We start from the raw sequence: 68,980 nt of genomic DNA on the forward strand, positions 1-68,980 counted from the left end.
CTCAACGAGAACGAGGCAGACAGGGACGAAGTACCGGACGCCGGCGCGGAGGTGACCAGCGGCTGCGCCTGCCTTGTGGGCGAGCACCCGAAGTGGATGGTGAGGATGGAGGTTTACTGCCTCGGCGCATCCATGGAGTTACAACAAAAGCATAATTTACATTAATTTCGTATGAATTTGGAGCACACTGATTCCGTGTGAATTTTGCATACTTTGGTATGAGAATTTATTTCCATGTTTAAATACAATGAGCAGGTTGTACCGGCAAAAATGAGTAGAGCAAACTCAATGCTGACCAATTCGACCCACAAAAGGCAGCACTGCAGGATCATTTTTTGCACTAGTCTGGGCAAGAGCTTGTTCAATTTGCCAGGTTTTGCATTATGCCACATAGATTTCAGATGAACTTTGGATACACTTTTTTTTTTTGAAAGTATGGTAGGAGCACTGCTCATTCATTTAAAGAGGGAAGCAAGCAAGGTCTTACAGAAAAGATATTACATAAAACAATCTAAACTCACTCGAGAACAGCAACAGAAAAGATAACATGGTAAAACTTTTTGCAGCAATGTTGGATTACATTATGCAGCAATATTGTAGAAAAGATATTACATACACTTTTTGCAGCAATGCTGGATTTGACGTATCAATATGCAGCAATATTTGGCATTACAAGTAGGGCTTCAGAGTAATAAGCTTTTGGTATCAGCATTCGTAGGGTATGCCTTTACAGACAATGGATGCCTGTTCCTCAGACCCATAATCAACTTCAAAGTTACTGCAAAAAGCCAAAAACGAAAGGTCAGGTCTGCACTCTACCAAGGAATTGTTAACATATAACAGCGATAGCGTTTACATCAAATCATTGCAATATTACGAGCAACGGTAAGTAACTGATTTCTTGGTAGGCTGAGCTTACCAAACTAGCTAGAGTGAGTGACAACCAAACTGCCACAGGATTTCAGTACTTTTAGCTGCGCTATTCATAAAAACACATGGCTTCAAACCATAAAATAGAAAAACCAAATTAATTTTCTACCGGATCTTACAAAAAAAATTCCAATATTTGGCAGTTTGTATTGTTACAAAATTATGCATTCCAGCTTGACTAGGAATCAAAGCCAAGTGCACCATCATAAGGTCCCAAATAAATGTTGAGTACATTGGTTTCCTTTTTATTTTAAAGCTCTGTTACAATGATTGTAAAGAACCAAATGGTAATTTCAGGTACTTTACCTTGAATTTTTCATGGCCATTGATCTATGGAAAGTATTTTCAAATATCCAATTAATAGCGTTAAGGGTATTCGGTCCCATTTTTTGTACTTAGTCTCATATTTTTTTTACCACCAGATACTTTAGTCTAGTATTTTCAGGTACTTTCTACCTTGACCACCGTACGATTCAGTCAGATGGATGACTTTTATTTTTTTCAATCATTGTAAAAATTCTCTTTATTTTATGTTCTATTTCTTTTGCACTGCAATTATTTCTGAAGATTAAATATCATGAATCCAAGGTTGACCTCAAGTGATTCAATATACATATTGCTTTATTAGAAACCCAATATTGTCGTGATGAGATGCTTCTGCTACCGGCTTTAAGTAAAATGAATAGTACAGTAACAACACGCTTTCTTTACCCTTAGACGTAGTTTATGGCTTAGACAGAAAAGTTATGCAAAAAAATGCTTGCTTCTTTAATGCAATCCGTCGAATACGTAGCATGCATCTGCACATAGCACCAGGTGGCACGATGCACCGCGAGGACTCTAGCGCAGAGGCCATCAGCTAGCAGAGAGCGCTGGCGCTGATTGCTGGAGGAGCGTGCAAACGGAGCACAGGAACATACCAATAATAAGCTACCATGATAGGCGCCATGTTACAGCTATAGGACGTCCCCACTCAAGTGACAACCAGCAACAGAGATAGAGAGTGGGGCAAAGAGCACTCCTACAAAAAATGTATTAACCGCGGCTTTTTAAAATGCCCTCGGAGACGGCAGACCGGCGGCCCGCCTCGATTAATGGTGTCCGGACCTCAGGCCGTGCAACCGCCACTGCTATAAAAGCTAGGGATAGAAATTTTGACAGAAATTGGGCCATGCTGAGCGGTGGTGGTGGCCTCGAACTGAGCGTGCCCCATTGGGCATCGCGTAGGCCACCTCCTGCCGAAACCTTCCGTTCCTATGTACTCATCGTATGGTGAGCATCACACGTACGCTTCTAAAAATTTTCTCCAATCCCCCGATCTAAAATTGGTGTGCATACATGCAAATCAGTAATCAGCTTAATTTTCTGATTAGATGACCCATCATGATGTGAGATTTCTATTAGCAGATTGAATGAGTGTGAATGGTGTGTAGAATTGTGACAGCTAGTATCCTTTTGGTGTCTGATGAAGCATCCATAGATCCATCAGACACCAGTGCAGAGGTAAGAAAACTCCTTCATTACCAATTACTCTTCTGCAAGAGAATTCAATTACTCTTCTGCAAGAGAATTGCATGATTTCTGCACAATATATGATCTGTTGTCACATGCCAATTATTAGACCAATTTTTGCATAGCATATGATCTGTTGGCTAGGCAGCTTCAAATTGATCTAAAATTTGACAGATTTGAGAGAGAAAAATTGCATGAAGTCTCTTTCCAGTCCAATAGAATTTTATGGTAATGTGTTCAGTTTTTGCTGTGCTGACCAATCTATATATTTCAATTGTCCTGTCCAATCTGATATTTCTATTGTGTGCAATATGTCTGAATATGGTGTTCAGTAGTTTCCTAGCACTATAGTTCAATTGTTGTCTAATTTCAGAAATTCATTTTCTGAATAGGTGTTACTGATCTCACAAGTATTTTACTTAACAGCCTTTTCTGAGCCTAATATATAAATAATTTCTTTGATTCTACAATTTTTGTACTTTTCTTATACGCCTTTTTACTTTTCTTATACCCTTTTGTACTTTTCTTATACTCTTTTGTATCTACTCCCAATGCAGATGAAAAAATGATGTACTTTTGTTTTAAAATGAATAATATTGATGTTCTCTTTATATATGTTTTGAGATGAATGTTGTGCATATCATTATGTTCAAATAATTGTGAAATGTCTATATAACTCTCTCCTCTTCATAGCTTCCAATGGCGGCCGAGCGTACTGAAGAATGGCGCGAGCCGACTCCGGTTGCGAGTGATAATGAAGGCTCGTCATCAAGAGAGAGCACCTCGTACAAGGAGGAGGTGCTAACACTGAGGCCGGAGAAAAACGTCGTACGGAGGAAGAAGATAATCCGACCTATACTTCGACGGAGGATCCTTCAACAAGACAATCTCGCACCCCAGCTCGGGAGCAAGCAGTTGATGAGGACCGCATTAGTAAATAACTAATACAATGTCAGCAGATGATGGCGAGCTTTTTGCTTAAGTATGAAACTAATGCGAGTTCTTGTCCTCGACAGGTACCGGTGGTGCCGATATGTTTGGAGTACCCCAAGGAGGGAGAAGAGGAGGGGTATGGATCTGGTCCCACCCCGAGCACATCAACCAAAATGGCCAGTGACAAGAGCAGCAACAAGAAGAGGGGCCAACACGGAATGCACAAGGTTCACAACAAGGTGCATGCCATACACAAGATAGGGCCACATGGAGACCCCTTGGAGCTAGAATCTGTCATCGGTGTCTTTAGCAACCAGTGCTCCTGTATAGTTAGGGACATGCCGATCACATATCAGGATTGGAGGAAAGTCCCGGATGATCTGAAGGGTGCCATGTGGGGAGAGGTGAAGAGGCAGTTCGAGTATCCACCGAACCAATTTGATGAAGATCTGTGCAGAGGCCATGCTTTGGCTATCGCAGGCAAAGCACTTTGCAACTTGAGGTCACACCTCAATAGGCACTGTGCAGAAAGGGAAGACATCATACGCAGACTACAGCTTCATCAAGCATCACGTCTGGAAAGAGTTTGTTGAAAAGATGAGTACCAAAGACTCAAAGGCCAAGGGCCAGGAGTACTCCGAGCTTGCAAAGAGTAACGTGCTCCCCCACCACTTGGGCATGACTGGGTATGCTGCTAAGAGGAAGAAGTGGAGGGAGGAGGAAAGGGAGGAAGCTGTGTTCGGGTAGGAGAATCTGTTCGAAGGCATCGACGAGAGGGCACATGACTACTTCAATGCCTGTCGGCCAAAGAAGCTAAAGGAGGGTAGGACCAAGTACAACGAGCCACGGACCGAGGAGGCTAAGAAGAATTTGCTCGCGACCAAGGTGGCCAAGGAACGAGGGTTGTTCGAACCTCGCAGGAAGCATGACATGCTGATCGAGGCGCTAAGAAACCCCGAGCACCGCGGCCGCGTTCGGGGAGTATCCTCGAGGCAGAGCTGGAAGAAAGTGGACTCATTGCAATCCGGCGCCACCTCTTACCACACGATGCAGAGATACAAGGAAGGGCTCGTCCAAAAAGGTAGAGATGAGGCAATGAAAGAAATGATCATTGGGACGATACAAGATGCTTTCATGAGCACCGACCCCAAGATGGTGGAGCTGAGGACGTAGATGTTCCTCCAGACTGGCGTGCTGCCACAACAAGGTCAAGCCGGCGTACAAGGGCAGATGCCGCCGGGTACCTCACAACCCCAAAGGTACCCAGCCGATGAGATCACGGAGCCAACAGTTGACATTCCCACTGAAGATGGAGCCAGGACCATCAGCGGCAGTCTCGGCTGTCGCATGCTATGGAACAAGGCAGATATTGCCTTCGAAATGCGGAAGCCAACGCCAAAACCCTCGCAACCATCATCGTCTCCAGCGGGTGGCCCAAGTGACGATGACTATGGCAATGGTGGCGATGACAATGGCAACGACAATGCTAGCGGCTCAGACAGCAGTCCTGGAAGTAGCCCGCCTCTCGACACGAGTAACCCACAAGGAGATACAGGGGTGTAGGATTGAGATTACCGGCTAAAGGGGGGTGAATAGACAATTTTAACTAAAATCAAAGACACTAGGCAAATTTAATTAGAACCACAAGAGAATTAAATCTTCTAGCCTATGTTGAGCTAAGTGGGTTTGCAACCTAGGGTGACAAGATGACAATTCAATCTCTAACATAGTAAAGCTCAAAGTAAATGCTTGAATGTAAAGAGAGCAAGAAAATCACCACACAAGAGACCGAATTTTTCCCGTGGTGTCGATGACTTGCCGGTCACCCCTAATCCACATTGAGGTGGATTCAAAGCATCCAACTGATCCTCTATCAAGATTCCACTTGATCTTTGAGCCGGATTGGTCAATGAACCTCTCAAACCTCGATTCCACTAGGGTTGCTTTTCACCACTCCGGTGAGGCAAGCACCAAACCTCTCACAATCACCACGGCGGCCCTTTCACAATCTTCTTTGAAGGGCTCGACAGGAAACCTCCACCAAGCCGTCTAGGAGGCGGCAACCTCCAAGAGTAATAAGCCAATGATGCTTGCTTGATGGACTCCTAGTGCCTCAAAGCTCACACAATTGATGCAAAGCACTAGGATGCTCTCAATCTCACTAGAATGCAATCTCAAGCAATATGAGTGAGAGAGAGGTGAGGGAAGGCTCAAGAATGCTCATCAAGTGTTCCAAATGGCCAAGAGAGCTGCCCAAGCCCCGGGCACACACTATATATACTCTCCCTTCCCTCAGCTAGCCGTTATGTGTAGATCCCGTGAAAATAGAGGTTTCACGGACAGTTCGCAGGACAAATCTCGGACAGTCCGTACTTGAAATCCAACGGCTAGTTTCGCATTAAATGATTGTCAGAGACACTCAAATTTGTACTGCGGACAGTCCGTCTTACAAGGCACAGATAGTCCGCAGTTCACTCGATTTCAAACTCAGAGACTGCTATTCTGGAAGCGCCGGAACAAATGATCGGCGGACAGTCTGCCCAAAAGTCTCGGACGGTCCGCCATTTACTCGATTTCAAACTCAGAGACTCTGCTTTTCTGGAAGCGCCGGAACAAATGATCGCGTATAGTCTATCCAAAAGTCACGGACAGTCCACCGTTTATAAGAAAAACACCCGGCAGCAACCCAGTGCTCCCTGATGCAAACTAGAGTTAGAACTGCGGACAGTCCGCCCAGGGTCCCGGACAGTCCACCGATGAGGCAAAAAAACATCAGGAAGCAGGACCAACTCTGCTGGAAAAATCCTCTCTTCGGCGGACAGTCTGTCCCCTAGGGCTGGACAGTCCGCCACACTAAATTTCAGCCTATTTAAATCAGCTTTTGAATAGAAGATTTTCTTTTACAAATTGAAGCGCAGTTAGCCCTCATGAAAATGCATCCATTATATGAGCAATGAGGCACTACAAGACCGTCAAGTAAAAGACATTGACCCCTCTTGATAGTACGGCTATCTAGCCTATTAATCCGGTCAATTCTCTTCTCTAAACACCTCTTGACCTGTCAAAATAAACACCTATCATATACCTTTGCCTTGAGCTCTCTATACTTATGAATAATCCTTAACTTCCAAAGCTTCCGATGCAACTCTCCTTTGTATGGACCAACCTACATTCTCAATCTTCTCACACGAATTGTTAGTCCACACATGTCATCATTAATTACCAAAACACCAACTAGGGGCCTAGATGCTTACAAGAGGGTGCAACAGGCAACAAAACACCGCCTCCAAGTGGTTCAAAGGGCACGGGGCAATATCCTTCTGCGCCAAAGAAGCTTATAGCAAAAGACGAGGCCAAACCTGCCCACCTCACTACAGAGGAATGAGCGGCGTTCAACATAGCAGAAGAGTTCAAGTACTCAACAGCGTTCAAAAGGTATATATGCTAATGGCAACCAAATGTGGTCAACAGAGATAATGCTAACAGACTTTTCCACTCCACCTTGTCTTAATTACAGGCTGCGAACACCACCGACAGTTTGGCCCCTTACTCCAGATTGCCACGGACCGAGGAGGCTGAGAAGGATTTGCTCGCGACCAAGGTGGCCAAGGAACGTGGGTTGTTTGAACCATGCAGGGAGCACAACATGCTGATCGAGGCGCTAAGAAACTCCGAGCACTGCGACCGCGTTCGGGGTGTATCCTTGAGGCAGAGCTGGAAGAAAGTGGACTCATGGCAATCCGACACCACCTCTTACCACACGAGGCAAAGATACAAGGAAGGGCTCATCCAGAAAGGCAGAGATGAGGCAATGAAAGAAATTATCATTGGGATGATACAAGATGCTTTCATGAGCACCGACCCCAAGATGGTGGAGCTGAGGATGCAGATGTTCCTCCAGACTGGCATGCTGCCACAACAAGGTCAAGCCGGCGTACAAGGGCAGATGCCGCCAGGTACCTCACAACCCCAAAGGTACCCAGCCAATGAGATCACGGAGCCAACACTTGGCATGCTCCAGGTGCCCTGGGGCAGGATGGGGAGGAAGAAGATTGTAGCGATGGCAACGACAATGCTGGTGGCTCATACAGCAGTCCTGGAACGGGCAACAAAACACCGCCTCCAAGTGGTTCAAAGGGCACGGGGCAATATCCTTCTGCGCCAAAGAAGCCTATAGCAAAAGACGAGGTCAAACCCGCCCACCTCACTACAGAGGAATGAGCGGCGTTCAACATAGCAGAAGAGTTCAAGTACTCTACAGCGTTCAAAAGGTATATATGCTAATGGCAACCAAATGTAGTCAACAGAGATAATGCTAACAGACTTTTCCACTCCTCCTTGTCTTAATTACAGGCTGCGAACACCACCGTCAGTTTGGCCCCTTACTCCAGATTGCTCTGATAACTTCGAGAATAATTACAGGCCGCGAACACCACCGTCAGTTTGGCCCCTTACTCCAGATTGCCCCTCTAACTTCAAGAATGGCAAGTTCATGTTGCCCTTGGGCCAGCTCATCTAGGAGGAGCCGTGGGAGGTCCGGAGGTTCCATCTCTAGTATATGCATGCTGTGAAGCTAGGAATGAAGGATTTCATTGTGAGGACCCCCAAGGAGTACTTGCTCTTGGAAGATGATAGTTTTTTCACCGTTGACTTCCACGACATGCATAGGCTGTTGCGGTGCAAGGACCTCGACGTCTCACAAGTCACCCTTTTTGCTATGTAAGTGATTACACCTCTGCATTGCTGAAGGTACGTTCATTACAATCAAACTAACAATGCCATGACGACGACTTGTGCTTGCAAGATGCAATCATATGTATGCAAGGAACTAAAGGAAGATAATATCTACCTATCTCCTATGCATATTACCCAAAGAGCCATCATTGGGTACGATGTACCGGACGCGGACCCTAGGCAGGTGAATTTGGACATGATGCAGCGAGTTCTAGTCCGGACTAAAATGCAAGGCGAGATAAGTATAGAAAACATTTTACAAGCCATGAAGAAGATCCAGGGAGATGAGTGTATCCTTGCCACCCAACAATTCGGGTAAGTTAAAAAGATACTTGCAATAGTTATTGGGTTCACCACTTTTCATGTTTTAATATTTGAGATCCATATTGTTTCAATTGTGTAGCTTGGGCGTCTGGGCCACTGGATTGTATTTATGATCTATCCTCAAGATGGAGAAGCTGTCATATTCGACTCCTTGCAGCATACGAACAAAGAAGGGTACAAAGATTTCAAAAACTATCTGCGATAGTAAGTGACAACACATTCTTTAATGCAACCAAAGTACATATTAAATTTATTGTTGACACTAGTGGTTGGCATACAACGCTTACAAGAAATAAGCGGAAGACCCCGAATGCTTTGATCGGAGGTCCGAGAAGGAGAAGTAGAAGTATAACACAAAATTGCACATGAGGCAACAATTCCCGGTACGTATAAAGAATCGTATGTGCTACTACATCGTGCATGCTATCTATGTGTCCTAATGACTATGTGTTACATATATCATGCATGCGGTGCGCCAAGCAACCTGCCGGCTCAATCTTGTGTGGATACTATGCTTGTGAGTTTCTCAAGTCCGTTGGCGTCAGCTAAAAAAATCTCTAGGATGGTGGCAAAAGGAAAAGGTGGACAGTACAAGCATCACTCAAACAGTATCCGACATTTGTAAGTTTGTCATGGACGAATGTTATCATGTTGGGGAAGATTCTTCTATGCCGAGAGCGAGCTAGCGACGGAGAAGTTCGTGAAGCTACGCAACTGGAGAAGCGATCTCGACATGAACGACTACAAGTTGCCAGACATCTTCGGGTAGGTGCTTGTGAACTAGTGAACATTTGATGTGATTTTGTGACCTATGCGAACATGCATGAATGTAATTAATATTCACTCGGTGTGTGACATGAATGGATGTAGTATATGAGTTTATCTTTCACATACGTGTTTTCTAATTTGTATGTATTTTTAAATTCAAATTCGAAATGAAATAAGCTTTTTTTTAATTCTATAAAACATTAACTGAGATGGGCAAATAATAAAAGACCATCTCGGTTAATATTAAATAACCGAGACGGTTAAGTTAAACAAAACCACCTCAATTAATACAGAATAAACGAGGTAGTTGGTTGCCTGCCTCGGTAAAGCCTCGATTGATGGTGATTTTATGTCCGAGATGGTTGCCATGCCCATTTCGGTTTAGCTATTTTGTTCGCTTTGGTTAAAGTTTCTGTAGCAGTGGAGGAATCACCATTTGAAGTCCCATTCGGAGGATGGCTCCGGGGTCGAAGAGGCAGCAGCCATCTCGACCGTGGATGGTCGAGCTCGGCGCTCCGGTGACCGGTCGGCCTTCTGGGTGCGCATCGCGGGAGAGCTTGTAACGACTGAGGTGGTGGCGCTTGGACTGAGGCAGGAATCATTAGTAAATGGCGATGGAGTATACAGTGCTATGTTGATATCCGCTAATACAACGTAGTAGATCACGAGAAAGCTGGTATGTACAGATATCTTTCATCAGAACGGCAGTCGGCATGTACTTGGGATGAAAAATGACGAGGACAAAGAGAAGCTTAGTGTACTGTAATACAGTAAACAAAACCGAACCGCTAATAACCACTGATGCTCATGAAGCAAAATGAGGGGCGCGTCATGTTGCAGGAGCCGCTGAACGACATATCCGGTTGGTTGCCTACGAATCATCAGCACCTCTGCAGATTTAGAAACAGAAAAAGAAACTTAGACATACATTTTTTTATAAAAAGCATTTCTAATCGACCTCAGCCAAACTCTGCATTTCGTGGAGCTTTGTAAAGCAGCTGGGTACAAGCACTGTAGCTGGGACTGAATCTGAAGTTCTAAGCGTACCTCTGCATCTGGTTTGTACTAATCAGGGAGCGGCGATGATTGCAGTTCTACCGCCCACAAAGACTGTTCGTTTAGAAAATTTCAGACATATTAATGGTAGTGGAAATAACCATGTTACCCCTAATTAACTATAGCAGTTGTGATTAAAGATCGTGCTATTTATTTGGTTCCCTAGATTCTCAATAAATGTAAATGCATCCCGAACCAGAAAAGTAACATCTACTTAAACATTTGATTGGCTCTATACCCTCTTCAATGCAATTATTTCTTAGTATTTGATATTCTTTTAATTAGATAAAATTTACTGCAATCTAAATGAACAGTCTTTGTGGATAAAATTTGAAGGCTAAACGAACCATCTTTGCTAGACGGAGAAAGTACTGTATATACGTAGCAAGTCAATCGGAATAAAAAATAAGGAAAAATCCACTTTACCCCTCTGAACTCTTGCCAAAGTCCAAAATTTTCCCCTAAACTATGAAACAATGAAACCGGACATCCTACACCCCCCCCCCCGAACTCTTGAAACCGTTTGATTTACCCTCCAGGACCAAAAACCAACCTAGTTTTCGCCACAGCAGAGCGGATTTTCTTTTTTTCTCTATCCAGCTTTCATAACAAGAAAAAATAGTTAAATAGGTCTAAAAATTATAAATTTTTTTACAGAGGTAGAGCAGGTGATAGGGAAACTATTTTAACAATTATTTTTAGTTGGAATGCAAAAAAATTTGAAATATAAATATTTGAATATGGGCAAAATTTAAGTTTCATGGAATTTTAGGGCATCAAAACGTGCTCTAAAATGTACCAAATTTGAAACTTAAGGTTCATTTTGAACTTAGTTTATCATGTTAATTTTATATCACTCATGTTCCAAAGAAATTTACAAAATTTAATTAAAATAATCAAATTTGGTGCAAATTTACCCTTTACGAACAAACTTAAAATATTGCTATGGAATATCAGTCAAATAAAATTAAAATGGTATACTAAATTTAAAACAAACCTTATGTTTAAAATTTGGTAAATTGTGGAGCATGTTTTGATACCTAAAAACTCAATGCAACTTAAATTTTAACCATATTCAAATATTTATATTTAAAATTTTTTTTCATTACAACTAAAAACAATAGTTAAAATAGTTTTCCTATCACCTACTCTACCTGTATAAAATTTTTTTATAATTTTTAGACCCATTTAACTATTTTTTTCTTGCAATGAAAGTTGGAGGGAGAGAAAAAAAAGAAAAACCGTTCTGTTGTGGCGAAAGCCAGGGTGGTTTTGGTTTGGATGGGGGTGTGAAATCAAACGGTTTCTAGAGTTCGGGGTGTAGGATGTCTGGTTTCGTAGTTTAGAGGAAAAATTGGGACTTTGGCAAGAGTTCAGGGGTAAAGTGGACTTGTTCCAAAAAATAAAGGAGAGAAAACTGTAGTGGACTGTGAGGAATTGAACGAGATATATAGTTGGAGCGCAATAATAGATGCTGAAACATACAGACCTCAGATACTTGAAGACCCATCTACACGCCAGGGGAGCAACCTGCTCTTCACAGACTTCTTTGTTTCGGGTTCATAGGGTGGTTGAATGTATATATCTGGAATCGAGGAGACCAAGTCGAAGTACTCCCCACCTTCCCTGCAACGTCTCTGCAGGTCCGGGCAGCCATCTATTTTCAGGGATTTGAGGGCTGGGAGCTGCTGGAGGAGACCCTGCGGGAATTTATTTATCCCTGGACATGAATGGATCATCAATCGCTCAAGAGAAGTGAGGCCATCCATGCCGTCTGGCAGCACTTTCAGCTCAGAGCACCAGAACAACCTGAGATGCCTCAGCTTTGCCAGATCCCCAAGGTTTGAAGGCAGCGCCACCAAACTGTGGCATTCCCAAATATCCAATTCCCCAAGTGAAGCGGGCAACTTCGGAATCTCCAGCAAGCTACCACATCTTTGTAAATTTAACCTTTCCAACTGGGGCAGCGGAAGGAATTCCTCAGAGGATGATCCCCTCCCCTCTAGTTTGGTGCACGAATCAATCCCCAGATATTGAAGGCGAACCAAACATCGGAACTCCTCTACTGGCCAGCTGACAATATTGTCGCATTGGAATATTGTCAATTGTTCCACGAACACCAAAAAATCCCCAAGCCCAAGTTGTAACTTGGATAACTTGAACACTGATATGAATCCATTGTCACTTTGTAGAGACAAACTTCTAAGGGTGTTTAGAGGTTTTTGGTTTTGGTTTTCATGGTCCTTCCCAGGCATCACCACGTCTACTAGCATCCCAAAGGACAAGTGGACAAGAGATGGAAAAGATCCCCACTCCATGCTCATAGGAATTATACGTTCTGCAGACTCCCCATGACAACATGCAGAAGTGAGAGCTGGGGCCTCCGGAAGATTTGCAATTTTGTTGCAATACGTGATGAACAGCTGTTCGAGCTGGGGAAACATCACCAAGCTATTAGGCTCTCCCGTGCTGTTTTGTGCCCATCTCTCAAACTCCGGCAGTTTATACAACCTCATCATTTTTAACTTCGGGAAAATTTGCATAGAGGTATTACATCCTGCAGGTTCCGCATCAATGTTCTTACATAACGTGGTCAGGCTGTTCATGAAGCTTAAATGCAATTTCTCGAGAGGGGATGACAGCCACACTAATGGCAGATCCTTGCATCTCGGGCAGTTGGAAATCTTTAGTTCTCTCAGACAACAAAACATTTGGGGGTCTCTCATCCATTGTGAGATCGCCAGGCCACCATACCCATGTAGCCCCAATGTTCTGAGCTTAGTATGAGGTACAAGCGATTCCAGTACTTCCTGATTACTCCCTCCTTCCCCGTTTATAAGGCATGGTGAAACATGACACGGTCTTCTAAACAACATTTTGACCATTTATTTATCATATATTATATCACTTTTGATTATAAATTTATAATCATTGTAAAATATATTTGATTATGAATCCAATCATATGAAATTTGCATTATAAAAATAAAATTTTAATAGTCAAATTATTGGTCAAAGATGACAAGGTTTGAATCTTGATATACGTGTATGCCTTATAAACAGGGAAGGAGGGAGTATTACTTATGACCTCATCATGCAATGGATTGTGATCTGCGTGACGTCCCCAACACAAAAGCAGTTCAGTTAGATTCTTTTTCTCGTGGAGATTGACCTTTGATCCACTCTTTACTTTCCTCAAATTGAACAGTTCCAACCTGTTTCCAAGTTGCTTCAAGTCTTTGAGCTCCTCGATACCAAAGCCATATCCGGTGTCCACAATAAATGATGTCAATGTGCAGAGGTTGTTCAGCAGACTAAGCTTTGGAGGCATCCGCTCCAAGCTAGTACATAGCAACAGATAAATATGGGTGAGCTGCCTCAAAGCTTGCATGCCTTCCGGTAAAAATCGTAGCTTCACACAATTATTGAGCCTCAATGATTGCAAGTTGTACAACATACAAATTGAATTCGGCAATCTAACAATTTTTGATTCGGAAAGATCAAGGTATCTTAAATGCGTTGTATTTATGAGCCTGTGAATAATATATGGGTCTGGGCAACGGATCGCTCTTAATGATGTCAGTTTTACTATCTCCTTAAGATCCGTTTGCTTTGATTTTTGAAGTAATAAAGTTCGGAGAGATGACGAGCTTCTCATTAATATAGTGATTTCTTCCGATTCATCCCATGGCAACTGCATGTGACGTACATTATTTACTGAAGCTTTCTGCTGAATCAACTCTTCTGCAAAAGCACACTCATCTGTGATATCATTTGCTAAGTCATGCATTAAATCATGCATTTTACATCTAATTTCCCTATACGGTAACCAACTATATCCAGCAATTATCTTGACATTCACGTCTTGGATAAATGACCTCCACAACAACTCATTGAAAACAAATTCACCTTTCTCTATCAAATCTGTTGATTCCTCGGCATGAATAAAATTGTTCGCCATCCACAGTTGGATCAACCTATCCTTATTGTAACAACCACCACGCGGACAGTCCGCGAGGTGACGGCGGACAGTCCGCGAGGCGTCGCCCAGATATTTATCTGGATGGGCGTGGGACCCACTCGTCAATCCTCTCTTCTTCCTCTTTCCTTCCAGAGCCGAGCGGAGCTCGAGCTCCCGCGCCATCGTCGCCCCTTGCTTCGATCTCCCTCCTCAGTCCACCAGACCTCGATTCCTCGCGCAGGAACCTTCCTCGTCACCTCCTCCACCTTCCCAAACCCCTAAACCGGCTTATCCCCGGCTGGAATCTTTCCACCACCGCCGGACACCATTGGGGGTGCTTGAAGCTTGCTCCACCGCCGATCCGCCTCTCCGGTCGCCCTCCACTCGAACCGACTGCGGGAATGGATTCGTGGTGAGTTTCTTATGCTTCCCAGCCTTTTTCCCCTTCCATGGCGTGTCGCCGGCGCCGGAGCACGGCCTCCGCCGTCGCCGCCGCCCTTGCTGCCGCCTAGGGCGAGGGTCAGGAATTAGTTATCGCGGACGGTCCGCCTGGGGGGCGCGGACGGTCCGCAGGTCAGGTTAGTTTTGTCCAGAGACGATGTTGCCTCTGGTTGTTTTTGCAAGATTGACTGCGGACAGTCCGCTATCGGGGAGCGGACGGTCCGCCATTGAGGCTCAAATTTGTTCCAGAGACGATGTCGTCTCTGGAGGTTCGCAGGGGTGAACTGCGGACGGTCCGCTACTAGGGCGCGGACAGTCCGCAGTAGAGTCTAGGAAATTGTCCAGAGACGTTTTCGTCTCTGGTGGGTTGAGTACTTGAACTGCGGACGGTCCGCCAGGGGTGGCCGGACAGTCCGCAGGTAAAATGGGAAAAAGCTCCAGAGACGTTGTTGCCTCTGCTGGGTTGGTAGGATAGTGCGGCGGACAGTCCGCCACTCGGGCGCGGACAGTCCGCAGGGTATTTCAGTTAAAGTAAACTAGTTACAATTCTTGGGCTGCACTCATTTAATACATATGCATACGTGTAGCATCCGCATCTGAGGGAGCCGTCTTTGAGGCGATCGCGGCACCACAAGAGCAAACGACGCAAGCCCAAGAGGAGAGGTGTGAGCACCCGGCCCAAGGCCCGTCTGGCCCCAGTGTTGAGCAGCAGGCGCAAGGCAAGCCCCGGTGCACATCCTAGTATTTTAAATTAAGACACCTATGTATGTTTCTACTACTTGTGCATTAAGTTCAGGAATTGTTTGGAACCCTAGTTGCATGATTCATAGGATTCCCGGAGTTATACTAGCATGTATAGGACGATAGTTGTGCTAAGCTTAGCGTTACCGGTAGAAGACGAGTGGTCTCCTGCACTCGCGAGATGTAGAATGTTAGGAGTCGAGTAATTTCCGGTTACTCGCGAGATACGTTATTATCTTTATATGATTCAGTATGTGAGATTGGTTTTGAAATGAACATGGAAATGTGAGACCGGGCGGGGATGATGGATAGGTATGGCAGCAGGACAGGGTTCCTGGGTGTCTTAGCCCCGTCTGTGTCGATTAAGGACCGGTGGATGTGGCAGTGCTGATCGGGGATTGAACTGTACTAACCGCATGCCGGGAGTAGGAGGTAGTCGAAACCGGTAAGCCGAGTACTGCCTTGCTTCGAAAGTACAGGAACCCGCACCCAACTCCTGGGGCGAGTCGAGTAGTCGCGGAGAATTGGGATGCATGTGTTTACTTTTGGTGGTCTCACGTTGAGCTCGGCTGACCATATGTCGTTGGGCTAGTTCCTGTAGTTCGAGGCGGGGAGGGGAATGGTTGGTATGTATAGTCCGACGGGGCAAATACGTGCCGTGTTGGTTAGGTCCACCTTGCAAGGTTAAATCGGATCGATTCGCCGTGTCTCGCGGTTATGAGGGCCTTGGTCTCTTTGTCACACCGTAGCAAAAATGTAGAATATGAGTTAGGAATGTTTATATAAAATATTGAGCTCACCAAATTATTTTGCTTGCATCACCATGATTGCTATAGTAGGTCTTCGCGAATATGAGATGAGAGTTAATTTTTATAGAATCTGAAGCTAAAATAATGAAAGTAAGGAATTACTTTAGTTGCTTTTCTGCAAAATAACCACCAGCCAAAAGCCTTGCATGTCTAGCTATGTGGGCTAAGTTATACCCACTGGTCGGGTAAGCCTTGCTGAGTATTAGAATACTCAGGGTTTGTTGCCAACATTATTTCAGGGCACGCAGACGTAGACTTCTGTCCCTGCTGCGCCAAGTTCATCCGCCGGGATGCAGAGGGATGGGTGGTCGTGGAGCCGGACGTCTAGTTAGGGATCTCTCTAGGGCTCACTTTTGGTAGCTGTAGGCCCCGTTCCTCTAGACGAACCAGGATTTCAGTATTGTAAAGTTTGTGAATTATGTATTTATTCAAACTCGGTTTGTAAAACTTAAGGTCAAGTTCTATGTATTTTTGTTGTATATTCAATTATGTGTCGTGCTTGTACCATCTGCGCCCACCTTCGCGTGGGACTATCGGTGATGTTTCGATCGGGACGTGGGTTGCGAAAGGATCGCCAAATTAAACCATTAAGCTAATGAGCCTGATGTGTTCAAATGACGGCCATTACGCTTAATTAGAGTTTTAATTTGGCGGTTCCGTCACACTTATCCATCTCATAGTCCTTTGGGAAAACCGCACAGAAGGCAAAGCACTGCTTCATTTCAGATGACAAGTGCATGTAGCTCAGTTTTAGAATGGACAATACTTCATTGTTGCCACCCCTATTGCTTTCTGCAATGGCCTCCCATTCCTTGATTTGATATTTTGAGCTCATCAATCCACCCATTGTCTTCAAAGCAAGAGGTAGCCCCTTGCACTTGTTGACAATAAGTTTGCCGATTGTTATGAACTCTTCTTGCTCTTCCACTCCTTTACTAAATGCTTTCTTTGAGAATAACTCCCATGAATCCTCTTCACTGAGGCATGCAAGCTCAAAGGATGGAAGAGTGCCCATTATAGAGGCAACCTGCCGGCTTCGACTTGTGAGAACTATTATGCTTCCTAATCCACCAATAGAAGAACACAGTAGTGGCTTCAGATTGTCCTGCCACTTGAGCTGGTCTTCGTTCCACACATCATCAAGAACCAATAGGAACCTTTTCCTACCAATGACTTCCTGCTGCTTTTTTTGCAACAGTTCTATGGTGTCAGGTAGATCACATCTTCCATTTGTGGCCAACTCGATTACGGATCTCACAATGGCAATGGCTGCAAAGTTGTCCGACACACAGTGCCACATCATCAACTCAAAGTGCTTCTGAACTCTGCAGTCATTGTAGACCATCTTTGCTAGTGTGGTTTTGCCCAAACCTCCCATTCCAATGATTGGTAACACCTGCACGCTCCGCTGATCTTGCTGCCCCAGTAACAGCTTCACCACAGCATCCTTGTCATCATCTCTTCCAAAGATTTCCGCAGACTCATCGAGCGCAGAGTGCGTCTGCCGATTCAGAGCTTGCGGCGCCTCTGGCTCGCGTTGCAGCAGACCAAACTTCTGCATATCCTTCACTAACTTGTCGATCTTGCCCAGCACGTTCTTGAGGTCCCTGCTCGCCTTATGACGGAACACGAGTCGATTCCTTGAGCTGAAGAAATCTTTTACCTTGCTGGTGGTAGATCGAAGGCTCTGGGCCTCTCGGCTCAGCGCCTCGTACTGGAAGTCATCGAGGACATCGTCGGCCTGGTACGCGGCGGCCTTGAGCTCCCTCATCCACCCCTTGACGGCGCGGCCGGCCTCGTTCTCCGCCTCCGCCTTCGCCTCGGCGTCGGCCAGCAGGGACTGCACGTACAGCAGCTTGAGCTCCAGGTCGCGGCGGTCGTCGTCGACGCCCCACATGGCGGTGACCTTCTGGACGAGCGCGTCGGCGGCCTTGCCGATCACGCCGCGCACCACGGGGAGGAGCAGCGTCTCGGCCATGCTGGGCGGCGCCCTTGCCGGGATGGATCTCACTTCTCTGCAGGCTGCGTGCGCGCCGTGGGAAGCGAGTGAGATGCAGAGCTGGGGAATGGTGGTCGAGGCTTTCAATCGGGAAGAGAGCTACTGGTCGTCAACTAGCGCGTCAAATGAAAGCTATTATTGGGCTTTTTTAAAAAAAACTACTGGGCTTTTTAAAAAACTAGTGGGCCATTTAAAAATACTAATGGGCCTTTCAATCAATAAAGAAAATGGGAAAAACGGTAGTGCGCGTGACGTTTCGTGTCTGACCTACTACTACAGGGAAATCATCGTGCGAGTGGGTGGGAGGAGAGGCATTGCAGAAGGGGAGCGGCCACCGACGAGGTAGGAAGGGGTGGAGCGACCACCGGGGAGGGGTGGGAGGTCGGGCGAGCAGGCGGAGGTGTAAGACTGTCCACAGCGAGAAGAGCAAATGAAGGAGTAAATGTACTGTTTGGCACTGTAGATGTACTGTTTGGCATTGTAGACAGAGAGGGCGTGGAAATCGAGGAGGAGATGCTCCTGAGTTTGCTCGGCCCGTTGTGGACGGCCTAAGAATCGCCTAATTTGTATTCGATTTAGGTGAAATTATTGACGAATTTATTAAGATGAGAGTTAGCACGTATTTACATGTTAATCCATATCTAGAGGCACTTGATCAATACAAATCACCTAAAACGAAAGCAAATCCGGTAATTCCGATACATGCTTACCACATGCCCGAGATTAATCACACATACCGTTATACAAAAGATACATCACCAATGAACCATAAAGAGCGATTTTAGTCATAAAAAAGTACAATATTAGGGATTACAAGGTCGTGACAAGGATAGTTCAAATCTGAAATTAAAAAATTAAATTACCAGTCTTGGGCTCACAAATGACATAAAAGAGATATAAAATTAAAATTTAGTGTTTCGGCATGCTCTCACGAAAGATAAACTACGCAGCGGATAAAATGATAAAAGCGTAACAAAGCAATGGCGTCTTTCTCAAGGGCACCATTGCGGTCACATCGACCGAACATGACTTCCGGCTCACCTGCAACTTAGTTTAAAAAGCAAGATGAGTACAAAAGGTACTCGCAAGGCTTACACGATTAAATAAATAAAAATCACCCAAAAGGCTCAAAATAGGTTAAGTTATTATTACACAAGCATGAGTTCTCTGACCAACATCTAGCTCTTTAGTAAAATTATTTATTCTTGTCTAACCCACAACTCAAATTTTAGTTGATTATGAGTAAACCAAGTAATTGATCATAAAAGTATCATGAATCATATTCCACCATAATCGAAACTTTCTACGAAGAGTTCGTCGGACAAAAAGCTTGCTTATAACCGAGAGCGCGGCAATTCAAATTGATTTTAATCTTGCAAGGGTGTACTTCTTTACCCACAAGACGCACGGACCATGCGGTTCACCCAACGGGCCAAGTTGGATAAGGGGGTACTCGCGTCAACCGTTTCCAATAGGCCTCAACCATTGAACATCACTCCTAACTTACGCGGAGAGTCACTTAGGTCCACTGGGGACACCCCTAAGCCTCTCTACATAGCCTCTTGGCCACGCATCTAGTATCGTGCATCATTGGCCAAGTCAAAGAAAGTATTTGGCTCATCCTTACTATTAATTCGGATATGCGGTAGCATGATAAGTTGCTCAAAACCGAGGTCATCCACGGACGGTCCTTAACCGGTTTAAGCGGACCATACCTCTGAGACTCCTTTCTCTAGGCCCTATCCTTCCGCCCAAACCACGAAACCACTTTGCCAACAAACCATCACCAACTTTTCCATCATAACCTAAACTGAACATGTGCGATCAAGGGTAACCAAGTGGGTGTAATATGATCCTAATCCAAGAATTTCCTTTTAAGTTATAGATCAATTCTAAGCATGGCTAAGCATCTAATTAATTAACTAGTTACTAGCTACAAGTAGCAAGGAGATGGATATAACAAAACAAGGAAGGTAAATATATAAAAGTAGGTACAAGAATGCAATACATAACATAATATATATAACCCAATAATACCCAAATGAGATAACTAAATTGAATCAAATTAAATGGGTACAAAGAATCATGTTTAGCTGCTTGCCTTGGTTTTCCTCGGGCTCAACAAAGAACTCAACACCGGGCTTGGGTTCGGCAACTTTGGCGTGCTCAACGGGTTCGTTCTCCAGTATTTCGTTCACTGTAATGCATGAATGAGATGCATGCATTAGAATGATGCCATGGTTGGTTCATGAAATGATATGACATGAAGAATGAATAGTATAACATGTGATGATGCACAACATGAACACAAACTCAACGATCAAGCACACTCATGTTCAAGTAAGCAAGAAGACTAATGCAAGAATTAACAAAAGAATTCTAAATAGTAAGAATAAATCATGAATAAATTAGAGAACACAAAAAACATCAAAACAAACTCATGAGAGTCGGATTTGTAGCGAAAACATTTTTCTAAAATTATTTACATGCACGGCAATTTTCAGCTACTCTAATCAAGATAAATCATAAATCACATGCAAACTTCATTGAACAAATATCAAAAAATTACCATAGATACTAGATATGAAACTAAAGCTAATAGAATAGGTTTTACCGTTTTATCATTTTTTAGTAAAAAAATTATGCATTAAATAAATTTGCAGGTAGAGCATAAGAATTCACACTAAAACTCTAACAAATAGTAGAGATACATTAAAACAAGTTGCACCATAAGAAATCACATTTCTCAAAGAGTCTAAAAAAATTTAGTTTCACATTTTTAGAGCAGTATAAGATTTACTAAGCATTTAACTCATTTTTATAACCATAAAGCACAACTAAATAATAAGAACAGTAACATGTAGAACTATATTTTCCATGAGTAGATCTAAGCAAGAGAAACTAACAAAACAAGTTTCAATATTTTTGGTTCTATATTTATTTTACTATGATTTTTGCAAACTCAAACACACACATGTACAATAAAGACGATTTGTTATTGGGAATATATCAGGTGCAAATCAACCTCTCCGTACAAATCATGCAAACTTCAATCTGGGCCACCAGATCAACATCCAAGGGACATGGGGGATTGGTTAATTTTACAATTAACCGTCCGTCCTTGGATTGGATAATCACACTTTTCCAAAACTCCCCTCCCACCCCTGCGCCCCTCCTTTGGATATTGATTCGATGGCTCAGATTGAAGTTTGTATGATTTGCACGGAGATGTTGGTTTGCACCTGATATCTGATAGGTTCCCTTCCTCTCATTAGCTTCAACTGTTCATCTTAACACGCACGCAGGTGAGGGCCGACCCGTAGGCTGCCGTGCTTCAGCGCAGCGGCAAAGGAGAGGAGCATTAGGATAACAGGCACGCGCACAAGGGTGGGGAGTGGCCAGCGAACCTCACTGGTGACACAAGCTGCAGGGAACGGCGGCGGAGGGGGCGGCGCAACGAAGACAGGGGGCGCCGACGGGAGAGCTCCACCGGGAAGCCCTGCACGGCAAGGGAAACGACAGGATTAAGGCCGGAATGGGTCGAGGAGGGCGAGGGGAGGCCGGGGCAGCAAGGAATTGAAGTGGAGCTCACCGAAGACGATGAATTTCAGCGGCCGGCGGAGCTCCTTGGTGGCAACAATGGTGGATGGACAAAGGATGGAGGCTAGGGTTTCGGGAGAAGGGGTGGACTGGCTTTAAAGGAGGCGAGGGAGGCGAGCGGCGCGGCGCCCGGTTGCCCGCGGCCACGCTGGCCCAGCCAGCGGCCGACGGCGTGCGCCACCACCCCTGCTGCCCAATCCATGGGCGAGCAGGCACACGGAGGAGGGGTGGAGGGGATGACAGGTGGGCCCAGGGCGAGGGAAACAGTTCAAACGATGGCTCATGTTCCCATTTGAAAAACAGCAGCTTCCCGGGCTCAAAAATTCATGAAAATTTTACTGGAGCAAGATAAAGTCACCAAGAGCATTTTTCAACAAGAATCACTCAAAAAGCTTTTGTAATTTGGTTGCAGTAAAAAGAACAAAACAGCTATTTTGTGTTTTTCCAAGAATTTTATGGCTCGGTACAAATGTCAAAAAATTCCACAAAAATATTTTAAATCTAAGATTTGAAATCTAGTATTTGAATAATTTTTTTGGAGACATAGTTGCATAACAAATTTTCAACTTCCATCACAAGCATGCATTCAAGCAAGGCACAAAAATTAAACAAACTTATGCAAATATGTGCACATGATGCTTCATTATGCATTAATGGTGCTCATGATGACTTTGTTTGAGTTTTAATCATGTTTGAAATTTTTGGGTCGTGACAGGCGGCGAGGTCGCTGGCGGCCGAGGTGGTGGATGAGGCGGTAGAGTTTTAGGGTTTGAGGTTACCGGGGTACGAGGAGCTTCAATGGCCTCCGGCTATAGAAGAGGAGGGGGTGGCGACGGTCCACTAGCGTAGGACCCCCGGTGGGCGGTGGCCGATGGCGGGGGCTAGGAGAAGGCGGCGGTGGCGGACAAATGGCAAGAGTGGTTAGAAGCGGCGGTGGAGGCACTGCTCGAGTTGGGGCGCTCGACTGCTGTGATTGGATCGATACCAATCGCACGCAGCGAGGAATAGACGCCCCCACTACTACTCATCAATAGCAGTTGGCAGCAATGGTCCACCTAAATTCAGTAGATCTTAGGCCCCGCCAGTGCCATGTGAGAAAAACGTAAGAAATGAAAAATTAAACTGCCAAACTTCTGAAGGGATTATGCAGTTTTTCTTTCAATCCTTTTGTTCTTTGCAATGTATTCTTGTTAAACATTTTCTCACTTTTACCCAAACTTCTAGCGCCACGCTGGCGTCCTCGTCAGCAATCCCCGTCAGCTAGGGTTTCGTGGCATAGTTGGCTGACCCTTTTACCCCTCCTTTCTTTTAATACAGGCTGAGGATAACAGCCGCCTCTCACTTGCTCCTAACCCATGGCGGCTGCTCTTGAGGACTAGGGTTTGGGGACGTGGTGGGCGACATTCTGGACGGGCTGCTCTATGTTTGGCGAATCTGTGGAGTGAAGATCTTGTGTACTGGAGGCGCGTCTTGGAGGTGAGTTCGAGTTCTACTCATAGGATCTGATTTTGATTTCGTTTTTGGATGAAATTTGACCATGTAGTAAACCTGTAGGGCGGAATTAATATGGGAGATGACAAGGTATTAACTGTTAGATTTCATTTCAATGGAGAATTTGTTCTTGATGGGTCACAAATGCAATATTGTAATGGGGATCTTGGAGTATCACACATAGAGAAGGACAAATTATCAATCCCAGAGCTCAATGGCCATCTTTTGGATCACACAACCTTTCGTAGATGTGTTAGGATGTACTAGTTGCCAATTGGTGCAAAGCTAAATAGTGGAATGAGACTTCTTGTAGATGACAAATCCTGCATGGACATGCTTGATGAGATAGGTTCTAGTGGGGCTGTGGACATATACACAGAAACAATTGAGTTGGACATGACTACCAATGAAGGTACAGATGATATTTCCTACCTCCGCTGACTGGGATTGCTGACGAGGACGCCAGCGTGGCGCTAGACGACAAATCAGGGACGAAAATGACCCGGTCACGAAAGTTGGAGGACGAAAACGGCCGATTTCGTAGTTGAGGGACGAAAGTGAGCTTCCGCGGATAGTTCGAGGACGAGTTTGGCTATTCCGCCAAAACAAAACTCTATGAGAGCATCTCTCGGAAAATAATGCAATCTATTTTGATTGAGCAAGGCACAACTGCCTTATATGTCCACACCATAGATCACAATGGCACATCTCGATATGTACAATCATCTTTCATCAGAAGGGCAGCTACTTCATGAAGAAAGATGACCAACTCCATTTACTACAAGCTTACTACTATACATCATCTGCAAACAAAACCAAATCTCTTGCCATATCATTAAATAAGGACCGCTGATTCTAACGAAGAAAAAATGGATAAAAATTAAGAACAATAGGCGCGCCATGTTAAGGAAGCTCCATCCAGAACGACATATACATAAATTGCTTTCACGCCACAAACTTGGATTATCTGCAAGACAAGCTGGGACCAGGCGGAACTGGAGCCATGTTAGTTGAGTCGACCACACCAAGAGGGGGGGGGGGGGGGTTGATTTTCTGAAGGTGTGATTGCAAGATTATCTACTATGGTCCTCTAACAAAATAAGAATATCTTCATCGCTTGTTCCACCATCAATTGCATACTGTAATGCTGTTCTACCATCTCGATCCATGGCTTGTGAATCGGCCCCTCTGCACAAAAACACAAAACACAGAAATGAGATGTGCATTTGCATTTTTGCTGCTTTCCAGGATCATTCCCAGTCACCAAGCAAAACAGAGCTACGATGATATATAGTGTCATACTAGCAGTGATTCGCATCAACCCTTTTGAAAAAGCAAACATGTAGTGCGAGATCAAATTCTTGAGTTATCATGTTCTTGCATACCTGGAGAGGAGAAGCTTGGCATGCTGATGTCTTCCTTTCAAAATGCAGTGATGAAGGGGTGTCCGACCCTTTGAATCAGTCATATTTACACTAGAGCCATACTGCAGCAGTAATTCAACCATCCCAACATCTGCGACACGGCATGCAAGATGAAGCAAGGAGAAACCTTCACAACTGTCCTCCATGTCATCTGTGCGTGAACTTGTGCTAGCAGGGGAAAGGGGCTCTCTTGGAGAAATCTTGTCATGAGAATTGCAATCGAAAAATCTAGGACTTCCATCAGGTGTCAAAGCTGTTTGCTCTAGCTGAAGTGCTTTTCCAAGAGTCAAACATGAACTAGAAGGCATATCTCCCCAAACAAAATTTACGTTCGCACGTGATCTCACAATGAGACTGTATGCAGCTTTCTTGTCATTCGCAGCTACACTATTCCACATCTGCTGAGCTAGGTGACTCTCATCCATGCTATGGTTCCGTATGAATTCTTTGTCTACATACTGGAATATTCACACCATAAGGAAAAAAGGTCAGCATACCACATTGGGATATATGATCCTAAATATATGTTCGAATTGAAGATCTTCAAACAGGCCTATATTATACACATGAAACCATGTGATAACGGTATACAGAATACAGATTATGGTTCATGCAGTATGATTTTCAGATGGTTTCATGGGCATGCAATCAAGTGATTGTTGATGACCATTTGGGTAGTCCTGAAAGAAACTTGTTATGAAAGTTCAAGCATCCAAGAATGCATCCCCTCTGTCACAGGCTCGCAGCTAAGTGTTGAGACAAAAAAAAATTTATTGAAAGCTAGTTTTGAGACAAGCTAACTTTTATCTAGAGATGGCAATGGGCACAAATCTGCTGGGTTTAGCCATCCCAAACCTGTGCCCATGAAAACAACCTAAACCAAATTTTTTTAAAAAACATACCCATGATGGGCATAAAATTTTACCCAAACCCGAGCCCGTTAGGTTAACAGGGTACTCACGGGTCACCCGTGCTCGACAACAGCCCTACATAGTTGCACCTCTACCATGTTGGCAGCTTGTTAATGGCCAGTGCATACATGTTCTTCACATGATGAATCATGCTTCAATTTAAGCATCCAGCAGAGGCAAGTTTAACATAATGAGTAACAAGTTCATAGTTAAAAAAATACATAATGAGCAACAAGTTCATAGTTAACCGCAGGAAGTATTGAAGGGAATAAAACTAAGTAATGAGTTCAAAACTTCAAGTGACCACAGTATCATCAAGTATCAAATTCACAAAATAAAATGACAGTATGCAATAGGTTGGACCGGGTTTAAAAAACACATGGGTTTACAGTTCGAGACTTTGAGTACTATAGGAATGAACCTGTGCCCATAAACTTGGGTCAGGAGATTAACCCATGCCTATACCCTAATAGGGTAAGAAACCCATCAGGTTTTGGGTACCCATTGCCATCTTTACTTTTATCATCTGACAATGCTGATCATAATATTAATAATAAATATGTAATCGGTTGAAGTTAGAATAGTTTGACTGAAGACATTCTTGAATGACACTTATTTTTTGACTGACAAGAGTATTGATCAAGATACCCACAAAGATGATACAGTGAGTACATCAGTGTTAGTTTGCAGGTCGAACCTTATTTTCTTTCTCTTTTTATCATCAATTTTGACTCTTCACATCATCACAAAGAATAAATTAGGCAGTTCATGAATAACATTTATAATAAGAAATCCGTGATGTGGATCAAAATTTATGAGGAAAAAGAAGGTGCTTTATATAAGTCAATAAAACTAAATAAAACCATCCGATCAACTCTAAGCTATATACTCCCCAAAAAAAAACTCTAAGCTATATATAGGGGCATGTTGTGTCTACAAAAGTCTAAGTTGGCCTCAATATTAACACTCTTGATTCATCTTTATGAGGTCTGGATTCTGGAATCTGCTGCTAAGATCATGGAATAGGTTCTTGCGAAAAACAGTTATAAAAAACAAACACACTAAAAAACATATGTAGTAGATCATCAGGATCAGGTGAAATTTTATTATCACAAGTGGCAAGGTAAGCAAAGAATTTCCTATGCTTCACAAATCTTTGTGCAATGAAAGCTAATTGTATGACCTGGGAGAAACAGAACCTTTAAAAGGAATGAACATGAAGCCTTCTTATATGGAAAGGACTTAGATCAATAAAGGTAGTCCAGAACTGGCAGCACAACCTAATTGGCAATGCCCATATCTAGACTAGAGTTCTCTATGTAGTAAACCATAAGGAGTCATAATATAATCATTCTTAGCATTGGGATCCTTTGAGATAACTTGGTTTAGACATCCCATCCATTTGCTAAAGAAAAAAGTAATACATGCAGTTGCAAAATGTGGTGAGTACCTTGGCATGAATAAACTTCTCTTTGGCAGAGAAAGCATCTTTGTGTTTAGGCTTTCTAACAGAGAGGTATTGTGATGAGTCCGATCCATCAGCACTGCAAAAGAAAACAAGGTCGAAAGTTTGTTAATTGGAGAACAATAGAGAAGACAGCGAATACTTTACAAAGAAGCTCAAAACAATATAATATCACCTTAAATTATCATCAGGACGGCCATTATTCGATGAAGGTAACATCTCTTCCCAAATATTATTGACAAACATGTTGCCTAATGACTGAAAGAGATTGATTACAGATGGCTCCCAAACTCTGACATCAAGTGTCAGAGATCTTACCTGAGATGAGATGCATGTATTTTAGTTACTCTTCCGCATCAAAATAAATCCTAAAATAGCAAGGGAAAAATGATACTCATCTATACCTATCCTAAAGTTAGAGAACAATTTATTTCCGCATATGGGCACCTAATATATGCGCATAGGAGAATTTTCATTTTGATAGAGAAGTTTTGACGCTCCTTTCTAAGGAAAAGTACAATCATGTCCATCTCTAAATAGCGAAAGTGTCACATCTGTAGATGTGATAGCACCAATGCACCAGAGCCCTAAATTAGGTGATGTCATGCACAAACTGAAACAACTTGTAGACTTCAAAGACTAAATGCATCCAGCAATCAATCTATATGCATGATCCATCAAGAGAAACAGGCATTTTTATATAAAAAAAAGTATAACAGATAAAGTTTTGCAGTTACCTTTGATATATGCACTCCAAGATTTCTGTGCACCCCAGAACACTCTATGCACAGAAGGGCGCCAAGGTTTAGAGATGCCCAATCAGGTTCTGAAGCACCACAGTCAGCACATATATTGTTGCCATCGACTTTCCTAAGCAAGTCAATTGGTTTGTCAGGTTTCACGTTGGTTCTGTGATGATGTGTGCCTCTAACATCATGCTGCCCATTTGCAGAATACTTCTCCAGTATTAAATCATCGATTGTGGCTGTTTCAAATTCCACTGAACTAGTAAAGGAGCTACTCTCACTGGTACTCCTGTCATGGCCACTGCCCTTAGGGCTTGACAACAAAAACTGAATCGGAACAGCGGAGTATTGGTAAACTGAATTCAATAAATCAACAATCGAAACCAAGATTGTCTATTACTAACCTGTTCTGGGGATTGTGAGGTCAGCAGGGAGGCAATAACACCAGTTATTTTTTCAATCCAATCCATCTGATCTACTGCACTCTCTGCCTGTTTAAACACCAAATGTGTTCATTAAGTATGAAAGACTTAATTATATTCATTAAGACAGTCTTCTCCATAATTTCATGCTATACCTGCAGTGTGTAGACCTTTGTGGGTGAAATAATTCTGAAGCAGAACCTCAGATCTGATTGCTCTGCATCAACCTTAATGGTTGATGTCAACAAATTTACAGTATGCCGTGCAACAGACTTATCATCATGTATAATACCATGGTAATGAGAAGAGAACAATCTGCTCAACAACCCAGAACCATGTTCAGGGGGGTTAACGCCTCTTTGGATGGAACAACCACCCTATAAGATCAAAGGCAAATGGTTGGGAAAAGGATAGGATTGAATATATCATGTGTGCATAAAAATATCATGCCAACTTAATTATTTCAACGCCAAATGTTACAATGGAGACCTACAGGTGGCCTAGTAATTTGTTTGCGATAGTAGTACAACATTCCTCGACTATCAAGTACGAAGAACCTTCTTTTCCAGTCAGCTCTCAAGTTTGATGATCTCTTTGAAAGGTAACCTTGACGAATGGTCTGAACCTGAAAATAGTACATCGCGATGTTAACTTTCTTTCATTTTAAATTGCCATACTTGTTTTCCCCCAGTGGATCGGAATGTCTTACCTTGCCTTTTGAGGCTGTTTGCATCACTGCTTCAATCATTTTATGTGAACTTCTACCAATTGTCTGTATTCCATCACCATTGTAACAATCACTCAAACCATTTACAGTAGACCGACTTTCCCGGTCTATCTGCCTTTTGTACTCATGCATCCTCTCTACAAGAGAAGCTTGTTCCTTGTTTGCCCTTTCTCTTGATTGCTGAGCATAAGCAAGAACCTGCAGAAGAATTCAGAAACAGGTTAAAGGAAAAAATCTTCATTATCATATTATAAGTCGTTTAAGTAAAAACAACATTGAAGAGCAATTAAAATTGTGCTCATCTCAATGAAACAAAGCCTAACTAAACAAATATCTGTTAGAATAAGATTCCCAGACAGCGCAGCAGCATAATAAACTTTTGGTTATAATACTAGTAAATAACTATGATAAAGGTGAAATGGAAAAGCAACATTGACTTAAGAGTTGTCAATCAAGTAGGGTGTAATCAGTAAGCCCTTAGATAACAAATTCCCTATTAGCATGGCTGGTTGGCAAGGCAAAAGTTTTGGCTCTAATGGCAGTAACATAACAAGGAGATTCAACATAAAGAGAGAGTTAATCAACGGGGTAAGCACCAGTCAACCTTCTATATAATATATTACACCAAAATCGATAGAGCCTGCTGTTATAAAAAAAATTATCCATGTAACAAAATCTCTTTCTAGTGTTCCATTCCATGTAAATATTCCTTATAGGAAGTGGGGATGACTTAGATCCAATATTTTTGATCGCCAAAATTTGTTTCCACATAAAGAACAACGTCAGTAACTCAGTATATAGAAGTGACTGCAAAGGTGCAGAAAGCAATGAAGAACTGGACCCATGCGAAGGTCACTGGTGCTTTGTGTGGAGCACAGTGACAATGAATGGCAGATCAGCCTCAGAACTTCCTGGCATACAGGACAACTAGTAAACAAGTCAAATCGTAACTTGAAACAGAAATGTTGGGGCGTAATATTTACATGTTAGAGCTATGTAACTACTGGAACAGAGCATTCAAATGTAGAACAAGCTAACAATACTATAATACAAGGGAAATGTTTAAAGAGTTACCTGATTAATATATGGCTCCATTTGATGCAATAATTCATATCCCTGATGAACAGAAATTATAGGATTAATCTCATTTCGTGCATAACATAGCTACACCACAAGGTAAAATATACAAGACGGTACTTGTTTGAAATATCGAAGATGTGAGTCCATCGTCGCACTAACAGCCTCCAAAAATTCAAATCTCTTCTTTGATTCGATGTGGGAAAGCGACGTGACCTGACAGATTGACATAGATATGGCAGACAATGGCATGATAAGCCAAGAGTGAGAAACTAAGGAGAAAAATAAGGGGCAATGCAGCCTGTACCAGGTTGAAACGAGCCTGCTCAAATGAAGATCTAGCACTGTGGAGCTCCTGGATATTAACAGATGCAAGTTAGTTAGGAGGAGGGGGGTTGGCAACTGCCTTAAAATGTTGAACAAGAAAGATTTTTTACATCCTCGATCGCAGTTGTTATGTCCGGCCTTGTGCCTTTCTTCAATGATAGGTACTTGTCACGAATCTATAACCAAACCAACCAGTTCACAAGTTAATAGTATACTCACTAAAAAATTGAAATTAAATAACATTGCAATTATGCAACAAAGCAAGTATTGCAGATAAATTATGAAAGAACAGCATATCAGCAGAAAAGTCTGAAAACACCTAGCTTAGAACAATTATCAACTGCAATCAGATAATTCGCAATCAATCGCCAAACAGACATCATAGAAATCGTATATACGTTATTGCCCGGAGGAAACCCACAAAATATTCATGCTTGAGGAAAGAGGAAAGTCCTTGCCTTTATTTATGACACGAAAAATAATGAATAAATTACGAACATTAAACAGCATAATAAGATAAGGAAAATGTTCAATTTACTCCCTTCAAGTATAACCAAATTCTGAATAACCCCCTAAACTATAACTTGGTTCAATTTACCCCCTAAACTATGCAATTTAGTTCATTTTACCCCATAATACAATTTGTCCTTTTTGTTTCTCGATACACAAGTTGAATTTTAATTTCAAATTATGCAGGGTAGTAGTGCACATCACAATTCATATTAAAAAATTGTTATAATTTTTTCGTCATTATTTTTCATATAAGTTTGAACTCCAATGATTAATTTATAATTGAATATACTAATCTATCAATATAATGATAAAAGATTATGATGTATTTTTTCTAACATGTGTTACGATGTGTACTATCATCGTGTAAAATTTCAACTTAAAACCCCACCTATGCATGGAGAAATAAAAAGGAAAAAGTTCAGTTTACTCCCCTCAACTATAGCCAAAGTCTGGATAACCCACTAAACTATAACTTGGTTCAATTTACCCCCTAAACTATACCATTTAGTTCATTTTACCCCATAACACAATTTATCTTTTTTGTTACTCCATACACAAGTTGAATTTTAATTTAAAATTTTGTAGGGTAGTAGGGGACATCACAATGAATATTTAGAAAAAATGTTATAATTTTTTCCCATTAGTTTTCATATAATTTTAAACTCCAATAATTAATTTATTATTAAATATTCTAACCTATCAAAATAATGAAAAAAATTATGATGTATTTTTTCTAACATGCGTTATGGTGTGTCCTATTATCTTGTAAAATTTCAACTTAAAACTCCACCTATGCATGGAGAAATAAAAAAGACAAATTTTATTAGGGGGTAATTTGAACCAAAGAGCATAGTTTGAGGGGTAAAATGAATCAAAAGATAGTTTAGGGGGTTATCCAGACTTTGGCTATAGTTGAGGGGAGTAATTTAGACTTTTTCCAAATAAAAAAGACAAATTGTATTAGTGGGTAATTTGAACCAAAGGGCATAGTTTGGGGGTAAAATGAACCAAACCATAGTTTAGGGGGTTATCCAAACTTTGGCTATAGTTGAGGGGAGTAATTTAGACTTTTTCTATAAGATAACTTGCCTGGTCATATGCAAGGCTAGCCTTGTCAAAACGCTTATGAGCATCCTGAAAATGTATTAAACAGAAATTTGTGTCATTCAATTATCCTCAATGTGATTTCACGGTTTTGTGTTAATAGCAAAAAACTAGTACCTTCACATCATGCAAATCAATATCCACAAAATTCAGCAATCTGTCATTCAGCATGTGCTCAACCTGCCACAAAACAGAATCAGAAATCAGACCACCTAAATTAATAAAAGTTCGATATACCATGACATGAGATAAGCTGGATTTTTGACAAAGGGACATCGAATGTCACATGCCACTCTAATCATAGGACTTTGTAGCTGCAACATGAAATGATGCTAGGGAGACCAAGTTATTACATGAAAAGTGTACAGAAAAAGGAATGAGAAACTTAAAGTAGCATGATAATTCATCGCCATTAATATTATCTGTTAAATCGCAATGACACATCGATATTTCAGTACTGATTGTATGACCATGCGTTAACAAGGTGGAAATATAAGCCACATTCCTATGTTACGGCCACAGCAACCGACCAGACTACATACTTGAAAAGGATCACAGAAGTCTTTAAGAAATGTCTTTCTGATGTTTACCGATTGAGACATCTGAAGTAACAGAGAAAAACACAAAAAGTAGAAAATATGCTCGAAAAAAAGACAAAAAAAAAATCAATCAATGCACTCCAGGTTACATTGACAAGCATCTAATTATCAGGCGAACATTAGAGTTTGGCTTCAGCAATGCGTATAATCACATTCTAAATAAGACATGCACTACCTGGGAGCGCAGAACTTCCTTGTATGTCCCAATTTCTCTCAAGGCAATTGTAAATTTGTTCATGACAGGTCCTGGAAAGGAGGCAAACATTCAGTATGATTAGTAGAGGAACTGACAACACTAAGCTCCACTCTACTCTTATGTGGGAAATGTAGGGAATGAGAAACAAGTAAAACAAGTCAGTTCAAAAATGAAGGAACTCAAATAAAGGAACAGTGAAAATGCTGAAGAATGAGTCATTATTTTTTCCATGCACCACGACATGGTTTCCAGAAACTATGCAAATATGGAAGAATAAAAAAAAGTTCTACTGCACACGCAGATAAGTTTGTAAATGCTATTGCAATAATCAGGAGAAAAGGATAGCATGACTAACCACCAAAAGCAACACTAATTGGATCATTGTGGCCTCCTCCAAATATTTCAAGTGAGCTTGCAAATGCAATATCTCCATCATATGCTTCCCCTAGTCCTTCACTGAAACAAAAAAAAAGGTCACAAAGTAGGGGAGTCAGCTCAACCATACTCCCCGTAAGGTAATACATTAGTGAGCTTTGAGTGATCACTTACGTATACTTGCGGCAACCTTTATGGAATTTCAAACATCTCTCTCTCAGCAATTCAGCACTCTCCTCAAGTGACTGTATCTGTTTTCAGGACGACAAAAAGGTACATACAGTTATTCACAATCAGAAGAGGCAAGGTTTCGTCCATGAAAACAACCAGCATTGATGATTTGGAATTGAATGTAAAATGCATAATTTTTTTTTTCTTCCACAAATGCATGCTAAATTGGATAACATTAAGGAATCTCTTTGAAGAAGCAATTTTTCACGGTGTTCAACAACATATTTCAAATTCAAAACCTTACATGAACCCATTCACAAAATGGAAGACCTATTATTTCATTTGAAAAACATCAAAATGAATAAGATGCAATATATGACACTATATTATAGAAAAATAGAAATAGTTTCATCTAGAGAAACAGAAGCTTGACCAACAAAACTACCGTGTGTAGTTCCCCAAATATTGGCAAGATACTGGTTGCGCACCAATGTGGACTGATACAGATATCAAAAAGATAAAAAAAAAGATTATATTTGCGTAGGTCTCCATTGATGTGCACTATATCCTCTTGAAAGAAGCACATTTGTTTTCGTGAAGAATTCGCATCAAAATTGAACCAACTCCAGAAATTGGATTAAGCCGTCTACATCTCATTGTGTTAAGTGTTAACAAAACTTCACATTCTGCGTCAAAATAAAAGAAATTATGCTAAAAGACACAGATGCAGATACAGTTGCAGCACTATGCACGATTAGTTCCTGTTGTCGGTTTATAAAAATGAAATCAGAAAACATTCATTTTTCTGGTTCACAGTTTGCTGCCCTGGAAAATGCACACAATCATTCTGAAGAGAAACCGACGCACAAGCAAACCTGACAAAGTGACAATTCAACAACATGCTACAATGCAGCACTGCATATGTGCAGATGCACATCACACACGCACACGGTGTGAAAACAAGAGCTACGACAATCCATGGACGAATAATAAAACGAACCACAGCCTACAATGCTTTGACCTGCCGATCCGTGGAAGCCCAACCACAAGGAGGGAATTAAGCTCTCCACGTGCACTCTCAAAAGGAAAAAAAAATGGGAGACTCTGGGGCTCTGGCCACGCGCGACGCATCAACAATCCTTGGAAGGCAGTAACTTAACAGCGCGCAATCCAGCAGCGGCCATGTGCGGCGGCGCCAACGACGCGCCCCAAAAGAAAAAACGAAATAAAATAAAAGGTGGCCGGAGACACGCGGGCATCATCAAAGCCAAGCCCGCCGCCCGCCACGACAGAATCCAGGGAGCCGCTACGATACGATACGAATCCAGGCAGCAAAGGTGAGGACTCCCGCGACCCTGGGAACCGAGATCCGGCGGGGTGGTGCGCCCCCTCTCACCTGCGTCCGGAACATGGGCGAGTCATCGAGCTTGGCGAAATACATGGCTGCCCCCGCCGCCGCCGCAATCACCGCCGCGCTGCCGCCGTGCCTCTACCTCCCCATCCGCAGCGCCCGCGTCGCCGCCTCGAGCCCCGCACCTCGGGGGCCCAACCTCGCCGCCGCCGCCGCCTGTGGCTTGCCGGGACCTCGTGCCCGCCGCCGCGCGCAGGTAAGGTGGGAAGGTAGGGGAGAGGACGCGCGGCGAGGCGGTTGGCGCCGTGTTCCCGGGGAATGGCGGCGATCTGGGCGGGCGGGGGGTGGAATTGGTCGGGTGGCTCGGCGAGAAGGGAGGAGTGGAGCGAGGTGGGATGCTGAAAATAACGGTGCGCTCCTCTCTCCTGCTCTCTCTCTCTTCTGGGGGGGAAGGGAGGAGAGAGAAAGAGAGGAGGTGGCGAGTTTAATTAGTCGTTGGTCCTCGCTAATTAACCAGGATAATTACGCGTTACTACTAATTAGCATTCGGTTTCAGGGTCATCGTGTGGGGCCGGGATGCAGAGACGCGCAAGCTCTTTTTTTCGCGAATAAGTTTATTTATTTATTTTTTAGCCTGTGCATATCGCCATCTTTTTCCCTGTATAATAGTATCAGTATATACAAGGACCAAGGAGCCGGCCGGAAAACATTTTGTTTTGCAGGAAATTTCTTTAGCGATCTTAATTATTTTGTTTAGTTAGCCATGTCAGGGTTAAGCATGGTAGGCCAGTGGCAGCATGACCATGGATGATTGGATATGATAAAACCCGGTTGGTAATCTGCCAATTGGTCGCTGCGTTAGGCATTGACGATCCTTTGTCTTGTCTCTTGGGGTGGTAATGGACCATGACTCAAGTAGTCTTGTTACAGCCCAACATATTTTTAAATTTTTTAGCTCAAAATTAATAAAATTAGAATTCAACTCTTTTAGAGCACAGTTCTTAAATTTTCTAGGCTAAAATCTAGATCGCTTTACCACCCCTATTTATCTCCGTCTTCAGACTCTTGCCAACGAAAGCGCTGGGCCCGGCCAGGACGGACACGCACAAGCACAAACTGTGCTACTACTGATGTGTCCTGATGGTTGATGGAGATGCCAAACCGGCTTGTCTACTACTAGTAGTAGTAGGATACTAGGATTTAGTTCTCCGTATGTTGCAGCTTTGTCAAAAAAAAAAACCTTTTTTCGATATTTGAAGATCACCGTGTGTTGGTGTTATTATCCGCAAATGATGGAGGCAAGCGGTCTTGGATTAGGCATCAGGCATGAGATGATCTAGCTGCTAGAAAGGGCGCTGTATACTCCACTGCCATCACGCGTCGCCGCCACTGCAATCACCACTTGCAGAAAGGCAGCAGAGGTAGATTAGGCGAGGCCGCGGCCACTAATGCGGCAGTGATCATGACGCCGCCAGCCACTTGGGAGATTATTTTCAAGAAACAATTTCAACTTCATTTTTTCACTCAACAATTCTTTTCCGTTCTTGTGCAAGTGTGTTTATAAAGAGAGGAAAAGTGGGGACACAGGTTTTGGCGCGTGGGTGGGCCCGGAGATGCTCCCCTTGCCTTGAGTTTTGGCTTTTCTCGTCTCGGGTTGCCGCCACGTGGGCCCCGGCGGCCCGTTCGGAGATTCCGCGGCCCGCTGTGCGCATGCATGATGGATGGCCCGGAACTCTCTCGTTCCCGCCAGCCCCAACCCACTCCAGCTCGCTTCCCATCAGGCCATCATCGGCCATCCACCGCCGGAGAAGAGGAAGACCACCGGAGTTGTCCCCTAGCTCCTCAAATCAAACATTTTGGATTCCCTCAAAAAAAAATATTTTGGATTCTTGTCAAATGATGTTCATGATGGCCACCCTTGCCTCCTTGAAATATATGTTAGCTGTCCATCTCCCTGCCACGCACACTCCATGATTTCTTGATTTCTGAAACTAAATTTTGCGGCTAATAAGAAGAGCCCTTTTCCCCGGACGATTGAATTGTTTTTTTCTTTTTTCCTTTTGTAAAAAAGTGCGTTATCTTAGGCCCTGTTTAGTTCTCAAAAAAAATTATACGGTATTTATCACATCGAATCTTTGGACACATGCATGGAGCATTAAATGCAATTGAAAAAAAAACTAAATATACAGTATAACTGTTTGATACGAGATGAATCTTTTAAGCATAATTAGTTTATGATTAGACACTAATTGTCAAATAACAACGAAATGTGCTACAATACCAAACTTTTTCGCGAACTAAATACATCCTTATTCTTATATGATCCAAGAGCTCCTTGTTTTGTCTTCATACGACATGAAGAAACCCGTTTGTTGTCCCCTTGCAAGTTAGATGACGTGATACAGGAAGAGGAAGCTGGCACTGGCAGGCAGGTGGGTAGCCAGGTCAAAAAAAAGAAACAAGTGCCGCAACCACCCGGCCACACCCGGGGGCGTGGGAACAAAAAGACGGATCACCAGAACGGAGGAAAACGCCTTCGTTTCTTCAGGTGCTGAAAGCGACCGGCAGTCAGCAGTCAGCACTGTACTTCAGAGTTCAGAATCTTTTCACTCCTGCCGTCCTGCAACGTCTTCGTGGCAGAGTAAAATTGGGGAATGGAGATACAGCCGTACATGTACTCATTAATCCAAGCCAATTAAGCAGATACACACTGGTTTTGTTTGCCCGGACGTCTGTCGGGTTAAAGATGTGCATTTGTGTTCGCACTAGATGTCTAATTACTTGTCGTTTTAGCTTAAAAAAAGGGCACTGAAAAGAAGATAAAAAGGTTCGCTTGGGGTCAGCTCTCCAGGCTTGTCTCCAAAATAAAAGGTTCGCTTTCTTTCTCCAATGGCAGTGGCAGGCCATGTCTTCAACTGATTGCCGTCCATGTCGCCGTGAGCCCGTGAGACGCAAATCGACTCCTTTTGCTCCATCTCTTTACCATGGAGGTTTTGACATGGATAGGCCTTGCCAATAACTTTGTGTCACTTCATGCCCAACCTATGACTATGAGTGGCCGGAGCAATACTTCCCGTACAACAAAATTGCCGTCACATCGATCCAACAAATGTTAGCGAATGCAGCTTTGCCTGCCATTTCCTACTTCAATTCATACAGAACTGTCCACTTGAAATTCCGCAGGTGGTTTGCAAATCCCTACATCGCATCAGATCTCACTAGTCCCTCAGAAATTACGCAGGTGGGGTTGATAGTATTGGCCAGCAGTAAAACCAGCAACTTTGAGAGCATGATGAGGTGCCAATCCAGAAGGACTTCGCAAGCACTCATGCATCAAGGCAAGACAAATGGACAGCATACAAATTGACCATGAAGCTTGCTTGCTATGACAAATAAAGGTAAGAGTAAAATTCACGAAAGAAAAAAAAACTGAATCACTACCAATATCAACACAATGTTAAATCATTCTAGTACAAAGAGTAAAGACGGTAAAAACGACTAAATTGAGCGAGGGCACCAGCACACAAAAGCAAGTCTCATTGCTTCCCAAGAACTCAAGTACCCTTGTTCAAGGCTACCTTTGGCAGCACCCAGGCGAAACATGACTACTGAGTTCCAGTAATTGTATCTCCTTGAGAAAGTAAAAACTAAAAAGGAAAGGTACACACCAAAGTGGCAAAGTGAATGCCACAGCACACAGGAAACCAGGTATACTAGAAAACAGACATACTCTTCTACTACTGCTGCTGTCCTCGAAGCAAAAGCACTGCTTCAGGGCAATCAAGTTACACCAACCAGGCCAAGCATACAAGTAGCTGTACCTTCATGCCAACTCATGAAGGCTCGCAGCAGATTCCTCGTTTCTTCTTCTCGCGTCGCTTCAGTACTGTTCCTTGTTCACATCGTTGAAGTATGGGTGCTCCAGGGCCATCTTCGCAGAGATCCGTCTCGCCGGCTCGTACTCGAGCATTTTCTGCAGCGACAGCAACCAAGTTAAGTTAGAATGCAATCACCACAGCATAACGCGCCCATCATTTCATGGTTCAGTACCGACCCCAAGCAGGTCGTAGCCGTCTTGGTCGAGACCAGGGACGAGTGGACAGCTTCGTGGGCTTCCACTGCGGGTACTCGTGCCAGTCGGGCAGCTTGCCAACGCCTGGCCACACCTGCTCATTCGGGGTGCCCAGCAGCCTGCCATCCAGAAAAGCAAGACGGATCATCGTCAGTATTCAGACACCCACCAATAATTTTAGCAAACGAACAACGAACAGTTGATGAGTATATATATTACTTGAAGATATGCAGGAGCTGCTGCAACTCCGAGTCCCCAGGGAATAGTGGGTTGTTAGTGACCAGCTCAGCTGCAAATTTAGCACCGGAGTAGAACATGTATGTGTCACGGTGAATTCTTTAACAAACAGTTCTTATGGACAATGCATCTCTGAGTTCATCGGAATCGTACCAAATATGCAGCCGACGGACCACATGTCAACCGGCGTGGAGTAGTGCCTGGCGCCAAGCAGGACCTCGGGTGCCCTGTACCACAGCGTCAGGATCTGCAGAAACAACAAGTTCAGATACCGCTGCGAATCGGATCCAAAGAGCAGGGATCAAGCGGAAACATCCATGCGGCTGACGGAGCCAGAAGAATTCATACCTCATGGGTGTACTTCTTGAGAGGGACGGTGATGGCGCGGCTGAGGCCGAGGTCGGCGATCTTGAGCGCCATGGTCTTGCGGTCCATGAGCAGGTTGTGCGGCTTGAGGTCGCGGTGCAGCACCCCGCGGCCGTGGACGAAGGCCACGCCCTTGCACAGCTGGTACATCAGGACCTGGGAACGCGCAGCACCACCACCCATCGGGATCAGCCACGGGTAACGCATTCGCACAAACACCTCGCGTGCTCGGGGTTGGAGGAAGGGGGTGAGAACGCGAGAAGGCACGATGGTGACTTACCTTGACGGTGGAGCGCGGGGATCTTCTCGTGGTTGGCGCGGTGCCCCCGGATGAGCTTCTTGAGGTCGGTGTCCATGTACTCGAAGACGAGGTAGAGGATGGTCTGGCCCTCCTTGTTGGCGCCCTGCTTGAGGTCGAGCAGGCGCACCACGTGCGGGTCCTGCGACAGCATCCGCAGCAGCGAGACCTCCCGCAGCGCGGTGGAGGGCACGCCCTCCTCGTCCTCGGGGAGCCGCGTCTTCTTCAGAGCCACGATCCGGCCCGTCGCCTTCTCCCGGGCCTTGTACACCTTCCCGTACGTGCCCTCGCCCACCTTCTCCAGCTTCTCGTACAGGTCAATGGCGCGCAGCCCGCCCCCCGTGGTCGTCGACGGCGCCGCCGCCGGCTTCGGCTGGTGCTGGAGCGTCGCCATCGCGCGGGTCCGGTCCTCTAGCTCTCGCGGCTGGTGTTCCACTGTGTTCGGCTGCTGGGGAGTGTGCTGCTCTTGGCTGCAGCAGCAGCGAGCAGCAGCCTAGCAGCCACACCTCCCCCTCCCCCATATCAGCCTAGCAGCCTAGCAGCCGAACGGCCGCAGCAGCCGGAAGCAGCCCGGTAGCCAGCAGCCGAACACAATCTCCAGCCACGTCACTGGAGACCAGGTCGGAAATAAAAGTGGGAGCTTGACTCATGAACACCGACGAGCCCGAGCTAACCACACTCGCCTCATACATAGTAAAACAATCTGCCACTTTGTTGTAATTTCTCGGGCAATGCTGAATCTCACATTAGACAAAATCTGCTTCAATTAAGTCTCTAATTTGCTTGAGAAGGACGCCATCAACACTATAATCAAGATCTTCAGATGTCAAACCCCGCACAAGCTCAGTCTCATCAGTCTCTAGGATGATTCTTGTCATACCCAAAAGTGCTGCTCTTTCCAAACTATAGAGGGCAGCAAGAGCTTCGGCTTGAAAAGAAGTTGCCACTCTGCATGAGTTACCGTAGCCACCCTCCAGAAAAGCCCCCACACTATTGCGAACAAGAAAACCCCATCCTCCTTTACTTGTAGCAGATTTGAAAGCTCCATCAATATTAATCTTATACAAATCTTCCGGAGGTGGCTCCCAATTTTTGGGTGTGGGCCGCATCATGCTTTTGTTTGTCTCTTTCTTAGTAAAGTCAGCCACATAGAAAGTCACCAAAGAGCAGAATTCTTGGCAAGTAATCCTTCTTTCCCCCGCGTTAATCTTGTTCCTGGCCGACCACCATCTCCATAGGAACACCACAACTTGTAGCTAGATTGCGGCTGAGAAGGACCATATTTTTTGCATCATATCTTTGCCCGACTGAGAGATTGGTAAGATTTGGCGCTGCTCCTCAAGGTTCAGCTCTCTCCAACACTCCTTCACTGCGTGGCATTTGAAAAATAGGTGCCCAGAATCTTCATCAAGCCTATGGCACATGGGGCACAGGGGATCTTCCTTCAGCCCTCTACGGAACAAATTCTGCTTGACCGCCAAGGTATTGTGAACTAGTTGCCATATAAACATTTTAACCTTGTTTGGGACCTCCATACTCCAGATCTTATCCCATCTAAAAATAGAATGCCCACCTGGCATAGAGCCTGATGCATCTCTGCCACGTGTCATCTCCCTTAATTGAACCGCCAACTTGTATGCTGATTTCACAGAGAACAACCCTTTTTTATCAAAGTGCCAAGCCAATCTGTCCTCCACATCCGGGTTCACTCTCAACTTAAGAAAAGCATTAGCATCAAACTCTGAGAAAATGTCCTGCACTAGAGATTCATCCCATGAACCAGAGCCCGGATCAATCAGATCTGCAACCTTGGACAACACTGTTTGCCCTCTATATGTAGCTGGCCTCGTATCACCAAGTGGAACCCAGGGGTCTGTCCAAATATCCACAGATTCACCATTCCCTATGCGCCAAATAATCCCTTCATTAAGCAGGTTCACCCCTTTCAAAATGCTTCTCCATGTATATGAGATCCCATCACCTGCTTCATACTGCAATATACTCCCATTAGGAAAATATTTGGCTTTTAGCACTTGAGCACATAAGCTATCTGGGCATACTAAAAGACGCCATGCTTACCTAGCCAACATGGCCATGTTGAACAGATAGAGGTCACTGAACCCCAAACCTCCATTGCTCTTCGAGAGAGTCAACTTGTCCCAAGCAAGCCAATGGATATTATTTTCTTTGTCATTTTGACTCCACCACCATCTCCCAATCATAGAATTCAGCTCATCACACAGACCTTTGGTCAATTCAAAACAAGACATTGCATAGGTTGGAATAGCTTGGGACACTGCCTTGATCAGAATCTCCTTTCCTGCTTTAGACAACAGCTTTTCCTGCCACCCTTTAATACGAACCCAAATTTTCTTCTTTATGTATTCGAAAGCTTTCTTTCTCGATTTACCAATGGACACCAGCAGCCCCAAATATTTCTCATTCTTTGCTTCTTGCACAATGTTAAGAGCTTGCCTCACCTCAGCTTTATCAATAGAGCTAGTGTTTGGGCTGAAAAGGACAGCAGATTTGTCCCTATTAACCATTTGCCTCGAGGCATTCTCATAGACTTGCAAGATCCTCCCCAGCTCCTGTGCATTCCCACTGCACGCTCGCATCAAAATTAGCGAATCATCAGCAAAAAAGAGATGATTAATCCTCGGTGCTCCCCTACACACACTAATTCCTTCAATCTTCCCATTCTCCTCTGCCCTTTGAAGCATTGATGATAGTCCTTCAGCACACAATATGAATAGATATGGTGATAGCGGGTCCCCCTGCCGCAGACCCCTATGTGGAACAATACTATCTGAATACTCCTCATTAACCTTTATACGATATCTCACTGTCGTGACACATTTCATCACCCTCTCCACCCACTGCTCAGAAAAAAAAACCCAACTTTGTCATCATTTTTTCTAGAAACATCCACTCGACCCGATCATAGGCTTTGCTCATATCCAATTTTATAGCAGCCACACCATTCTTCCCCCACTTTCTATGGTTGAGGTAATGTGTGAGTTCATATGCTAACAAAACATTGTTAGTAATCAACCTGCCTGGCACAAAGGCACTCTGGGACGGTGAAATGATCTCTGGCAGCACCTGTTTCAACCTGTTTGCTAGCACCTTCGAAATAATTTTGTACACTACATTGCATAAACTGATCGGCCTTAGATCTTTTAGCTTTTCAGGTGAACTGATTTTTGGTATAAGAACAATAACAGTTTCATTCCACCCTTCTGGCATATCTGCACCATTCAGAACAGCAAGCACTTCTTCTTTTACCTTCTCCCCCACCATAGACCAGAACTTCTTATAGAAAAGGACCGGCATACCATCAGCCCCGGTGCTTTTAATTCCCCCATTTCTTTCAATGCTTCCCATACCTCCTCCTGTGTGAAAGCCACACCCAAATTTTCATTCATTTGTTGGGTGACTCTAGTCGGGACACATTCAAGGACTTCCTCAACATGGGTACCTGCAGTGGACAAGAAAAGTTCTTGATACAGTGATAAAAGTTTTCAAGTGATTCCCCACCACCCTCCACCTTCAACTTCTTTATTGTATTCCTCTTCTTTCTTTCAGCCGCTTGGGCATGAAAAAATTTTGTGTTTCGTTCCCCCTTTGGCTAGCCAGGTAGAGTGCGCCCTCTGCTTCCAATAAATGTGCTGCTGGTCCAATAGACGATCCAGCTTGTAACGAAGCAGATGCTCATGATTTATTTGCTCCTGAGAGATAGTTGCCCTCCTACACCTCTCCAACTCCCTTCTAGCATTTTTTATTCTTTTCTCCAACGCCCCAAGAACTTCACGATCCCACTTCCATAACTCTCGCGGTGGATTTGGGGCTGGGCGTGATGGATTTGGGGTTGGAAATTTTGCCAACTTGGAACTGGGGGGAGGATTTGTATGCGGGTGGGAGCGCCGGGGGAGTGGGGAGTGGAGGAGGAGAGAGCCGTTTGAGGAGAGGACGCCGCCGAGGAGGCGCTCCAACGACTCCTTGTGATTTCGAATTTTCGAATTTCGGATACAATGAAAAAATAGTCCCGGTTAAATTCTGAAATAAATCTAAAAAAATGCGAGCACCAGTGCCCAATTAAAGACTCAAAAAGTCTAAAATAAATCTAAAAAAATACGAGTACCAGTGCCCAATCGAGAACTTGAACTCTGTGCACAGATTCTACCACAAGGTAACTTAGCAGTTGAACTACGCTTAGTCCACATTTGCATTTTGTTCATTCGCACTAGTTATCTAACTACTCGTCGTTTTAGCTCAACAGAAAAGGGCACTGGAGAGAAGAAGCCATATCTTCAACTGATTGCTGTCCATGTCGCCGTGAGCCTGTGAGACGCAAATCAACTCCTTTTTGCTCCATCTCTTCACCACGGAGCTTGTGACATGGATAGGCATTGCCTATAACTTTGCGTCACTTCATGCCCAACGACAAATATTAGCCGTACAACAAAATTGCCGTTACATCTCCCAATAGATCAATCCAACAAATATTTAGCGAATGCAGCTTTGCCTCCCATTTCCTACTTACAGAACTATCCACTTGAAATCCTTACATTGGGGATTCAGAAAAGCAGCCAAGCTCTACCATGATGCATATTGGATTTCGCGACCCATCTGAAATTCCTCAGGTAAGGATTTGATAGTATTGGCCAGCGGCAAAACCAGATATCAGCATAAGTTAGAGCATGATGAGCCAATCCAGAAGATTTCGCGAGCACTCGTGCATCAAGAGAAATAGAGAACATACAAAGTGACAATGAAGCTTGCTTGCTATGACAAATAAAGGTAAAAAATGTCGAGAAAGAAAAAAAAAACTGAATCACTAGCAATATCCACAGAACTCTGCAGTTAACACAATGTTAAATCATTCTAGTACCAGAGTAAAGACTTACAGCAGGTAGAAAACGACTAAATTGGGCGAGGGCACCAGCACACAAAAGCAAGTCACATTGCTTCCCAGGAACTCAAGTACCCCTGTTTAAGGCCACCTTTGGCAGCACCCAGGCGAAATATGACTACAGAGTTCTAGACAGTGCTTTTTCAACCACGTTCATCAAACTAACCATGACCAAAATTCACTTTGGGTAGAGAATATCATAGTGACCAGGCCGGTAGAGCAAAGTAATGTAAGGTTTCTCAGCAGCAGGAGTGGATGTCATTGCAGCATCACCCTCAGAAGCATTGGCCAAAGGGATGAAGTCATGGTGATTCACGCTCAGATTGCCAGTATCACAAGAGCTTCTGTCTAGGTACATAACACGGATTGGTACACCTAATGCATCTGATAGGGCAATTATGTGCACATGATCACTTTCCTCACCCATAGGCTCCACAGAAGCCTTGCAGAACTGCAAAACAATTTAAAAATCAGGGTCATTCTCTTAGCTGCATGTTTTGCTGAAATGTTCATGGAAATAGGGTACAGATTCAGTGAATGAAATAACTAACAATTTTCAAGCCCAAGAGTAGCTTATTTGCCCAGAATCCCACATGACAGCTGCATAAAGTTTCTTCCTATCCCAACATTTGTTACTTCAGACTTGGGATAAACTTCACCATCGGAAAAATCTAATGAATCAAACCGATGCTATTTCATGATATATAATATTTTATATGATCTTTGGTTAATGGATATCCCCTCCAGGAATAATAACTACACATGCTACAGAACAGTTTGAGTCAACAACGGAAGAAAACTTATTGTGATTTCAATCACCACAATTGACCGAGTAACAAATAGAATCAGAAGTTAGCGTTATTTCATGCACGCAAACAACCATAGATATAATTCCAGTATTCCATATTCTACATGTGACAATGAAAATATGGAGCTGACCTGAGCCACAGTTGAATTTGTCAAGCCAGATATGAATGGTTCGAAGAACTCAGACCTCCTTTGAATTTCACCAGAAGTGACAAACCTAAAGAACATGACAACTGAAGACGACAGTGTTAGATAGTATTAGCAAGATAGTCTAGCAACACACAGTATGAATATCTGGATGTACAAACCATAATCAGAAACTTGTGAATCCCTGGTTCTTTCTAGAAGCTCCTCAGGCCTAAACATGTAAGAAGACAAAATAGATTAACTAAAAAAGCACAAAAATGATTATAGGTGTTGTGTCATATTTTGTATACAGTTCAAAGAAAAGGCCTTTAATATCAACAGCTCAATACTTTTTCCTTCATTAATATGTATTTGGGAGACAACATACAACTCTGATACTTACCCTATAGGAGCTTCATGTCCCTGGAGAACACTTTCCAGCAGATCAATGAATATCTGAGCAAAATCAAATAGCACTGTTCAGTAAGGGAACCGATAATAATAGCTACGAGCATACAAAAAGAATATTCATTCCGACCACACATAAACAGATTAAGAAACACACAGTCTACAAGGTGAAACTTTCACTATCAATTTCTGTTCAAATGTATTATTTCCAATAGAAAAATATTATCTCTAAAGAACGAAATCAGCACCACACAATCTGGCACCTGATTCATACACGTCATCTCAAATTCTCAGCCGTTGGATCATAATGTATCTCCATCTCGCACCGTTCACTTGCACAAGCTGCACTCCGTCCTCTCTCCAGAGAATTCGACAGGCAATCCATGCTGACGTGTAATGCTGCGAGCCTGCAACATTGGATTCGCGCTGCACTTTACCCCCCAAGAACGATTGCTAATTGCAGGAAGGTAGTTTTATTTGCACACAAGGCTAGGTTTGAGCCAGCTTTCCTTTCCCAGTTTAGAGTTGATGCCCCCAAACGATTAGCTTTTGAAATTCACATTGAGTTCTAGCTGTAAGGCTGTTCAGCAATCATGCACAAGAGGTGTTTGTGGAAATTCCAATAAGAAAATATTCTTCCAATTTTTAGTGTGCCCTTCAGTCGTAATTTGTCTAACCAATAAAAAAATGTGTCATTTATAGGATTAGAATAGGGATAACTTTTGAAACTGGAATATCATCCTTGCAAAGCCATTCTGCAGTTTGACTCAGTTTACAGAGCTGCTCTGGAAACTTATCACCAAGTTCAATGCTCATACACTGTAGATGTTATGCCACATGCTTAACCAAAATTAAAGTGCAACATGTATCTTACCAATGCCCCTTTGCGCACCCAGTACGCATCAAGTTTATGTAATGAATAACAACCATAGACATTTGTCTAATTGTCTTAATTATATCCTCTTCTGCTCTGAATGGGCGCTGGAGTTGCATACCATTCACCTCCACCTCATCTCTGAATGGGCTCCGAATTATACCATACGATTGCTGATTGCAGGAAGCAAAGGTAGTTTTATTTGCACGAGGCTAGGCTTGAGCCAACTTTCCTTTCCCAGTTTAGAGTTGATGCTCCCAAACAACTACCTTTTGAAATTCACATTGAGTTCTAGTTAATTACGAAATTACTTTCATGATGGTCCGGTAGCATCAACTTTACGTTGCAAAACTACTTTAAACTTTTAATTATTGATGGTCAGTGCTTAAAAAGATTTGAAATAGGGCAAACCTAAAAATATACTCCATTGATACCAAAATGTAGGTTATTTTAGTTTTGTCCTAAGTCAAACTTCTCCCACTCTAACCAAGCTTATAGAAAAATGCACTAACATCTACAACATCAGGTTAGTTTTATTGAATCCGCCTTGAAATGTCTTTTATGCTGCATTTATTTGATATGTAGATGTCAATATATTTTTTCTATGAACTAGGTCAAACCGTCAAAGGTAGATAAATTTGACTTAGGCACAACTAAAGGGACCTACATTTTGGGATAGAGTGAGTATTTGTCATCAGAGGGAATAAACTTATATTTTGTTTCCAAGAAAGTTTGATTTCTTACAATTCCACGGATACTAAAATGACCTAGGTCAAAGTCATCAGAAGGAATAAACTGATATTTTGTTTCCAAAAGAGTTTGATTTCTTACAATTCCACGCATACATTAGTCAGCAAGGTTCAAGTTATTGTGATTCTCAACTACTCTTATCTCAACTGAACTACAGCAGCATGAATCCAGCCACTAAACAGTAAAACATGAGTTACAGGCATCAGCTGCCTTCTGCCCTAGTAAAGTAGCAAACTGTCTGAAATATTGTGTCTCTAGTTGATAGCTTATGACCTTTCGAATACAGGCAGATTAGTAATACTGAATAAACTAAAACAAGTTTTATCTTAGTTAATTTTCCACATAAAAGCAGCATATCCACGAGTCTCAAAGGATTGACGAGAAGCATCCACTACAATAACCCAAACCAATCCTGTTATAACAAATACAGACATCAGAGAGCTTATAAGCAAACTCATCCAAGCATCCCTAAATCATCTCGAAATGATTGTGGTACATAAGTGGACAAACCCACAAACAGTCAAAAGAATATAGAGCAGATAAACAGGAAAGACACGAAACCAGAAAAGTAATGACTCAGGAAAATGTGCAAAAGTCAATCGCTGAATAAACTTACAGAGAAGAAATCTTCAAACGTGAACTCGATATATCCAAGAGACAGGAGAGTCTTCCTGCATTCCTCAATTTTTATCATGATGCGATCGACCTCAGCTTTGTCTTGTGTCTCTAGGATGTGTTCCTGGACGTAAATGATAAGGTGAGAACATAAAGATATGCATAATAACACTTTATGAAAGGTACTCAGATAATACCAAGTAGGAAAACATAAAGCTTCGATAGAAGCAGTTTCCATCTCCACGTGTCCGTCTTAAAGCATCATATTGTTCACCAAGCAACTGCAGACCAAGTACAAGACTACATGAACAAACTAGAGAATGGCATGCTAAAAACAACAGATCGACATAAAATCCAGTAATTACATATTAGAATAGCCAAACACACAGGGACCTTAATTTTCTCCTGTAAAATTGGGCTGCCAGACTGAAACTCAGCTGCTAAAGAGGAGAGAGGTTCCTGCAACATTGAAAAGATGCATGATAATTAGTATGGAAAGCGCCATGATAATCTGAATACATTAGCCTTCATAAGTGATAAAAGCTCATATATGCTTTTGCATCACTTCGAAATGGTGCCTAATCATCACCACAAAATGCACTTTATAACAAATCTACCACTTTTAGAACCAGAAGAAGGTCATGTCCCTTTTTATTGGAACAAGACACCAAAACACCTGTTCATACATTTCAAACAGACCACCTACTAACTCCACGCACCTATGGCTACACCAACCAACAGGTGACGATCAACAGCATAAGCAAACCAGAACCTAACATAGTCCTGATACAGAATAAAAGCTTTTGAAGAAGCCCTGAAACTTCTTTTCCGCAAAACAATCTCAATCACAGTTTACTACTTGACTTAATTAACAGACCAAATCTCAGCATATTATTTCATGTACTAAAAGAAACCTGTGTCAGGTATTGGCTAGACAATAAATCAGTGTACGATAACTGAGTATCGAGAATAAACACAGCAAGCAACTGTTCTGGAAATGACCAAATAGAAACCATACAAGTCAGCAGGGTACAAAAACTCCCTACTATCCAGCTTCTCATACAGATAACCCTATCTCAAACTTTTTTGAACATGAAAAAGAATAGCATACTTTACTGGCAACCCTGTATGGTCTTATGCCAACTTATCTGATAAATTTCGCCTTGTTTAAATCATACAAGTGCACCGGTTTCTCTGTACAGTCATTCCCTATCAACCAATAGCTAAGCTAGAGGAGAAGTAATACAAGGTTCTCACTCAAATCACACATGTCGAGTGATACCCTTTTCTTTCGTCCTTGAACAAAGCATAATAATATGAAGTAATTACTCCCTCCCTCTCATAATCTCCGAATTCCCGTTATGCATGCTTATCAACACAGCTCAACACCAACTAACCAACACTCAACTGCACTGCAGTACAGTACGTTTGACAGCACCGAGCACCCCACCAGACTCATAAAGATGACCCCGACTGGCATTTTCAGTAGATCAGTGCAAGCGCGTAACACTAAAGCCTGATGAGGACCCATTCCACCACACGGCGGGCTAACCAATCAGTTGATCGCGGGCAGGAGAGGACGGTGGGGAACAGAGGGGCTCTCTCTCATACACACACACACACCTTGTCACCAACGCACGGCAGCTTGGGCCCCTCGGGGATGTCGAGGTCGGCGTCGCCGCAGCAGGAGCTGTAGTAGTCCCTGCCCATCGAGAGCTCCACGGACACGGGGTCCGAGCACCCGCCGAGGCTCGGGCTAGGGTTAGGGTCGGGCCCCTCCCCTGCTCCTCCTTCCGCGGCGTGCGGCGCCGCCTGGGGGACGTCGCCCATGGCCGCGTCCTCCTCCTCCCCGGGGATCGGGGGCGCCGCGGTGGCGTCGGGGGCTGCCTCGCCGCCGTCCGCCGCCTTGCGCTTGCGGGCGCTCGCGTCGGCCGCCTCGCGCGCCAGCTTCGCGGGTCGGGGGTGGGATGTGGCGGCTTGGATTCGGGGTGGGGGGGGGGGGGGGAGCGGAAGCCTGCTTCTGATCCTGCGGTGGCGTCTCTTCCGAGATCCCGGCGCAGGTGGAAGTGGGCCGTGTCGTTTTGCGGATAAGCCCTCGGATTTACCATTTACGTCCAGACCCCTGGAACCGGACATCCTCGCGTGAGGCTGACATGTGGGGTAGCGTATTTCCGGTCCCACCTGTCACGGAGATAAGGTAGAGAGCCATCTCCTATTGGCTACGGCCTGCGGGCTGCCCCCACACCGTTCCCGCACGCCACCGCCCGTTCTGGATATAATTAGTGGATGACATGTGGGCCCGCCGCCTGGTGGGGGCCCACCCGCCTGGTGCTGCTCGGCTCCTGTGTACTCCGCGTGGTTGGAGTAGATTTCTTTCTGCTCCCGCCGCCACCGGCCGATCAGATCCAGCGGTTTCACCCGGCGGCGGCGGCGGAAGTCGCCCGCCGGCCATGTCTCTGGCGGCGGCGTGGTGCGCGCAGCACCGCCTCCGGTTCCTCCTGCCGGCCCTCTTCCTCGCGCCCGTCCTCTACTTCCTGCTCTCGCCCCCGTCCTCTCCCCCCTTCTTCAGCGTCCCCGCTTCCGGGTACGCGCCTCGCCCCCTCACGTGCTCCCAGATCCGTCTATAATGTTCTAGCACATTTCATATCTCGCATTCGGTTCGTGGCAGAGAGCTGCCTCCTCCTGGCTCGCGGGTCATATGGGCGCAGCGGCGGCTGGTGGAGTGGCGGCCGTGCGGATGGTGGCAGAAGGCACCGATGCCTGGTGAGCCCTCGCTTGCTTCCTTTTTTTTGTTTCTTTTTTTGGGGGTGGGGGATGGGATGGGGCCATGGGGGTGCTAGGACTAGGATGATGGACCAGTTGCTTGACGAGACTGACTGTTGCTAGTTTCTGCCTCTTCTGCAGCTCCGTCCAGGAGGAACGGGTACGTGAGAATAGACTGCTACGGTGGGCTCAACCAGCTGCGACGTGATGTACGTTAAGCATCTCGGTTGGAGTTTCCTCCTTCCTGTACTGGATAGCATTTTACTTTCTGTAGTGTGCAGTCAGATCATCTCGGTTAGTTGTCAAAATGATATATATCAGAAACATGCTCTGGTCGTCATCTCGGTATCCTAACCACACGTCATTGCATGGAGTATCAACTCTCTGAGACTGACAGTGCTGAACTTAGAAGTTTTGTGATGTTCTATAATGCGAATGTATTATTATGTGCTTCTGAGTTCTGAAGGTGCTACCAAGTGATCCCAATGTGATTGTTCTGCAGCTATGCGATGGAATTGGGGTTGCACGTCTCCTGAATGCGACAATGGTTCTGCCGAAGTTTGAGGTTGCCGCCTATTGGAATGAGTCTAGGTATGTGCCATGCAATGTGAAATGAAGGGCTGTGCAAAAATTAGTTCTGTAGTACAGTCTGTCTGAAATGAACATTCACTAGTTCTTATTGGACTGTTCTGTCAGTGGCTTTGCAGATGTTTTCGATGTTGATTACTTCATTGAGCAGACCAGAGGATATGTCGAAATTGTGAAGAAGATTCCTGCAGAGATAGCATCCAAAGAGCCGTTTAAGGTTGACTGCAGCAAACGGAAAGGACATTTTGATTATGTCGAAACAGTACTTCCTGTTCTCTTGGAGCATCAATACATCTCCTTGACACCTTCCATGAATCAAAGAAGAGATAGGTATGTCTCAATCATCTAGTTGGTCCCTGGCACATGCCTTTCATTTTCACTGGATCCATGGCCTTAGTCATGGATCCTAAGAGTTTTTTCACAGGTTGCTCCTCACTCTTTTGCATGACATCTGAATCATATCTGCTATTCATGGTCTCATTAGGGTAAAAAAATATTAGTATATACTATATACATCGTTTTTAGTACTGTGCAACTAAAAGCTTGGCTGGGTTGGAAGCCGCACATTATAGTTTAGGAAAATTTAGGTTCTAGCCATCACTTCAATTGATGTTTCAGTATTTGCCATTGCTTTAATAATATTTAGGTTTATGCCTCCAGTTATCAAGTTTTAGATACTGGCCACTGATGTGGCCAAGTAATTAGTGTTTGTTGCTTTTCAGTTTTCACGAATAAGGCGTTTTATTGATTTTATTGCTGACCTTCCTAGTTCCAACCATAGTCACCGAAGTTCCCGGGACGACGGATCGAGGAATGAGGAATGGGGAACGGGGAATGGCACTTTGGATGCATTTTTACACTGCAGGAACGAAAATATTCCCGCGTTCCCGTTCTGCGGTGACCATGGTCCAACTGTTAACAATCATTAGCAATGAGTGTATTTATTATCCTCTCAAAATCCGTTATGTTGGCTGAGTTTTCTTTCTCAATTTCGGAAGTTAATGGCAAAAGAAGTAGTGATCACGTTACTCGGGTTCTTGCTATCCCTTTGCAGTGAACTGAACCTTACCTTATTTAATTGGAGCATAATCTTTTTTTTACGATGATGCATGTCTATATATTATGAGAATTTTGGTATCCTTTAGTTGGTCATTATGTGACTTCTGTACATTACAGAAAATGCTTCAATTTACCCAATCTTAATTTCCAGCCATCTTCTAAATATTGTCAACTTTCCAATAATTCATTTTGCATAACTGTAACGTCAAAGATGTAGGTTGAGTGAAACAAGGTATTAACGTAATTAGTAGTTTAGTCCTATTCAGTCCCAGCTTATGTATCTCCCTACTCCCAAACTTGTATGGTTAGCTCTTCTATGCTTCACCAGAAGCAGCAATTATTATTTATGTCCTAGAACTTATATCATGAAATCTTCTGCCCTTCATCTTTGTGTCAGCAACCTATTGGACTTGTATGTATGTTAAAGATTCCCAATTATTTGCAATATTAGTTATACACTCTGTGCGACACTCTGCGCGTCTAACTGATATATGTCCCTCTATTTTCAGAAACCCCTCTTATGCAAAAGCTTCTTACTGCCAAGGTTGCTACAATGCACTCAGGTTGAATAAAAAGGTGGAATCCAAGGCTATTGAGCTTCTCCAAACTATACCAAAACCCTTCCTATCCCTTCACCTGAGATTTGAACCAGATATGGTTGCCTACAGTCGATGTGCATACACTGGTCTTTCTTCCAAATCACTGGACTCCATTGAAGCTGCACTTGGGGAGGGTAGGAAGGTATTGACTGGTGATTCTGCCCGCCTGTGGAGGAACCGCGGAAAGTGCCCTCTGATACCAAGTGAAACAGCCTTTATCCTTCAAGCGTTAGGCATTCCTACAAACACAAACATTTATTTAGCTGCTGGCGACGGGCTAATGGAACTTAAGGGCTTCACATCTGTTTACAAAAATATATACACAAAGTCATCTCTCCTGACTCATGAAGATTTTGAGAGGATGCATGGAAATACAAAAGCTGCTCTTGACTATTATGTTTCAGTCAATAGTGATGCGTACATTGCCACATTCTTTGGAAATATGGATAAGATGGTAACTGCTATGAGAACAATGCAAGGTCTCCAGAAGACACTAGTCTTGAGTAGGAGGGCTTTTGCAAACTACACTGCTGCTGGATTAGCAGGAGAGCAACTGTCTAAGGCAATGTGGGATGCTCATCGAGAGGAATATATCAGGGGCAGGGGATCGGCTCTGCCTGAGTACTGCTTTTGTGAGGTAAAATTGTAGCACAAGTGGCACAAGGGTTACCATAAACGAGCACCTGCCAGTTTAAAGCGACTCATTGGTCATGTGATTGTGTGAATATGAATGAACTATTACTGCAATGTGATTATTGCTTAGGCTTCACAAGAAACTGTTTTTGATCTGATGGGCTTCAATTGGGTATAGAGAAGGCTTGGCACTCATACAGAGATGTATTAAGCCTTCTGCATGAGCTAGCTGCGCTATTGTATCTTGCAGTAGTGGCACTGCAGCAACAGACTGATATGTCAGCCTGACCAAGGAAGGGTTGGGCTTCATGGGATGCCAGGACGATGGCTGTCGGCTGATCTTTCATGGACCACCACCTTGCGGTGCGTGGTGCGTGTTATCGTCACAGCAAGTTATCTCATCTGTCTAGGCTACTTGTGATGAGAAGGCAAAAGATGGACTCCTCTGTTCCTAACGCTGTTCACTCCATTTTAGCTAGATTTGATGAAAATTCAGCACAATGTTTTGCCATATTTGCTGATATTTTATACGCAAGGATGAATCCTCACTGCTGCTTTGATGATGCGTGTACAAGTTTTGCGCGATGTACTGATTTAAACCACTAGTTTGTAATATATCAAAAATAGCATCCAATTCAAATTTTCGTCGAATTTGAAAGTCTGGAAAGTTAGTAGCAGCCTTGTCTTCTATCTACGCTTACTTGGCATGGTAAATCTCGACCCAAAAATATGAAGCAAGCAACAGGAAATAAAGAAAATGCCACCATATATTGATCTAACTAGGAAACCTTCAGTTTATACAATACTGACGCTGTGGGCAGACGCTCTACGGCTCTAGGGAATATTAGAATGATGTTGTTCTTTGTACGTTACTGCTCATTATCAGGTTGTTGTCGGTTGGCAGGATTTACGTCACGCTTTTCTTCGTTTTTGCTGTCCTTTTTTCTCCTCTATCTACTCTTCGCCCAAAATGATTTGTGCGGTGCTCTTGTTAGGCACTTTTGATTCCCAGCCTCCTCTTGATACGATACGTGCGTGAAAAAAGAAGAGATGTACTGACAGTCTGTCACTTTTCCTGCATATGCTTGTTTAGTTCGCGAAAAGTTTTGGGTTTTGGTACTATATCACTTTTCGTTGTTATTTGTCAATTAATGTTTAATTATGGACTAATTAGGCTTAAAAGATTTGTCTCGCTGTTTACAGTTAAACCGTGTAATGAGTCTTTTTTTCAACTGCATTTAATACTCCATGCATATGTCCGAAGATTCGATGTGATGGGTACTGTAGAAAATTTTTTTGGGAACTAAACAGGGCTAATCTTGTGTCAGTGCTGGAAACTTTGCAGTGCGTGCTCACAGCCTCACAGGATTAGTGAAGAAGTAGCTCCCTAGTCCCTACTGAAGAAATGACTAGTGGCTCATGAATGGCCTTTTACATGTTTGTTATTATATCCCGACAATGGAGTGGTTTGGTACTTGGTGCCCAAGTCATTTTTGGCTTCTAGAAAGAGAATCTGGTTCAACAGCTACTTTGATGCCAGTCAATGAGATAAATACCCAACAAGAAGTCAAGAAGCCCCCAGAACAGTATAGCGAGTGTACAGCAATCATCCATGTGTGCTGTGAAAATATTAATTTGCATAGGTCATAGTCATCGTTACTCCATGCATGCTTAGGTAAGATAGCTATGGAGTTAGTGATTGTCTCCTATTTTCTATCATTAGCAGCTTCTCCCTTGCTTACTTTTGTAAGTCTTTGACTAATAGTCCGTCCAATTTCGATCCAGTAGTTTACGGGGGCAAAGTTGTGGCACCATTTGGATCACATTTAGATATTAACAAGGTGTTGCAAAATAAACTAAAGGTCAAGGTCCAGATATAAAAATAATACATGTCCAACAAAAATGAACATACTTCCTCCAATCACAAAAATGAGCTATAGGTTGGTCGTAAATAAAACTTTTTAGCTTTAAATAGTAATATATATCTCAATCTTGTGTTATTAATGTATGTAAATTTTAGATATTGGTAATCAAAATGAAAAAAGCCTTGATTTGGGGAAAAACTACGGGAGCTTTATTTACGATCGGAGGAGGTAAACTATGTTCGTGATCGATGTAATTAATGGAAGATTCGCTGATAAAGCTTAGCATGTGGGGGTTTGTCTTAACCAGACGAATGAGAAGTTTGGATGACTAGAAACATATTTTTACTCCAAAAAGGCTATTCGGTGAGACACGGAAGCAACAAGTAGTTGGGAATCATTGCTCTTTGGACTTTAGAGCAGCACTGGAACCCAAAATTGCGAGCAGAACTTTGTCGCGGAGATTAAAAGAGAGAGAGAGAGAGACGATATCGTTGCACCATGTGTCCATGTGCAAATCTCTCTCTCAGCGCAAGATTAATAATACTGATTGCTGACTATAAGGATCCTTGCGACCTACATTTCAGCTCACTCGTATAGTAGTTAGCTCTTCACCATTAATGTAAAGCTCACTTGTCTCTCTCACAAGGTTTTTTTTGGTTCTTATGTTGAAGTCGGCTGCAAAGTCTCTCCTCTACCTCAGCATTTAGCTTTCTTATAGCCTGTCTCGCTAGGAACCCGCGACACTTTTAATTTCTCAACAATGGAGTCGTTTGGTACTTGATGATGCTCAAGTCATTTGATTCAACAAGTCAATAAGATTAATAGAAGTCAAAATGCTCCCAGAAGAGTACGGTGAGTGTGCAACATTAATCAATACTGCTAGTTGCATATATATAGATCATAGTCATCAACTCATCATTACTCCATGCATGCTTATGTGAGGTAACTAATCATGCTTATGTGAGGTAACTAATCTATACAAGGAGAGTTAGTGGCTGTCTCCTATTTTCCTATCATTAGCAGCTTCACCCTTTATCTGTAGTTTACAGACACAACTCTTAAGTAGTTTACAGACACAAAGTTGTGGTACCACATTATGATGACATTTGGATACAGTGTGACATTTGTCCAAGCCGAATTACATGATGAGCTTATATTACTATCAGATGATGATGTAGAATACTTTGAAAACTTCTTGAGACACGGAAGCAATAAGTAGTTATTATTAGGCGCATCATTGCCCTTTCTTGAGAGGAGAAGCACTGAACATTACTTGTCATTACCTGTATTTGAGAAAGTAGAGTCTATACCTGTATTGTTTTCAAGGAAACTTGTGATTGAATATTTTTTGTTTCAAGAAAAAGTCGTCATTTAATATTTTCCCTTACAAAAAAGAAAAACTCTCAGTTAAATATTCTGACGAAGTGTGAACAGAGAGGACTCAAAGTCAATGGCTTGACCCCTAGATGCCGATGCCGTGCAGAATCTTCCTTGCAATTGCATGTACCACTGTTGCCTAGTATGAAACCTTATCCTAGCTCCAACCAGAAGAGATTAACAAGGAGATTAGGTGATTTATTAATAAGCATCAATTGGACATAATAACAATATATACTAATTCCCAAGGAAATCGAGAGATCATCTCGGATATTCTAGCTGTGGCACTAGCCAGCTTCTGTGCATATAAACACGACAAACAAGATATATATCAAAATATGTACTAAATCCTTCAAAATATTTGACTCTTGTGTTGATTGTCATGGCGGCCTTTTATGATTGCACTCAAATTCAAAAAAAGAAGAAGAAGAAGAAAGAGCAGATACTGTAGTAGATATTTCCCGTGCCGCCTGGTTTCATACAACGCAACTCGTGAAGAGCGTGTGTGATTACAGGCGTTCCAGATGGCGCCAATTCTGTCACCATTGGGTCTAAAACCAAAACCATTGCATCAACGCAAAACCGACTAAGCCAATTTATAGACGCCAGTACAGTATGGGTGTGCTCCATTATATTAGGAATCCAATGAGATTGATCATCTACCGTGCAAGGGGTGGTACAGATGGCCAGTCAAAATTTGGCAACACTGGGAGTACCTTCTTTTAGACCTTTTTATCACCACTAAATACTTTTGGGTTAAAGGTCGTAGCATAAGTTCAGTCCCAATCAACTCCTAGTCTTATGCGGAGTATATGGTTCAATGTGATAAGCAACTATATAAGATGTGTTTTCACCACCGCACGGTCAATATTACTCCTATATTGATCGCGATAGCATTAAAGAAGAAACGCAACCTTTTGTCGAGGGCACGTGGATCATCTGTTTCAACTCTGATTCGTTTGATTTTGGACCTCAAGTTTCACTACTCATTTTATTCAAAAATTAATCTGTGCAAAATATCATTTCTTTTATCGAAACTTGTTTTATTAATACATTTTTTAAAAATAACTTAAATTTAACTATATTTACATAAATTTTATTGTGCAAAAATTTTAATAAAAATATATATTTCAAAAAATAAAAATAAAATTTGCGACATTCTGTTCGGCTGACTGTGGCTGGTGGCTGGTGCTGATTTGTTGTGAGAGAAAAATACTGCTGGTTGGCTGGTGGCTGTTAGCTATTGTTTATTGCTGGTTTGATGTGAGAGAAAAATATTGGTGGGCTGTTGCAGCCGAACAAGGCGGTACTTCATCTCATACTGCTGCAGCTACAGTAGTTGATAAAGGTGGTCTAGCCGTGTAGCTAGCGGTAACGGTGGGCGCCGGCGGGCCAAGCTGCGCCGAGGTTATAAAGGGAGCCTTCTTGAAGTGCTCCCACTGACTCACCCCCATATCACTCCCATCCTTATCACCTCCCTCCCTCTGCTGGCTGCTGTTCCCTCCCTTGTCCTCAGACGCCGAGCTAATAAAGGCACCACGCGACGCGACGAGCAGCCGGCCGGCGGCCATGGCGAGCCAGCTGAATCGTCGGCGGCGGCGGCAGCAGCAGGAGGAGGAGGAGTCGGCGCGTGGTGGCCCCGGCCGCTGCGGGAGGACGAGGAGCGCGCCGTCATCGTCGCGGCGCTCGCGCACGTCATCGGCGCCGGGCGGCGGCAGCAGCAACAGCCCACCGCCGCGGCGGCGCACGACGTCGCCGGCGGCTCGGCGGCGGCCGTGCTCGGGCACGACGGCCAGCAAGGTACGTGGGCGTGCACGCATACACTACACGCTAGCTGGTTCGTAGGTATGCGACACGATTCTCCTCTCTAGATCATTCACCAGTGTTCCCCACTGTCTTGTCAGGACACATAGCCAAAACCACAAAGGTACAACATTTTCTAAGGAAAATACTAGGTCAAGCCTCATTAGTTATTACAGTAGTTTGCAAAAATTACTGACAGATGAGCAACAAAATATAATACTGGTGAAAAGAAAAGAAAATCTGATCTAAACTTCTATTCATCTGCTTGGAATACAGAGGTTCCATTCAAAAAACAGTTCAGTTCATGAGTCAAATTCAATTGTTTTTGTCATAACGCAGTTGTTAATCTAGATACTGAATGAAAGAAACACTTCAACATTGTACTAGGACCCACCTCTGAATCCACCTACAGTATCTGTGATGACCCCACATAGCAGTTTGACGGTCATACGTAAACACGCTTATGCACTTCTGATATGATCAATTTGGCACAGTGACGCACCAGTCTGGCTCCGGCGCTCCTCCATCGACAGCGCCGGCGCCGGCGCCGCCGGAGCTGCGGCCGCGGTACCGCGGCGTGCGGCAGCGGCCGTGGGGCAAGTGGGCGGCGGAGATCCGCGACCCCGTGAAGGCGGCCCGCGTGTGGCTCGGCACCTACGACACCGCCGAGGACGCCGCGCGCGCCTACGACGCCGCCGCGCTCCGCTTCAAGGGCGCCAAGGCCAAGCTCAACTTCCCGCCCGCCGCCTTCCGCCAAACTCAAGGCGGCCAGCCGCACGCCGCCGTCGCTGCCCCGGGCCCGGGCTACCACCGCCACGCCGCCGCCGCCGCCCACCTCCTCCACCATCGCCAGCAGTCGGCCGGGGCAGAAGCTTCGACGCCGTCCACAAGTCGTCGTCCGGGACCGGGACCGGGACCCCTCCACCATCTGCACGGCGCTGCGCCGGCGGCAGATGGTGGTGCTCGCGCCCACCACCACCAGGAGGCGGAGTTCCCGGACCTCGGCCGGTACGCGCACATACTGCAGAGCGGGGACCTGGACCTGCTGGCCGTCGCCGGCGGGCTAACGCCGGGGCAGTCATCGTCGTCGACAACGACGGCGGCGTCATCATCGGCGGCGGCGCCACCGGAAGAACCGCCGCCGCCACGGCGAGAACCACCTAGCTAAGCAAGCAATCAGCTAGACTGCTAGAATAATATAATAGTCCCTTGCATCTAGCTAGATACTAGTGTGTTGTGTGTGTGATGTCGTGTTGCCCAATGGAATATACTGTTGCAGAACTCTAGCTAGGGTCGTGTTTGTTTGGGTTTCTGAAAAAATTTTCATAAAAAGATAAATAAATGTATGAAGTATTAAATAAAATTTATTTATGAAATTTTTTCACATATAGGTGCAACTTTGCGAGCTGAATCTAATGAGTCTAATTAATTAATAATTTATAACAGTAATGCTACAGTAATTTTTTTCTAATCATCCTCTAATCATACGGTCAAATGTTTCATTAGCTACAGCAACGGTTACAGTATTATAGTTGTGGAGGTGGTTGTATTATAGTTGTGGAGGTGGTTTTGTAATTAAATTTCATTTAATATCTCTAATTAGTGGTTAAAGGGATGAGAAAACTTTTCCACGGGCAAATGTACATGCGCAAATTAGTGAAGTACACACGAGCAAATTAAAGTTCAGAGCCGTAGGAGAAGGAAGTTAGGCAGCTGATGTACATGCATGTGTACAGGATGGTCAATGAGATGAGACGATGATACGACGCAGCTTACGCGTAAGCGTGATCACGAAGAACAGTGTGGCCAGCACGTAAATAAATAAAGGTACTTTGGTCAAATGGAGCAGTACTAATAGATGGGGATCAAGTCTGAAAAGTTAGCTGAAGACTGGACACATCCATCCAGAGCGGCAACTGGTCCCTCCGCGTCTGATGCTTATCTGATCTTAAACTCCAGGCAATTCTTTTCTTCAAAAAAAATCCAGGCAGTTCCAGAGGGGTGGATAACTCATACTAGTAAGCTTCATTTTTTTCTTTTCCGACACTAGGCACCATGAGTCATCGTATCCAGAATGCGATTTTTAACACTCGGAAGAAAAATCTATGATATTGATCTGTTCTTGCTAATTCAGATTGGTATGTCCAATACAGAGTCGTTTTTGTATACACAACTAATTTTTAGTACAGCCATATTCTAAACGTTAAACGATAAACAATCGGCCATCTGTCGTTAAGGTTATTATTTAGATAAAACAAATGTTTAAAGCAAAACAGCCATCTATTCGCGTCCAACCCGGGAGGCAAAGGAGGCGGAAGGCCGAGAGAGAGGCGGAAGGGAAGAAGTGAAGACTGAAGAACCATGGATGAGAAGGATGACGGATGACCACTCACATTCGCGTCCGTTTTATTCGCCGTGACGGTTGTTGTAGAGTGAATGGATGTGTATTTCCATTGATTGATTGTTGCTTATATACAAGACCAAAAGACAAGAGTCCAAGGGACATATCTTTTTGGGATGACTCCTTCATGAATGGTAACTTTTTAATGACATAATGATGTCATTAATCTAATTACTTAATTACAGAATTGATCACTAATTCCTAATTCCTTCATAACATTCCCCCTTGATCAATTTGTCCTTCTTGTGGTCTTGTAATCAATTTGATCTTCTTGTGGTCTTGTATCAATCGAATAACTCTTTGAAAATCCTATGGGAAAAATCAGGAGATGCAATACAATATATCTCCCCAAAAATCTTTCAAAAAAAATACAAGGAGAATCTTTGGAAAACCCTGTGGGAAAAACCAAAGTATTTCCAGTATACTAGGCAAAACTTCTTAAAATCCAGTGAGAAAAATAAGAAGAAACACCATAATATACAATTACTAATATTAGTAGACGCTTGAGATAAACCAGAAGTCTTAGTCTAATAACGCCTTGACCCTATGGTCAATATGCTTCAAATATCATCTTCCAAAAATCCCGGTGGGGAAAACTAGATGACATAGCATATAATTTTATGTTGATATTGCCTCATCAAAAACTTTATATGAGAAACCTCAAAAAGAAAAACTCACATAAAGAAAAGAGTACAATGTATCATATGTCTCAATATCATCCACCAAAAACCTCTTTGGGAGAAATAGATGATATGACATAGTCTTGTGTCGATATTACCTCATTAAAACCTTTATATGAGAAACCCAAAGGGAAAAACTCATATAAAGAAAAGAGTGCAGTATGATGCTTTCAACAAATTATTAATCAGAGAGACGAGAGACTCTCCCCCTGAAACTTGCAAACCTTTCATACCAATGTATTCTACACATATGAAATGTGGAGTATAGTAGACCTTGTGAATAACTGAATATCTCTTCGAGATTATCACAAGTACTTAGTTTGCAAATGTTCATATGCCCATATGACCTATGAAACAGAACCATCTTAATGCAAAATATTGCATTAAGTATAACTTGTCTCCATCTAAACAACACAACCTGCATTACCTTTATAGATAATGACATTTAATTCAATATAATCAATACCACATAACTTTAGTATGTGATATATCATTCTGCCAAGCTATGCACATCCATGTGTAGCCTTGTACAGTACAATGTCAGAATGATTAATAGAATTGACCATTAAATGTCTACTTAAAAACTATTATATAATGATATTTTCATATTCATGTAGAGCTTATTTCAATGATCTGGAATTTTGGGATCTTATAGATAGCCAGAATCATAATATCCACGTAATTGGATCATGGATTATTCGTATGTGCTATTTTAAGATATCAAAGATATTTTTAACTTCAATCTACCAACCTTAGGTAGAATAGCGCTGCTATTAGATAGCAAATTATTGCAAAGGCAATATCCGGCCGGGAACTTTTGCAATATATGAATTGGCGCATAAATAGCACAAGAGATAATGAACTACATGACCCATTATGGCATAAAACAATCTCCCCTCATATTTCTCTATCATGAGGTAGAACCACCATAGGAGAAGATACTTGGATCCTAAACACAAAATAAAATTTTGGTTTAGACCGTTGTCTTCCATCTCTAAACTCCGTCTTTAGATTATAACGTGTTATTCAAGTGTCCATTACCAATGATGTCAAGACTATTGACAATCATATAATACTAGGAAATCCAATCAAGAATTCCGAAATGAACACCACGTGTAATTAATCTTGTATCTGTTTAATTTAAGGATACATATAAAGTCGATTGTACCAAAATCAACTTAACTGCTTTAAGTCATATATTGACTTAAGCAATACACGGAATATGTTGCGATTTTATATATAAGTAAGTATTGGATATGTAAACTCCTTCCCGGAAGTTTCACAATATACCAAATCAAGTGATCATATGTAATCACTACATCTATCAACTATCAATTGCAAAGATTGATGCTTTTGTACTGCCAGTCAAAAGTTAGTATCAAAAATTTATAATTTACTATGGAGAATAACCTGCATTGAAAATCAATGCTCCGGGCTTCGCGTAAACCTCTTGTGCTACTAGTCTTGCTTTAATCTCACCACCTCATTGTTCTCAATCCATTCTAGGATGAAAACACCTTTGTACCCATAGTAAAGGTACAACTAGGTGTTGGCTTCCCTGCCCAAAACACCTCTCTTTTGGTGAGCAAAACTATCTCTGTATGTATAACTTTCCTCAATAAGTTCCAGTAGAGTGACAAAGCACTCTGCCATGGTCTTATTAACTGGATAACTTGGGATAATGTATAAAATTTATTTAGAGAAGTATGTATCGATATATGTAGTCTTTATATGATATAATTCTCCGGTTATCAAAACTCAAAAATGAACCCAGAATGACTCATCGTGACTTCCTTCAACGAGAGTCAGAGTTTTCCGATATCCCAGCATCAATATTTTGGTGCACCTCTGAGCTGGGTTGTGGATTATAAATATCCACAATACATAAAATGTCCTCTAGGTATCTTTCAACCAAAGGTTGAGTTGCATTTACTACTTTAGAAGAAAAGTCTTCTATTGCTAGCATGAATAATCCTGTTTTATGGTCATACTGCTCCCCCTCTTATTTATAATTGGGAGTTGAGTAGTTTTACTTAGTACCACTACTCTTTCTGGCACATACTTGTATTAGATTAATGATTAGTAAATGCATGTGACAGTTTATTTGCAATACTATGCAAATCTTTGAACTCAAAGTTCAGTTAATTTAGTACGTGATTCTGAGCTTGAAATGCTTTATGCATTCAAATATTTTCCGGGCATTATATATGGTACTTCTAATCTCCCCCTAATGCCTGGAAAAACTCATTTATACTAAAATCCAGCATGCAGGTTGTAAATAGATCCTCTCTAAGAGATCTAGATACTGAACAATCGACGGAGATTTGAAATCTCAGATGATCCCCAATTTCATGTGTGAACCCATCAATGTATACCGCGGTGGTGAGAGTGGTACGTATACAACGTAACTCAATCTTACGCAAATAAGAAATCTTCATGTATTTCCACGTACTATATATGCATATGGGAGATATGCAATTAATCATAAGTCAGTAGTGTGTAAATCTACCTGACTTCAATACGAAGTTGATGATAGCAATCCAATAATGATGATCTTGTTATGACTTTAGTGTTATACTTATAGATTCAAATTTATGTTTTTGGATATGTAACTAAACTCTTGTGATACCAAGCAATCGTGATTGAAGGTATAAAGGTTTAGTAATGTTCAGGATAATACTCATAACTAGAGTCATTATCTACCAAATGCACGGTTGAGTGTGTAAATTTTACACACTCTAGATCATCTCATAGATGTATCTATACAACCATGAAATGCCTAAACTGTCCATACAATCTTTGTATCGGACCCATACATATTTTTTGAATATGATCAAGGAATCTAATAATGTCAACCTGATTTTAAGATAAGAGGGTCTTAAAATCTGTTTCCCTATGGTACTTATCGTATCCACACTTTGGGAAAGTCAGGACCAAATGAATTGCCATTAATTTCTCACGCATCCCTTTGGATGCCCAAGTTGATCATTTCAAATTGAATAGATCAACCGTGTGAAAAATTTGGATACGCAACATGTTGTATGAGATAGTTGTATGCATAATACAACAAAAATGAGATCCATCTCATTACTTACATGCCATATCCAAAGTTGTATTTTTGTGTTTTCCTAAAAAAACACATGTAGATATCTCTATACTTTAGTAAAATATGAGTTGAATTAGGACATAATTAAATGTCATCAATTGTTTACTCATATCCTTAGGAAGAAAGATAGTGGAGAAGAGTCGACCAAACTATCATTGCATCGCATCAGTGATAGCCAAAATTATTCTCTCTTCTTGTCATAAGAACCAGGAATATTTTGCTTCCGTAATTATAAAGTTTGTGGTACAAATTATCCACTAGACACATATCATTCCAAATTGGAGTGATTCCCGTACAATCTATATATGGCAAGAATTCAATGACAACATGATATTGTCTAATATATAGAAAAATCCATAAGTATTGTCGAGTATCAAATTCATCAATATGATACTCACAGTAGTTACGCATTGACAACAAATATTACAACTTATTTTGATGGACTAAATAATATCAATGGACCATGAGATTATTCTCAAATCTCAAAACAAGTCATTCGAATTATGTTCGATGATCTTGTTGTCCATGAATTTATGTTCTCTTATGATAGAAATGGGAGTCTTTGTTATGCGATCTTAGAAGATCTGGCAAAACAATCAAATTCCTAGAGAGCTTAAAATTTAAGATTGAAAACCTTTCAAATCTTATGTCCTAGCTCCTATTTTATCACTTATTGATGTTTAATATAGATAAATTGTTCCTTCCATAAGATATTCTTATCGATAATTTTTATGGATGTAGTGCCTTAACAATAGTAAGGCACATTTTGTGTTATCTATAATAAACAATCCCAATCAAGGGTCATTAAATTCTTTTATTAGTTTATGGGATAAAATCAATATTAATGTCCATTGTCTATGTAGGATATTGATGCCATCAAGAGCGAGTTCAATAGACTCCTCTGAAGTCAATATCCAAAACATATGACAAATCATTGATTTAATGAATTTACACCTAAGGTAAACTCAAATCACTATAGTGATGTTGTAATATCAAATGCAATATTTTATAATTGTATATCTTATCATAGTTTTGGATCATGGTAGGTAACCATATAAATGTGTATACCATACAACGAATCATCATAGGTTTTGTTGATACACAAGATAAATAATCTCTATGTCAGAAACATAGAGTAGATCTTTATAGTAGGCAATGTAAATTGCTGCCTAAGCATGGTCTCTGGACAGAATAATTCACAAGAAATTAAATGCAACCTTTGCTTAGTACTCTACTACCTTGTGTAAAATAAAACAATATGATGACAAAGAACAATCCAAAACCTTTATTTTGATTAAAAACACATCGTAGGTAATCATCAAGTTTCAGAGAAACAAGATGTAGACCTCTCAGTAACAGGTGATTAGATCACTGTTATGGCACAGTCTCAAGGCAGGATAAGTCACAAGAAATTAAACGCAGCCAATGCCATAGTCTCCATTACCTTGTGTTAATTAATCAAAATAATCAAGATATGTATATTGCAAATTTTTAATCCATTAAAGATGAATAATCTTAATGATATTCATGTCTTAGTTAAATTGCAACTAAGTTACTAGCAGTTTAACTTGTATGTGGTGCAAAAATATGTTTTAGGTGCACCAAAATACCCCGATTCTATTATAAAATTACAAATGTAACATATATGTTGGTGCAAAATAGGGGGTTTGGGTGCACCGACATAGCCAAAAATAGTTATTGGAGTCACAAATGTAATATGTATGTGGTGCAAAGGGGAATTGGGTGCACCACATATTCCAAAAATATAATAGAATCAAGATGGCATTGTAATATAATATAATCAAACCACAATATATATTATAATGACAATATCCAAGCAACAACAAAGCACGAAGTATTGTAGTTGGGTAGTGGCATAATTTATGCAAAATCATCCACGATCAAAGCAAAAAAAAAAACACTTCCTGTGTTAGCCCTCCTAGCAAAAATGGTTCGATTGCCATTTTGCCCTTTTCGGATTTAGGCTCACATGAGCCTAAATTTATCCAACCTTAATTAACTGTTAATTAATTAAGAGAATCCAGTTTTGTTGCAATTTAAAATTAATTGCTAAACAATAAATTGACAAACTATGTATATTTAGACATGAATAAATTTATGGTCTTAGAAACAAACCATGTAGGAGTAAAAACTCTACCAATCAGATCCATGACTAATTAGTTGAATCAAGACCAACTAATGCCTGGGGCCTTTTTGAATGTTTTCAACGGAGTGGAGGCTGTTTGGCCGGCCTAACTTGGCCTGCTGGCCATCGAGTCCTAAAATTGGCCCGGTTTGGCCCAAGAAAAAGGAGGGCACGGGGTTGCGGTTAGGGACTCGCTCCTGCCCCTTGAACCGCCGCCGTCGGATCTCTGGTGGGGCACCACTGCCGCCTCTTGGGGGCCGCTGCCGCCCCTGGATGCCGCCGGCGGGCGCCGCTGTTGCCCCTTCGCCCTGGGGCCGCCGCCGCCCCTGTTGGGGGCCGTCGCCAGCCCTCTGTGCGCCGTTTGACGCCGCCAGCGCCGCGTCCGTTTGGCAGCCATGGAGGGCCTTCACCATCTCTTGGCCCTAGCGCCGCCGCCGGCCCCTTGCGAAGAGCCAGCGCCGCGCGGGTCGGTCGCCGCCAGCGTGCGCCGCCGCTGGCGAGCGCCGCCATATGCCGTGCGCCGCCCTGACAGTGGGTGCTCCGGAAAGAGTCCGGGGCGGCCGTTCCCCGCCGCCGTCGACGGCTCCAGCGCGGGGATGGAGAAGTCGAAGGCCAGGGTGGGGCACCGAGAGTGCCGCTGTTGGTGTTGTCGCCGCGCCGCCGTTGTGGGGATGGGCGGTGCCGAGGACGCCGCCACTGATGGTGGTAGAGGGTGGGCGCCGCCACCGATGGCGGCCATGCACGGGCCGCTTGGTGCGCGAGGTCGGCAGTCGAGCAGGGGTTCCTCATCGATGTCGAGGAGTCGGATGGCGAGGCATCCATTCTCGGCAGTCACCAAGCGGAAAGGCAAGAAATCCAGTGCCCAATTCAAAGAAACGTAATTTACTAGGTTTAATTCTTACTCGTTGAATAAGCCTCGTTCTTGTTGTAAGATTCTCGTCGAGTTCAACGATTCGTGAGGCCTTTGGCTTCTTCTTTCTCTTCTGTTGAAGAACTCCGAGTCCTTGTTTTCACAGTGTTGTCGTGTTCTCGGCGAGTTCTTGTTTGCAATGCGTCGTGGTCCAGGAAGCGAGTTCGATGGCGTCTAGCGTTCTTGCGCTCAGTGGTCGGCAAAGTGACTGATAACGTGTTGTAGAGTGAATGGATGTGTATTTCCATTGATTGATTGTTGCTTATATACAAGACCAAAAGACAAGGGCCAAAGGGCCATGTCTCTTTGGGATGACCCCTTCATGAATGGTAACTTGTGACATCATAATGATGTCATTAATCTAATTACTTAATTACAGAATTGATCACTAATTCCTAATTCCTTCGTAACAACGGTGACCTTCGTGTATTCTCATTCCACCGGAGCAAATCCACGCCGTCCAGACCCACGCTCCAACCGGACCAGATCACACCTTGGGGCTCTGCTTGACATTGTCTCAGATGCACCCTCAGATGTTAGAACATTTAAACGTCACTCCAGCACTGCATCCGTTTCAAAGAGTTATACCTTTGTTGGATTTTGAGATATATTTATTCAAAACTTAGTGTAGTTCAAGTCCGAGTCGAAATAGAATGAGTTACTTTGGAAGTTATAATTCATTAAGTTCAAAAAGAATCTTGATACATATTAGGATGCAAGGAACTTAAATGAAATATCTAATTCTAGGAGAAACAAGTTTTAGGAACTTCAAATAAGGCAACAACAAAAACGAAAGTTATACCGTTTCGTACTATATTTTATGGAAGTACAACATGTAGTGAAGAACTCAATTATAAAAAAACATATTATTGACTA

General features: G+C 43.0%; 5 protein-coding genes and 1 pseudogene across 5 annotated transcripts; 2 read left to right on the forward strand and 4 right to left on the reverse strand.

Moving 5' to 3' along the window:
* Positions 1–9,782: 9,782 nt before the first annotated feature.
* On the reverse strand, positions 9,783–18,315 carry LOC120713020 (disease resistance protein RGA2-like). The gene is made up of 4 exons (XM_039998978.1): positions 16,874–18,315; positions 13,334–14,239; positions 11,747–13,074; positions 9,783–10,091 (listed from the first exon to the last, which is right to left on the reverse strand). Exons 1-3 carry the CDS (start codon positions 18,184–18,186, stop codon positions 11,748–11,750), a joined length of 3,546 nt encoding a protein of 1,181 aa, XP_039854912.1. The 5' UTR covers positions 18,187–18,315; the 3' UTR covers positions 9,783–10,091; position 11,747.
* A 5,609-nt stretch (positions 18,316–23,924) lies between these two features.
* Positions 23,925–34,796, reverse strand: LOC120713021 (ADP-ribosylation factor GTPase-activating protein AGD3-like). The gene is made up of 19 exons (XM_039998979.1): positions 34,752–34,796; positions 33,359–33,435; positions 33,165–33,265; positions 32,789–32,859; positions 32,132–32,194; positions 32,000–32,044; positions 30,508–30,573; positions 30,378–30,425; positions 30,191–30,286; positions 30,068–30,109; positions 28,976–29,191; positions 28,760–28,891; positions 28,422–28,643; positions 28,249–28,335; positions 27,836–28,171; positions 27,274–27,416; positions 27,084–27,177; positions 24,684–25,180; positions 23,925–24,486 (listed from the first exon to the last, which is right to left on the reverse strand). Exons 1-19 carry the CDS (start codon positions 34,794–34,796, stop codon positions 24,372–24,374), a joined length of 2,496 nt encoding a protein of 831 aa, XP_039854913.1. The 3' UTR covers positions 23,925–24,371.
* Positions 34,797–38,126: 3,330 nt separating this feature from the next.
* LOC120713022 lies at positions 38,127–40,206 on the reverse strand (annotated as a pseudogene).
* Positions 40,207–44,491: 4,285 nt separating this feature from the next.
* On the reverse strand, positions 44,492–50,343 carry LOC120713024 (OVARIAN TUMOR DOMAIN-containing deubiquitinating enzyme 1-like). The gene is made up of 8 exons (XM_039998981.1): positions 49,798–50,343; positions 48,568–48,633; positions 48,372–48,455; positions 48,176–48,298; positions 45,931–45,983; positions 45,710–45,759; positions 45,534–45,634; positions 44,492–45,045 (listed from the first exon to the last, which is right to left on the reverse strand). The coding sequence occupies exons 1-8, from the start codon at positions 50,308–50,310 to the stop codon at positions 44,773–44,775; spliced, it is 1,263 nt and encodes a 420-aa protein (XP_039854915.1). The 5' UTR covers positions 50,311–50,343; the 3' UTR covers positions 44,492–44,772.
* Positions 50,344–50,476: 133 nt separating this feature from the next.
* Positions 50,477–54,477, forward strand: LOC120713023 (O-fucosyltransferase 13-like). The gene is made up of 6 exons (XM_039998980.1): positions 50,477–50,758; positions 50,843–50,937; positions 51,079–51,146; positions 51,440–51,528; positions 51,634–51,855; positions 53,094–54,477. Exons 1-6 carry the CDS (start codon positions 50,625–50,627, stop codon positions 53,830–53,832), a joined length of 1,347 nt encoding a protein of 448 aa, XP_039854914.1. The 5' UTR covers positions 50,477–50,624; the 3' UTR covers positions 53,833–54,477.
* A 797-nt stretch (positions 54,478–55,274) lies between these two features.
* Positions 55,275–60,242, forward strand: LOC120713559 (ethylene-responsive transcription factor ABR1-like). The gene is made up of 3 exons (XM_039999496.1): positions 55,275–55,287; positions 58,424–58,858; positions 59,356–60,242. The coding sequence occupies exons 1-3, from the start codon at positions 55,275–55,277 to the stop codon at positions 60,027–60,029; spliced, it is 1,122 nt and encodes a 373-aa protein (XP_039855430.1). The 3' UTR covers positions 60,030–60,242.
* The last annotated feature ends 8,738 nt before the right edge of the window (positions 60,243–68,980 follow it).

The sequence above is a fragment of the Panicum virgatum genome, chromosome 6K (assembly GCF_016808335.1).
Source record: "Panicum virgatum strain AP13 chromosome 6K, P.virgatum_v5, whole genome shotgun sequence".
NCBI classification, from domain to species: domain Eukaryota; kingdom Viridiplantae; phylum Streptophyta; class Magnoliopsida; order Poales; family Poaceae; genus Panicum; species Panicum virgatum.

Excerpts from the sequence above, each read along its gene's own strand:
- LOC120713020 (XM_039998978.1), bottom strand. The coding sequence starts at position 18,186 with ATGGCCGAGACGCTGCTCCTCCCCGTGGTGCGCGGCGTGATCGGCAAG. Across the intron at positions 14,240-16,873 it reads AAGGACTATGAGATGGATAA|GGATAGGTTGATCCAACTGT; the intron begins GTGTGACGGAAC and ends TTGTTACAATAA. Across the intron at positions 13,075-13,333 it reads CATGATGAGGTCATAAGTAA|TAATCAGGAAGTACTGGAAT; the intron begins TACTCCCTCCTT and ends GGAAGGAGGGAG.
- LOC120713021 (XM_039998979.1), bottom strand. The coding sequence starts at position 34,796 with ATGTATTTCGCCAAGCTCGATGACTCGCCCATGTTCCGGACGCAG. Across the intron at positions 28,336-28,421 it reads CAAAGGTCTACACACTGCAG|GCAGAGAGTGCAGTAGATCA; the intron begins GTATAGCATGAA and ends GTGTTTAAACAG. Across the intron at positions 25,181-27,083 it reads AGAAGTTTATTCATGCCAAG|TATGTAGACAAAGAATTCAT; the intron begins GTACTCACCACA and ends TGAATATTCCAG.
- LOC120713024 (XM_039998981.1), bottom strand. The coding sequence starts at position 50,310 with ATGTCCGGTTCCAGGGGTCTGGACGTAAATGGTAAATCCGAGGGCTTA. Across the intron at positions 45,635-45,709 it reads TTCACAAGTTTCTGATTATG|TTGTCATGTTCTTTAGGTTT; the intron begins GTTTGTACATCC and ends TGTCGTCTTCAG. Across the intron at positions 45,046-45,533 it reads CAAATTCAACTGTGGCTCAG|TTCTGCAAGGCTTCTGTGGA; the intron begins GTCAGCTCCATA and ends ATTGTTTTGCAG.
- LOC120713023 (XM_039998980.1), top strand. The coding sequence starts at position 50,625 with ATGTCTCTGGCGGCGGCGTGGTGCGCGCAGCACCGCCTCCGGTTCCTC. Across the intron at positions 51,147-51,439 it reads TCAACCAGCTGCGACGTGAT|CTATGCGATGGAATTGGGGT; the intron begins GTACGTTAAGCA and ends ATTGTTCTGCAG. Across the intron at positions 51,529-51,633 it reads GCCTATTGGAATGAGTCTAG|TGGCTTTGCAGATGTTTTCG; the intron begins GTATGTGCCATG and ends CTGTTCTGTCAG.
- LOC120713559 (XM_039999496.1), top strand. Across the intron at positions 58,859-59,355 it reads CGGGCACGACGGCCAGCAAG|TGACGCACCAGTCTGGCTCC; the intron begins GTACGTGGGCGT and ends AATTTGGCACAG.